This window comes from Pangasianodon hypophthalmus, chromosome 13 (genome assembly GCF_027358585.1).
Source record: "Pangasianodon hypophthalmus isolate fPanHyp1 chromosome 13, fPanHyp1.pri, whole genome shotgun sequence".
Taxonomy (NCBI): domain Eukaryota; kingdom Metazoa; phylum Chordata; class Actinopteri; order Siluriformes; family Pangasiidae; genus Pangasianodon; species Pangasianodon hypophthalmus.
Window position 1 is genome coordinate 4,224,831 of NC_069722.1, and position 72,089 is coordinate 4,296,919.

Here is a 72,089-nt window from a genome sequence, read left to right on the forward strand (position 1 = left end):
CCTGAGCAGTGGAACAGAAGGGGGCTTATACTGTACCACAGCAATTTGCCAACGACTACAATTTTTATTTATTAAAGAATATGCAGTATTTTTTATCCAGTTATAATTACATTTAATGTTGTGGAATGTCTGCAAAACAAATTACTTCCTGTTATCATTTATGCTCCCTCACTGGCCTGTCTTTATTCTCTTGTAAATTTAATAAGACGAAAAGTGCAGCTTGTCATGTTACCGAGAAACCAGAAAGCGCAAACTCCTCTGTCCTGAAGATGTCGGAAAACTTAAAGTTACAGCTTTACCTCTGACTGTTACAAAGCGCTGACACTGGAGACTCCTTCCGTAAATGTTAAATAAACTTCTCCTTCCAGCAGCCATCACCTTATCAGTGATTACACACATTTTTGTAATCTGTTTATGTGAGACATCCGGCGTACAAGTCCCTGTGAAAGTTGTTACTATAGAAACGATAACATATTAGAATGAGTGCATTAATATAAATCTGTGATTAGTCTTGCAGCCGGAACTACTTTCAGAGCAGCTGTTATAGAAAATGAATCAACACCTTCTGACCAATCAGATTCGGGAATTCATCTTCACTGTGGTATAATGCCCAAGAACTTCGATTATTACACAATCCGCATAAATCCAAAACAGCTAGCTGGATAGTTATCAGCTAGCTCACATTTGTTACGGGTTTAGACGAGTTTCATTTCTGTTTTAAAGTCTTCATTTACATCGTCATATTCTTGGCGATTTATTTAAGTAGACAAACCTGTCAAATTGTACCATAACAATCAGCTAACATTAAATGCTAAGTTAGCTAGCTAGCTAAAAGTTTCCCGGTACCATGTTGTGATAGGCTTTGGAGTTTCTTGGTGACATGGCAAGCTGTCTTCTTAACTTCGAGAGAGAAAAAAGAGAGGCTGGTGAAGGAATGACTGTTTATAGCATTCCACAAAGTATGATGTCACTCTTTAATGTCAAAAATGTATCTTTGTTGGAAATGTAGTGAAATCAACGTGAAATAAAACACTTTGGATGAACTTGGCGTTGCATCCACATCCAGCCACATCACACCAGCCAGTCATTGATTATTTTCCCAGAACTGCATGCCCCCCCAGTGTGTTTTATTCCTTAGTGGAATAGTATATAAGAGTATGTTGAGGCACAGTTTAGAGTTTGAATTGAACAAACCTCTCACTGAATGCTCTTTAGAAATCTTCTAGACCGGCATGTACTATATACTTTTAAATATTCGCTGCAATCTTCTGCTTCTTTTGTCTTCAATGCTCTGTTTCACCGTCTTTTTTTAATCAGTTATGCTTCCCCTCCTTTTCTGGAACAGAAGACAAACAGGCACTGCTGCTAGCATGAACCGTGTTCAGGAAGTGGGCCCCAAGGCTAGTCAGGCCTTGTACGGGTGTTCTTGTTACTTGTACACACACACACACACACACACACACACCAGCAGTCGCGGCACTTGGCCGCTGACTCATTCATCGCATTCCCTTCTTTCATCTGAGCGGAGACAGGGAGGGAGAAGAAAGACAAATGGAGAGAATGAGACAATGAAGGAGTGGAAAGAGTTTAAGACAGACAAAAATGGTTTTAAGGAGCCAAACTGAAAAAAAAATAAATAAATCACTGCATAACGTCTCGATGCTTTTCTAAAACGTTTGTGCCACTCATGCAATTTTGCTCTATAAACTTCCACTCATGTAGAGAGATAAAATTAGAAACTAGACTAATTTGCTGCATGGGACTTACAGATACAGATCTCCAAGACTCAGAGACTTGGGAAGCTACCAAATGTGTAACAATGACTTCTTTTCAGACTTACAGACTTTAAATAAGCAGTAAAAGAGACGATCAATATGTTCAAGTGCCTAAGCCAAAAAAAAAAAAAAAGAAAAAAAAGAAGAAGGACAGGAAACAGGAAAGAAGAAAAAGAGAGAAAAGTGTCCTTCATGTGTGTGTGTGTGTGTGTGTGTGTTCCATAAAACCTCATGCTAGGAGTTAAAGATGTTGGGCGGATCTGCTTTCTCCTCTGCTTGGTGCACGTCACGGCATCAGCAGGCAGGAATTAAATTACCATCTTCTCATCTCTCTCTCTCTCTCTCTCTCTCTCTCTCGTTTTCCAGGGGGATTCCAGCCTTCAGAGGCTTTGTGTGCATGAGTGAGTGTCTGTACTTGACTGGATGTTTGGAGAGATTATTCTTAAAGAGCAAAACCCGCACTCTCACCAGACACAAAAACAGTCATCTCCGGACGTCACTGGACTTTCTCGAAGTCTGCTGTGCTATTTAAAGTATGTGTCCCTCGTCCTCCCGGCTCCTCAGTATATGTGTGGGCATGTTTTTTTATGTCTTAGTGCCGACCAAATTGTCCCATTGAGGATATACTGATCTGGTGTGAACATTTTTCTGGTTATTTATTTATTTTTATAAAAACTGCAGCTTTTATTCAAAAAAAAAAACAGCTAATAGAGCTGAGAGGTTTCCTTTCGGTTACTGAGGTTAAGCTTAGGGGTAGGTTTAGATGTAGCAAAGCATTACTTTGCTGCATTAATAGGTCCTCACAAGGGTAGTGTGGCAAATGTGTGTGTGCGAGTGTGTGTGTGTGTGTGTGTATGTTCTCATACATGAGTTATGCATTTCATGGCAGTTGCTGCAGTCTAAAATCGAACAGATGCATGCATCCGGTTTATCAACCTCTCTCTGCAAGCCTTCATACTGATGAATGAAATATAATATAGTGGTGAATTATTTGTTAGACGTCCTCCTTCATGTTTTACTACAGTTTAAACACTATTAGTGCCACAGGGTAAACAGGAAAGGAACAATATTACACACCTCAAGGTTTGTATTGAAGGACTGGCCGCTCTTAAATCCTGATGAGGATAAATAAATGATTAAAGGCAGGCATGTTTTAATTACAGCAATTACAATCTTGGACTTTTCACAATCAGATCCAGAAATAAAAAGTCACGAACATTTTTGGCACATACGATACATACCACATAAACCTACTAATAGGTTAATTAAATGAGCCCCTCGTTTGTTTTATATGTAAGACTCCAGGGAGTGGTAAAAGGTAAGCAAAGTACACAAAGTGTGTAGAGAACATTTTTCTTGCACAGCTGATGAAGGACTTTTGTAATAAATGTCCTGTTTCTCTGGAAATCTTTTACTACATTTACTATATTGTTCACATATACACAGGCTGTCCCGTAAGTCCAGCATCATAGGGTTAATATACTGTATATTTTTATTTTTATACACACAGTAATGTATCTAAACAAGGACACAAATCCAAATAAGTCAAAGAGAACATATATTTAAAAAATCCACAAATCATTTTTACACAATACACTCTTATATAGGTCTATATGGTACTGTATATTTACATGCAAAAGTCTTTTTTAGTACAACTTTTGTTATAGATGTTTATTTTATGACTTCTTATATTTCCAAACATTACTTTTCCAATAATAAATTAAATGGTACAGAAAAATGTCAGTAAAGAAAGCAACATGTTATGTAACAGACCACTTTTCAGACAAAAAAAAACATAATACTGGGTTTTGCTGCAAAAAAGAGGTGAGTGTGACAGTCGGAGTTTCCAGAAGAGCTGTAGCTGGTTCTGCAAGATGCTCAGTAAAACCTACAGCTCATTTCCTTTTAAAACTCCACACATCATACCTGAGTCTGCTGAATTTTTTCAAAGGGTTGTCACGAGATATCAACTCTGTTTAGTTGATTACTGTTTCCTGCTCTTTATAGTATTTCTTTATGTCCTAACATTTCATTTCATTATTTTTGAAGGCATCTATGCTTTGCTTTTCTTTATACAGGCACATTAATATAAATTCTACAGCTCTTTGGAACTGATGAACACCCTTCTTCTAAAAGATATTCCTGCACTTAGTGGAGGAGAGCGCAGTCTAACATATCACTCCAAATTCTCCCATAGGCGTTCACCTGGTCAGTGTGAAGGCCATAGCATATGATTTACATCATTTTCATCTTCATCATCCTCATTCAGTGAGCCCTTGTGTCCTGTGGATGGGGGCGGAGTCATTCTGGAAGAGACCACGCCCATCCAGGTAGAAATAAAATTATAGGATAAAGGTGATCAAATTATAGGATAAAGAACTTGATGTATTGGTTTGCAGTGATGCCAGCACAAATAAATAAATGCCCCCTCCTGCATAACAGAGCCACCGTCTTTTTCGTTTAATTTGTAAACATATTAGACAAGGAGATTTTTTGGTAAGTAACTATATATCTATTACGCATATTTAGTCACTGGGTTGTGCCTGTGTTGATAATCATTCATCAACGCACAATATTAGTACTCCGGACAGTTTGAAATAGTGAAAAATGTGCTATTTGCATGATGCAAATGACTATGGTATTTGGGAGCGTGAGGGTTCGTAAAAATGAAAAACTATGGATTTCTTTAAGCAAATCTGTGGGCTAGCTTGCTAGCACATGCCCGCGTTACATTATACACAGCTGTCCACATTGCTAACCACAAGATCCTAGCACAATGCAAAATATTATATACAATACCTTAGCGACAGGAAATACCTTGGATAAAGTCAAATTTATCCCGTATTTCCTATTATACGATTATAAAAACCCAAATATAAGATTATTAAGCCTTTTTTTAGGCTTTTTAAATACTAATTTCAAACTTGAAATAGTCTTGCTCTACTGTAGATACATTTTGCTAATTGTAAGCATTTATTTCTAGAAAGATGCAAAATTATCTTCCAATAGAATAAGAAGATTTCAAGCTTTGAATTAGTTAGAAATTCTATAAATAGGTTTGGGTTAATATTTGGTTTATTGTAATATTAATAATAGGAAATAATAGATAAATTTGACTTTATTCAAGATATTTCACTTGCTAGGATGCCATTTTTTGCAGTGTAGGCAGAGAGAAAAAAAGTGAAACAAGCAAGCCAAACGTGTAAAAGTCTGATGCAATCTACTTCATTTTTTTTTACTGACCAATGAGAAGACAGTCCCACCTTCTCGTTTTCTGTCGGCTCGTAAGACTGAGGCTTGTGAATTGTGAACAGATCAAAGTTCTCCTAGATAAAATCAACACAAAGCTACGTGATCCTCTTTTATATCCCATGTGCCAGTGAATTGACATTTCTAACCACTGCTTTAAAAAAAAGTACAATTTTCAGGTGACTCCCGTAGCAGTGTAGCGAGGGTTAAAAAATCGGAAATGCTACGACTGAACTGTAGATGTCTTATTTCGCTTGAGGAAAAAAACTCACCAAATTATACAAGACATCGTATCACATATCATTGAATATACTGAATTATACAATATATCACTGTTCACCACAATATTAAAATTAAGCATATTTTGAACACTTTATATTAAATTATATTATATAATATATAATATATATATTATTTTGAAATATTGACTTTATATTAAATTTTCATTAAGAAGGAGCAAATTTTGCATTTTTGCAAGGGTTCAAAAAGGTTAAAAAAAAAAACACCAATGAAGATTTTATTTGCACTCTTGCTATCAGAATAGTACTGGATAAAAGTCAGACATGAAAGGACTTTCGAGTGATTATTAAGTTTTCAACATACTCCCATTTAGTCATTATGGTTTCAGAGCTGATGATTGTTTTCTGTTTCCTTTCCTCATACAACTTACCGTGAGTACTTTAGTGATTGGGTGGTAGACAGACTTAGGCTCACGTCTCCATAGCTGCTTTGTGACATAGTCTATTGTTAGAAGCAATAGACAAATAAAAAAATGAAACCGAAATTGGTACCGCTTATTATATTATGGACTTTGTTTTGTTAGCGATAAGATGATTGCAGGATGTGGGTCTTCTACTGCACAGAGTGAAAGATTATTGTAAATGCATATCATTTGTTTAAAATGTTTAGAAATTGTGCACAACCCAAACTGTCAGCATGCTCACTATGTGATCAATTGACCAATAAGTATGATAGTTTAGAGACTACAGTTTACAGAGAATTGCTAACACTGATTTCTTCCATCCAATACTCTTCTGGTGTCCTGTCTGGTCAGCATGCACTACTGTATTTGAACACTGATGTGTGTTTGGACTTTATCCACTCCAGTGTTGTATTATGTACTACTGTTTTGTGTGTTACACCGTATTCCTGAAGAAATGACATTGTGTTCCAACGTGTACAGGTTCTACAAGGTGTAAAGACAAAAAAGAAAAACACTTGACTTAATAAACGGCCATGTGAGGAAGATACCATTATAGCTCAGGCTAGTAGGAGTGTAATGCAAAGACACTATTTGTATCTGTTTAGTATTCCTGTATCTGTATCTGTATTCGGACTTAACATGGAAGTAGGTGTGGCCCACAAAAACCATGGAAAGCACTGAATTCTGGCTCTGACAGTTCCTCAACCTCAGCTACATCACTCGAGTTCATAATTGGTCTCAGAGTTACTATTTTGGTTTGTACGTGCTTGCAATATTTTCTAACAATTTTTGTTGATTTTATTTCCCAAAACGTAAACAAATTAGTAGGCTAAATTAAACCAGCATGGCCCCGACCAAGCGTGGTCTTTCTTTGTCCCACAAGCTTCATATCTGACCGTGGTAAATATAGTGCTCCTCATATTTCTATCTGTATATGTATTGGTTTAAAATACAATTCGGTAACATTGGCTGTGAGCTTCAAAGACTTTGCAATTACGGCTACCCAAGTGAGAAGGCGGAGCGTCTGATGATGTTATTCTGAGAGCAAGACTGTGGTACGTCTATAAACGACTTAACTTCTGCTATAAACTTCTGCTTTATAATGTATATTATAACCGAGATCTGTTATTCTGGACTGACCTATTCTCTTTCACATCACTACATTGTTCTACGCTGTTTCTAATTAAAGCTCTCTCGTGAAGGTTGCTCGCTGTACCACACCCTCCCGCAGCCATCATTCAAATCAGATTAGCAAGTGGTGTCCCAACAGACACGAGATTTATCTCATGTACACTTATCTCCCTGGAAGTGAAGAAAATACACAGCAAAGCAGAATAAAACCACACTAAAGTCACAGCACCAGCCTAAGAAAATGAAATGCCACTTTTACTACTTTTGCTTAAAATAGCTTATAACCCCAGCTGCTCAGCGGAGACTTGTTTTTGAGCACCTGATCTAGGAAATATGCATTCAGACACACACAGACACAACACCCTGAACTGTGAGCCAAGTTTTGGTACGTTTTGGATGCTAAGTGTACAAGATGTAAGGTAAAGACAGAATGCTGCTATTGTGTGAAGGACTGAGCGTGAAATTGACTGCCTCAAGGGCATGCATTAGACTGGAAATATGAGCTTACACGCACACACACACACACACACACACACACACACACACTGAGGTCTGAAAGAATGCTGGGATTAATTGTTGCCAGTGGAGACAAAGCAAGTAGGGTCACTGAAACAGACACCTGATCAACATTTGCACGGTAAATAAGGACTCCAAGGTGAAAGTCATCCAGATAGATGAGTCTCAAAACTTTACAAACTGCCACAATCCCGAGTTACATTCTCAGGTTTAAGAATCTCATTTGATGAGTTGGAATTTGAATCTTGAAAAAGAAGAACCAAGAAAAGCAAAAATATATGCACACACACACACACACACACACACACACACACACCATCTTGTTGTCATGTGCTCCTCGTTTTTTTTCCTCCACCAAAAAAATACCCCTGCTTGTTCACGTCATGTGAGACCCATTTGCTTGTCAAGAGCTGTCTCCTTCACACTCTCCACCTACAAAATAAAGCCTGTTAAAACAGCACCCTCGCCCCCCTTCCATCTCCTATCTAACTCTTTCACACACACACACAGACACATTCACACACACGCCTGCATACACTCAAAAACACAAATGTCCATTCATGCTTCTGAAGCCTCTGTGTCATTTTGGTTGATTTTGAGGAATAGGCAGCAAGGAGATATGGAGAGGGGGAAATTAGGGGCCAAGTAGAGGGAGTGTTCTGTTTTAGGGAAACTTTTTTAATTCGAAACAGCTTTCTGTACAGACGCGTGAGGGAGAAACCTGATTACAGAGCTGTCCGAGTGACGCACGTGAGTGTGAATGTGTGTGCATTAGCCACAGACAGAGATAGAGACAGAGATCTGACCAAGCTCGAAAACAATAATAATAACCCAGCTGTTTAAATACAAATATATAATTATATTCATATATATATTTTGTACAAATATTATTTACAGTGCTTTAAGGCACATCTTAAACACAGTTTACTGCGAGAAAGAATTCCACGTCCAAAAGGTGTTCTCCTCCTCCTGCTCCTCCTCCTTCACCACGGCTCACCTCCCTTCGTCTACCACTTGCCGGATTCCCAGCTGGCATCTTGATCTTACTCTAGGAGTTGAGAAGAAAGAGCAAGGAGTGTAAAGAGAGGCGAGGACGAGTGAGGGAGTGTCTCGGCACGTGGCACGGAAATGGCCACGTTTGTTTTTTTCCTTTTGGGCAATCCTTGGGAAAGTTCTCATTTGGCTTTTCATTTAGTTTGTCCATTTGCAGCACAAAATAACAAGACAAAACAACAGCAATAAAAAAACAACACTTCTAATCTCCTCATTCCCCAAATGTCTTATAAACGACATACGATATTCAACAGCAAATGTCACTAATGACCAATACTGATGATAAGCACAGACATACGAGTTTCACAATCAGTCTTTGTGAGTAAAAAAGGCATTCAGTCATTAATGTCTCCAAAAAAAACAAGAAAGTAACATTTCCTTGCTGTGTCCTTGCGTGTGTATGTAGAAGGGTCTGGAATCCTTTTCTCTACACCGTGGTCTCGCCGTGTTGTCCGCTGGTCAGGCGCGTGTAGAACTTCCTCCACGAGTGCAGCGTTTTCCCAGACCAGATCCAGAAGCCAGAGGTGATGCCCACGATGAGGGTCATGAGGTATTTGATCATGTAGACAGTGAAGTCGGGGCTCATGCGTGGCGTGGGCTGCATGGGACACGGGATAGCCAAGGTCTTGCAGTGTGTGCTGATCCAGCTGCGTTCCCAGTGCCCACGGAAGGCCTGCTCGTAGAAGAAGCAAGCAATGACGATGGTGGCCGGCACCGTGTAGAGCACAGAGAAGATGCCGATGCGCACCATAAGACGCTCCAGCTTTTCCGTCTTGGTTCCGTCATGCTTCATGATGGTACGGATGCGGAACAGGGAGACGAAACCTGCCAGCAGGAAGGACGTGCCGATGAAGAGGTAGATGAACAATGGAGCCAGGACGAAGCCACGCAGAGGGTCAACGTTGCTCAAGCCTACGAAGCAAACACCACTCAGAACATCGCCATCGATCTGCCCCATGGCCAGGATGCTGATGGTTTTCACCGCCGGCACAGCCCAAGCCGCCAAGTGGAAGTACTGCGAGTTGGCCTCAATGGCCTCATGTCCCCACTTCATCCCTGCAGCAAGGAACCAGGTCAAGGACAGAACAACCCACCATATGGAGGATGCCATGCTGAAGAAATACAGCATCATGAAGAGGATGGTGCAGCCCTCCCTTTTCGTGCCTTGGACTATTGTTTTATAGCTGCCTTCGAAGCTCCCGTTGCATGCCACTTTGTCTCCCAGGAAATAGCCAGTAATGTATGCGATGGACACCATGGTGTAGCAGCCGGACAGGAAAATGATGGGGCGCTCGGGGTACTTAAAACGCTGCATGTCCACTAGATATGTAGTCACAGTAAACAGTGTGGATGCACAGCACAGGCATGACCAAACTAGAATCCAAACACGAGCAAATTCAATCTCCTGGTCGGTGAAGAACATGTAGGCTCCATGAGTCCTGGATGACTCGCACGGAGCGCCGCAGTCTATCTCCCCGAGGAACTTGTAGTTAAGGTAGGACGGGACCTTGAGGGTTGGCGGGCAACGGAACGGCCTATCTGGCGTGGAATATAAATGGACCCCAGGAGTGCCTGCTGCGGGCACGTGTGCGGGTGCCACGGTGGCCGCCGATTCATTCTGCCCAACACATATTTGACCGTCTCCCAACACGGGGAAGTTCTCACACCTCAGGCGCTCCGGCCACTGAAACCCGAACTTGTTCATGAGCGCCTCACAGCCGTGCTTAGCTCTTTCACATATAGACCGACAAGGAGGAATGGCTTTTTCCAAAACGGTGCAGACAGGCGCATACATGGAACAGAGGAAAAACTTGAGCTCTGGAGAACACTGTACCTTGACAAGCGGATAAAACTGGTGGACCTCTAAGCCAGCGTCATCTTGGTTGTAGTGACCGACCAGGTTTGGCATGATGGTTTGGTTGTAGGCAATGTCTGTGCAAAGCGGAATAGTGATCGGCTGACAGAATCCGTGATCGGGCACGGCTATCCCATGATCTCCTTGGTACTGAGCAGACACTGAGACCAGGCAGGAGGACAGCAGCAGTGTCAAGAAGGTAGCCGAGCTCCCACTAGTCTCCATTGTCAAGGTTCAAGCGCCTCAACTTGAGCTAAAACGTCTCTCTGGCGAATGTCTGCACAAAGTTAAGATTTAGAATAACACATAATTTGCTATGACTGAAATCGTCCGGAACACGAACTCCACGGTGAAAACTTTCACGTCCAGTGGAAACGTGTTGCTCCGCGCGCAGTGACTGCCTGACTTTTTTCCTCCACTCTTTGTCCCATTGGACGGTTTCAAGCCCCCCCCCCCCCCCCCTCTCTCGCTTCACGCGTCTCGCGGTGATATGAGAAAGAGGAGGGATTTAGGGGCGGTTGAAACAGACACTCTTCCAGACTCCCTCTGCTACACTGAGCTGCCGTCCGGCGGATTTCTGAGGAACCGCAAGCTGGAGACCTTTTCCACAGCACGCAGCCAAAACACTGCACACACCGCAAGGCACCGCTTTCTCCCATCCGAGCTGAGGCCAGGCTTCTATACATCATAAAGTATATATAAAATAATAAATCACAAAAATCCCTATTCTCTAAACGGTTTACTGTACATCATTACAACAAATTATTCTCTCTCTCTCTCTCTCTCTCTCTCTCTCTCTCTGTCCTATCTATCTATCTATCTAATACGAATCATAATAAAATACCACTGCTACTGATAGAAGAAGAAGAAGAAGAAGAAGAAGAAGAAGAAGAAGAAGAAACAGACAAGCAAATGTAGTCAGTACAACATTAACTAGATAATAAATAATAATATCTATAATAATAAATAGATTAATAAGCCCATCTATCTATCTATCTATCTATCTATCTATCTATCTATCTATCTATCCTATTTTAATAGCATGACAAAGAAGGGTACATTTATATTACCAATACTACTACTGCAACTAATAAATAAATAAATAAATAAATAAATAGATAAAACATACTACTATTACTAGTATTACTACTAATAATAATAAGAGTAATGAAAATAATAATAAGAAAAAGCATTTTAAATACTTTTTAAACTACCACTAGTACTACTAAAAATAATAAATAGATAAGAAATAATAATTTGTTATGTATGTATGTATGTATGTATGTATCTATCTATCTATCTATCTATCTATCTATCTATCTATCTATCTATCTATCTATCTATCTATCTAAACACTGCCACCTTGTGGTTATGTACCATTACAACAATAATCGAACTTGAATAAAAAAAAAAGTATGCGTCCAAACAAAGCAACAAATCTATCTATCTATCTATCTATCTATCTATCTAAAATGAGGTGTTTAAGGTATTTTATTGGCATAACAAACAAGAGTGCATTTGGCAAAAATACACTGCTGAAGCTTGTTCCATGAAGTTAATGTTAAAGAAAAGAAATAATACGAATTATAATACAAATACAAAAATTACTACAAATACTACTACTACTAAAAAACAGGAAATAAAACCTGAACAACATTAAATAGATAATAAATAATATCTATAATCACAAATAGTTTAATAAGCCCATCTATCTATCTATCCATCTATCTATCTATCTATCTATCTATCTATCATTAAGTATTTAAGGTATTTTACTGTCATAACAATCAAGGGTACAATTTTATTACCACCACTACTACTAACACTAAAATAAATAAATAAATAAATAAGTAAATAAATAAATGAATAAATAAATAAATACTGCTACTAATAGAAGAAGAAGACGAAAAAGAAGAAAAAACACGAAATAAAACCTGTACGACATTAAATTGATAGTAAATAATATCTATAATAACAAATAGATTAATAAGCAAATCTATCCATCCATGCATCTATCTATCTATCTATCTATCTATCTATCTATCTATCCTTAAGTATTTGAGGTATTTTACTGGCATAATAATCAAGGGTACAGTTTTATTACCACTACTACTACTACTAAATAATTGAATAAATAAATAAGTAAATAAATAAATAAATAAATACTACTACTACTACTACTAATAGAAAAAGAAGAAGAAGGAGAAAAACAGGAAATAAAACCTGTACAACATTAAATAGATAGTAAATAATATCTATAATCACAAATAGATTAATAAGCCCATCCATCTATCTATCTAAATAAATAAATAAATAAATAAAGATACATACTACTACTACTACTACTATTAATACATAGATAAAGAATCTGTTAGACCTCTACATGTAATCCATTAAATTTTTTAGAGAATTATTTGATTTTCACTCATTAATCACACATGAGGCAGCTGATTCGATGTATTAATGTTTATTTCATATTTCTACCTTTGCTTTATTAATTTTTATCAGCTACGAATTGATCAGCACTGATGGTAAAACTTATTTCGTTGCTATGGTTCTGAATCCCCGCCCCTTTCCCGAATGTGGATTATGATTGGCCTGTCCGATTCCAAGTGACCAATCGTAATGCAGGAAATATTTCAACGTCAAGGTAATGGACGAGGAAAAAGGCTCACGAGGATCGATAATCGCGAGGAAACTTTTTTTTTTTTAAATAACGGGCGAGCTCGAGACTGTCCGAGATCGGAGTCTTACCTTCGTCCGTTGGTTTTGAACATTAAATTGACCTTAAAATAAATAACTTTAGTTCACAATCGTGTAAGGAAATTGCTAAAAGAGCTCATTTCATCGAGACGAGTAATTAATTTGCTGTTGTTAGCAATGGAGGTAAGAAATACGTCATCGTTAATGCTAATTACGGATAGCTCGTTTTAGCTTAGCTTAGCTTTACTAGCTTGCCTGAGTTCTGTCAGCAGAAGTTAAACATTTACACGACGAACAACGCGAAATAATTTAAAAGGAAATATTAATATTAAAATAATATATTAAAACATAGACTAAGGACAACGTTTGTTTCCATAATTCGCAATATTTAACAGTTTTTAATTAAATTTTATCTGAGGCAGTTTGTTAGCATTATGCTAAAGTAGAGTCTGGGAGCGTTCTGTGCTCTCAGGCTAACAGTCATACACACATCAGAAAGCGAAGGTCCTGACTAATTTTAGCAATTACTTTCGGTAATTTTAGTCACAACATTTCATAAAACAAATATTCATATTAATATTTCATATCAGAATGGTATTGTGTACACTATTTGGACATTTTAGTCATATATTTTCTGTAGATATAAAGGAAATACTCGCTTTCATACAGGCTGAGATGATTGTAAAATCTACCGAACAGACAAAGCTACAACTTGATGATAAAATAAGGACAAATAGTTGTACAGAAAATAAAAAAAGGAAGATTTCCTGTCTCTTCAGGGTGTGGCACACTCTTTCAGGGGAAAGTAGCTGAAGAAAGTCGCTGGGTGACGTCACAGACTAATTTGCATATTTATTTATTTATTCATTATTCATGATCACTGGCATATCAAATGACAAAAAATGGGATTATATGAAGAAGGAAGATTTCTACGTAGAACACAATAGAATACAGTTTATTTTATTAGAATAGAAAATAATAGATTGTAATTTATTTTTTATAGAAAGAGGTCATCTTTGATCAAGGCAACACAAACTAAACTTTTACTGGTTTATTAAATACTATACTTTCTATCAGGAACACAGACAAAAAGAAGCAGTGAGAAGTCTTGAAGGACTCACTTTTATTACTCGCTTTTATTACTCCAAGAACAGAGATTAAAATAAATAATGAAGAAGTGCGAGGGGTGGAATAAACAGCGGTGATCGGTGATTGGTCGTTAGAAACAATGATGATCAGTGATTGGTGATTGGTCATTGGGAACAGTGGTGATCAGTGATTGGTCATTGGGAAGAATGGTGATCAGTGATTGGTCATTGGGAACAGTGGTGATTGGGGATTGGTCATTGGGAAGAATGGTGATCAGTGATTGGTCGTTGGGAACAGTGGTGATCGGTGATTGGTCGTTGGGAACAGTGGTGATCGGTGATTGGTCATTGGGAACAGTGGTGATCGGTGATTGGTCGTTGGGAACAGTGGTGATCAGTGATTGGTCGTTGGGAACAGTGGTGATCGGTGATTGGTCATTGGGAACAGTGGTGATTGGGGATTGGTCATTGGGAACAGTGGTGATCAGTGATTGGTCGTTGGGAACAGTGGTGATTGGGGATTGGTCATTGGGAACAGTGGTGATCAGTGATTGGTCATTGGGAACAGTGGTGATCGGTGATTGGTCATTGGGAACAGTGGTGATCGGTGATTGGTCGTTGGGAACAGTGGTGATTGGGGATTGGTCATTGGGAACAGTGGTGATCAGTGATTGATCGTTGGGAACAGTGGTGATTGGGGATTGGTCGTTGGGAACAGTGGTGATCGGGGATTGGTCGTTGGGAACAGTGGTGATTGGGGATTGGTCATTGGGAACAGTGGTGATCAGTGATTGGTCGTTGGGAACAGTGGTGATCAGTGATTGGTCGTTGGGAACAGTGGTGATCAGTCATCTAATAATTACTTCTCTATTTAAAACATTCCTCACATTTGGAGTTATGGGAGAAGTGATCACGTGATAACCCCCACTCCATGGCATGAAATTTTTCTCACCTGCAGTTTACGTGTCATTTAAAGGGTCTGTCACTATCTAGCGACAGTAGATGAGGTAAAGTAAATCACAATGTGGTGACATTTTATGAATAAATAACAATAACACCATTCTTTCATTGATTCATCTTCAGTCACGCTTTGTCCTGGTCATGGCTGTGGTGGATTTGGAGCACATTCACACACTCACTGTAGCCAAACCACCTTTTGTGAGGTGGCAGGAGGAAACCAGACGAAACCCTCACAGACACGGAAACTCTACACAGACAGGAACCCAAGCTCCGGAGCCATGATGCTGCAGCGCGGCCCACAGCCTCACCATGCCGTCCCAGCGTCATTTATTATTTTACTGTTCCATTAGTTTGAAAAGGTCTAGCGTATTCAACAAGTTAGCTTTCCTTCAATGTCAAATATATAAATAACAACAAATAAGTTCATTTCGTTACATGAAATTGCTCACTCATGGTCACCACTAACCTGCAAACCTGTCTTTTATAGACAAAACCAAAACCATGTATATAAGGGTAAGTCAAGGCATGTCATAAAATTATTCTATTTTTTAATTTAAGGTAAATAATGCCGTGAAAAGTAAAATCAGTGTGGATGCAAACGGAGCAAAGATGCCGTTCGATCTGTTTCATGGTGGAGGATCAGACTCGTGCTACTCCACATACAAGTTTCAGGTGAAAAACATTTTTTCGCAATCACATTTCCTTATTAATCTTTGTTAATAAGTTTACATTTAAATTAGCTTTAATTTGATAATGAGCAGTGTTTGCGTTCAACTCACTTCTTATTTCATTTTTGCTAAAAACAGAATGATTATAGTGAAGAAAGTGGAAGACTGTCTGAGACTTTTACTCCAGATTTCTCCTTCTATGAGCAAATGCCTCTACCCTACCATTCCTGGGCAGTGCAGGACGAACCTTATCAGCTGATGGATTGTGCTCAAGGCGCCCCCAAAAACAGGTCAAATACATTTTTAAGAAAAACAATAAAGTTCTTTGGTACAATGCTATATTTTTTACATTTTAGAAATATGACAGTTTAGATATATTTAGGTATATTTTATCAGTATAGAACAATGAATGGTCTTAATAAAGCAGCTACAACCACTCCACATGAAAAACAAATTATTTAATCAAAATAATTTTTTTTATCAAAACTCAGAGAGCTGTATTTACATGACTAAAAGTATCAGCTTATAAAAATTCAGAAAGACGAAGATTAAGCTGTAAGAAATCAATCTATTCAGAGTGGGGTATAAAAAGTTAGAGAAATATGTAAGCATTTTTCTCCCTGAAACATTACAAAATGATCTCTGACATCGTAAAATATCTCCCAGGTTGTGAGTTTAATATCGACAGAATCGGATCGCTTAATATCACATGCTCACCAACAGCTGATTAAAGATGGCCGCCTCACAAGATATGGCAGCATCCATTTGATATTTTGGACAAAAATCTTAGAATGTGATGTACATGTACAACAAGTACGTGTACATGAATGTAACCGATATCACACAGAATTAGAACAAGATTTCATTGCCATCATCTCGTGCAGTGTGGCGTTGGTGGATTACTCAAACGTGCTACACAATCTCCTTGACAGGAATCTTAAAGATGGCATTGACTGTGGGAGTGAGGCTGATCTCTATGGATTAGTGTCCACCATCTTGGAAGAGGTTGATCCGATGGACTCGTACTTCTCTCAAGAGTTAGTATATTTATGAGTTTTAGAAAAAGTCCTGTAAATATATAATTAACAGTATTTATTAAATATTATTTATTTCTGTAGTGCAGGGGTTTCCAAACTTTTTGGTCAGATGACCCCAAATGGACATTTTATGCGATCCCAAACCTTGACCACCTTAGGTTTTTTTAATTCCAGATTTATAATTTAGGAATTTAGTTTTTTGTACTTCTGTTGTTCCACTCAGTCAGATTCACTCAACATTCAAGAACTATTGGAGGTAGATAGACAGAGACATTTGTCCATTTTTATTGCCTACGCTAGTGCACCATGTCAGGATAGCGAAAGAATAAAAGACCACGTACACTCTTCAATTAAATGTGGCTTGTTCGAATGCGACTGAAAGTAACATTTCAAAATAGTACAACAAAAAATCTGTTGTCTGGTGACCCCTAGTTTGGGAACCCCTGCTGTAATTTGTAATGGCACAGGCCAATAACGGAAACATTTATCTTAGTAGAATATCAACTGGTCTTTCGAGTGGGTGGTCCCCGAAGTCCCAGACGGAGAACAGCTTGCAGTATCTTAATTCTGAGATAAAGGTACAGTCTAGTTCTGGAGTGCAGCACAATCCCGAGCCCGGCATCAAACTCCATACTCGTCCAATGGAAAGAGACTCTGATCAAAGTGCTGCCATGTTACCGCATTTCAGTAGCTTTGAGGCTGCTGACCCATCCTGGCTCTTTTCCACTTGCAATGGAGAATCTAAATCTGAATCCTACACCCCGGCTTACCTGAATTTACCCAGACCACCTCCTGGTCTTGATATCTCACATGCCGTGAGGTCCCATTTCCCCAAGAGCAGACCAGGTAAATCGGAGCATAGCGTGTCTGTCAAAGACAGCAGCTTTCGCAGCACCACTGATGAGATCTCTGAGAGCCTGGATGCCATTAATGACCATTGCTGCCTTCCAACCAAAATGAATGACTCCTACTTCAGCTCATACCAAGATTTTTCTGGATTGAGTGGACCCAAAATTGAAAGGAACAGACCATTCTATATGCAGGATGCCAGCAAGCTGGCCAACAACTTGGAGGCTCTTCTTATGGGGGAGCAGGAGAGCATGTATAATAGAGAATCAGCTCAGAGCAATGCCATGAAAGCTCAGGAAGAAAACGTTGATTTGAAGGGTTTACCTCTCCAAAGGATGTCCACCTTTGAAGCTCATATTGCAAGTCTTAAGAGAGAAATCACAAGGGAGCAAAGAGATAGTGAGGTTGGGAATAGAACTACTAAGGAGTTTGCTGATTTTGGTCAGCAGTCAGCAGACTATTTTGAACCTCCTAAACCCTTCTCACCCTCTTTCAACTTTTCAACTCACCAAAGCAAAGAAGCCAATCAGAGAGAAGCAAAGAATCTCCAGACCAGCCTCCATCAGTACCATCATGGGCAGTCAAACCAGTACCACTGTTACACCAAGCCTCCACCCAAAACAAGCATCAACACTGATCCTCAAGGTACATCTAAATTCATGTCTCAGTCTGTGGCTGAGTTTGTTCCTGTTCTGTCCCAGCAACAGATGCAGAGGACTGCACCTAGAATATTCACTGATTTTGGGCAGAGCGATGGGAGGATGGGTCGCGTGGGCCTGGGGTTGGGTCTGGAGAGCCTGGGTAAGATAGGAGGCACTGTAGACAGAGGAGACTTTGACCTACAGTCAGAGATGGGCAGGTTGCAGACACCATCGGCCACAGGCTTTGTAGCTGATGCGCACCCCTCTCTGCGTTTTGGAGTAAAATCTAAATCCACAGCTGGCTTTCTCAAAGAGGCAGATAAGAAAAAAGGTCTCCTGCAAAACCCATATCGGATTCTAAGCAATATGTATGCGGGTCAGGCCAGACACAATGGAGCCAAACCTGCACCATCCCAGATGTTTCCTTGCTTGTACCAGATGGGAGTTTCTGGACAGAACCCATGCCAAATGTTCCCTTCCCGATCCCCGCTGACCTACGGTGGCTCTGTGCCTGTAGTGGATCTGAGTGAACTACGGCCAGATGCGGAATTCCCTGCCCTAAACCCCTACCTGCAGGAGATGTTGGGGCCGAACCTAGCTGGAGGAGACGGGCCCTTTCCTGGGTTAATCTCCAGCCTGAGGTCATCCAACCAAAGCAACAGTCATGGTGGCCCTATGAGCCAGCTACACTATTATCTGGAAGAGTGCTATGAACAGTGGAGAGTTTTGGAGAAAGAGAGAAAGAAGGTAAGTGTAGCATTGCAAGTTTTTGAAATTTTTGTAAAATGTGTGCATGTAAATAAAATACAGTTGTCAGGAAATGCTCTGGAGTGACAGTATAATTTGCAAATGAATTTCAGCTGACCTAACATATAATAATATTAAAATAATTTGTAAATCTGTAAATGAACAACTTGTCTTTTAATGATCACAAAACTCTGTGTTTAGGGTTGATTACTTGGACCCAGAGGTTCAGCCTTGAAGAGGACATAACACACTTTTGTTAGACACCTTTTTAATAAATGTATATATTCCCTTCTTTTTTCTTGACAGGCAGAAGCTACCCTGCTAAAGAGCTTCCCAGGCAAGTGTATATCTGTGATGAACAGTAACTCTGTGCCCAAGCTGCCTCTCAACCCCACCAGAGTGGACAAGCTTATAGTGGACCAGTTTCGAGAGCAAGCCAAGGTCAGCACGCAAATCATTTACAAATGAAACTATGATAGTGATAAATGTGTAGCAGACTTGAATTGTTCACCTCAAGGATTGTCACAGTTACATTCAAATTATGTATAATCAGTAATAATAAAAAGAGTAATTAAGGAATTATCCTACCATCAGGACCCACTGAAGGTAGCATACGCATATAGACTGTGCGTATGTGTGTGTTTGCATATGCGAAGGGGACAGTGTTAGATTCAAGATTCAAGATTCAAACCATTTATTGTCATGTGCACAGTGAGGAAACCAAGTTTCCCTGAACAATGAAATTCTTCCTTTGCTGTCCACATTGAATGCCAAGATAACAGAACTATATAGAAATAAAAAATAAAAACAGACATGCACATACATACAAACAAACATAATAAAGTGTAGACTATGTTACAGAAGTAGAAATATAGATTATATATATAGAAATATAGACTATGTACATCTGTATGTGTGAGTGTGCAGTGTTGACTTGTGCATATGAAGTATATCTCTATGTGCAATATTGACTTATGTACAAAACAATACAATACAAATACAAAAACAAAAACAGTAGTACAGTAGCCTGTAGTAACTTGAGTGCAACTACACAATAACAATGCAGCTGTCACATTTAACAAACCGTGAGAGTAGCACCGCAGAGTAAAAACACAGCAAAAAACACAAATCTTTTACCCTACGTTCTTTAGCAAGTGACGAGTGTTTCGGGTATTTTGTCACTTGTCTCTCGTAGGTGTGTACTTTCTGGCTTTTTTAAGTTATGCTATAAACAGCCTGAGTGCCAGGACCGGCCCGATAAGGTTCTAACCTGGTCCACCAAACGAATTTTGAACTTTTGTTTTAAATTAAAATTGTATTGTGGACTGTAATTGAACTGAAAGAAAAAAGAAAAAAAGAGCTTTTCTCAGTTATTCCATCATGGAGTAAAACACATTTCATTTCAAAAAGAGCATTTCATTTCATTAGCAAGCTGAAAACGAGGCTGAATACTTATGCAATCACATCTTTTACAGTTTTTAATTTTATTTTGATTCCCTCCCCTACTTCAGTGTTACGGACTATTTTGTGTAGATTCATGATATATAACCCCAGTTTTACAGGTTTAACACTGACAATGCAAAATTTGCTATTGTATTGTGCATATTTGTGGCCTCCAGGTGGTGAGCTTGTTGGGGAAGATGGAGCGCTTGCGGAGTTTCCCTCTCCATGCTAATATCGGCTCGACACTGGACAGGCACCTAGAGGCCATCTACATCACTCAGGGTCGCCGCAAGGACGAGTTCCTTAACAGCAGTAGACAGAGGCAGGGCGTGGCTAACCTCAGAGAGGACAGAGGTAGTTAGACATTTACCTGCTAACTCCTTATTATAGAAACCCATCTGTCCAAGAAGCAAGGTCAACGCATTTTGGTGGTTCTTGTATGCAAATCTGCTCCTAGGACTAATAAGCTATTAAAGATTAACATCTGTGCATGCTGATTTACATTTACAAATGGCATATTGACACTACACTACATTACCTATATAGTTGTGCAGTTATATGAGAGTATATCAAAAATGCACCGTTATGTATTTTACTGTTTACTTCAGGATTGGCAGGTCTGTGTTCTAATAATTTATGTGCAATCAAATTTACACTCACGCTGACCAAACACGAGTTTGAATGTACGTATACATACGCCAAAGATCTAACTGAGAAATAAGAAACGTGACTGTAATTGTCACAGGGTGTGGTCCACCATGCCGACTTGTTGGTTGGGAAAACACTGGCTGTGTGTATTACTGTCACTCCCTAAAAAAAAATTGGAAGTATATGTCAATATAAAAAATCAGTCCATTGCGCTGACAGAGAACTTCAGATCCGTGTATTTATTCCTAATGTATTTTTTTTCTATGTTCTGTCTCTTTACAGATATCCTGCTTTTGGCCTCTGCACTGAAGGACCTGAGCAGGAGCACCAGGACGTCGTGCACCGCTCTGTGGTGCGCTCTGCAGATGACTCTGCCCAAAAAAAGCACCAGCGCCGAGGACAGAGAAGAGGGGAGCATGTGTTCAGTTTTAGCGCACGACAGTTCTGACCAGATCGTCCTTGAAAATGTGCTGTGACTTTCTGCCAGGCAGTCATTCCTCTGTGTGTGTGTGTGTGTGTGTGTGTGTGTGTGTGTGTGTATTATTCTGAAGGGAATGCTCAGTGAGGTGCTCAGTGGAGTGAGTGAATGTTGTTGTGTAAGTTATTAGACTGCAGTGATACAGTAGGCTCAGTTCGGAGCAATAGATGGAATCCTCAGTTCAGTAACATTTATCAGTCTTATTAATAATCCCAAATGATATATATGGTCATACGAATATGGTCAACTTTTCCAAAGGATAGTGGGCGGAAAGTATTGCCGAGCCGTTTGGTCGGTGGATTTCGAGATGCCGCATGTCTCTTGTGGACAGAATGCTTAAGGACAGAGAGCAGAGAGAAAGAGAAAGATGGATCAGAAGAGCTGGAGTGAGAAGTGGAAGAGTTAGTGTGGGACAAGATCCAGAAACAGAAAAGAACAGGGACGTTTTATGTGTCGAAAAAAAGCGATCATTGGAAAAGAATGTGAAGGTCAGCGAGTTTGAAGAATAACGAGATTGTCACCCTCTTGACCTGAGATTTTAGTAGCAGTTACTCCCACTGGAAACAAAAGGCACAATATGTTGAGCTTTAAAAGTAATTAATCCTGGATTAGTTTGACTTTGATGGTTTGATTAATGTGCTTTAAAGAAACGTAAATCCTGGGAGTAAACTGTAAGTTCAGGCTATATTTATAACTTTAATGTCCTTGTATTTTACCTATTTATTGCAACATGGTTACGTTGCAGCATTTGGTTTCGAACAATCATAATTGTAAAGTATTTTCTCTCTGAGATTCTTTTTGTTAATTGTTTTAGTTTATTTATTTTCAATAAGCAGTATTCTAACTTGAGATGAGGAGGCATGATAAACTAGTCAGCGTATGTTTTCACGTACAGAGCATCTCAAGTCAGGATACATCTCCAGATCTCTTTCAGTATTAACAATCTTGTTGAATCAGATTTCTGTTTATTTGAAGTTAATAGAGACCGAATCCCTCCGAAGACCTGGGAAGAATGATGACCTCTGCGTGAACGGATAATGATGTGCCAGGGACTGTCATTGTTCTAATGACAATTTTAATGTTTCTGTTTCCGATTAACGTTTCATTGCACCTCTTTTTCGTTATTAATGAACACACTGTAGAACAATAAAAGAACAGAAACCCAAGCTGATGCTTAAAAATGGCTGTTTTATAGTTATTTGCAAAGGTATTAAAATGTAATTGTTGTAATACAGCACACACAGTGGGGTAAAGCAGAGAGGCTCACAAGATGTCAACTCCATTAAACCTAATTGTGAACGTAGGAATAAGTCAACGATCAAACAAACATCAGACTAAACAATGTGTCTTCCAAAGTCTGGAAGAACAAAAACAATCAAATGTAATTGCAAAGTGTCTTTGTTCTAATGTTACTTTACTGAAAACATTTTTCACAGTTAAGAGACAGTGAGAGATGTCCAAAACAGTAGTTTTCATTTCTACAGTAACAGCTCATACCCAAGGCCTTGTATGGCAGAAGCACTACATAATCTAAGACTCATAATCCATCCATTTCTCTGTACCGCTTATCCTACACAGGGTGTAGCAAACTCCACACAGACACACACACACACAGGGCAGAAGTGGGAACTGAACCCCCACCCCTGCAGGTGTGAGGCAAACGTGCCGACCACTAAGCCACCATGCCCCTAAGGCTCATAATAAACAGATTTTTTTTTTTTAAAAGTTTAAAAAAAGAAAAAAGTATAAGTGTTGAGAGAACATTTTTGTTCTGAGATGTTTATTTCACATTTATGGAAGGAGTCTCTAGTGTCAGCACTTTGTAACCGTCACTGTGCTTTGCAAAGTTTACCAGCAAAGTCTTCAGGAAAGAGGAGTTTACGCTCTGCAGTTTATTGGTGAAATGACAAGCTGTTTTTTTTTTTTTTTCAATTTCAGAGAGAGAGAGATGCTGGTGTGCGAACTAAGTTGTAATCATTGTAATCATTGGTAAATCGCTGTGCTATAAGTGGAATAACACACTCCAGACCGTTGTTACAGGAAGAAATAATGCATTTGAGGTGGTATTACTCCAAATTATTATTTTTGTCTAACTGCACTGTCTGTGATGTGCTATTGCTAACATAATTCATCCTTTCAGAGATGAGATACAAACAAGAGAAATATTTTCACCTGATTGTACACGGAAACGTTAATTAAAATTTTAAATTCAGATTATATTACACAATGTTTAGAGCACTAGTATGTTCCTTTATTTGCCTGAAATTACAAAGTCTTCTTGAAACAAATCTCAGTAAATTTCATAAGTCATGAATATAAAAGTTGTTCTGAGTAGACTGCCATGAGGAAATGGAAAGGTACAGCAGAGTGATTAAATATTACAACAAAAATACATGTGAGAAGCAACAAAACCTATCAAGTCCCCTTGTATCCTTTTTGTATGTAATGTTTTTGGTGAACTCTGTATTGCTACATGAAAAGAAGGCTTGCAGAGTGTTTCAAGTTATTTCCTAAAGGCTTGTTAACTGAAAGCAAAGACCACCAGTGTGTGTCAGTGAGATTGTTAAAGAATGACAATTATCCTCAATGAACAGCTTTAACATAATCACGTGTGTATGAGCTTTATGACAGAAGTACTTAAAGAGCAGCATAAAGTTTGAAAGAAAAAAGGCTAATATTTTTCCACAAAGCCCCAAAACGCAATAATGTAAAAAACTAAATTTATGCGCTCACTTCATGTGTATTTCAAATGTCTCTTAAAGGAATTCTAAACATCGTATCTACTGCATCTCTAGGATCATGTTTCTATGTACTGAGAAAAAACAAACAGAGAACTTGAAAATCCTTATAATTAAGAGCTACATCTCTTTAGAGATTGAATTAGAAAAGTTCTGTAAGTCTGATCATGCAGGGATAACCACAAAGAGAGAAGTAACAGGATTTCAGGATTTCCTTTTTTACTGTATTGCTGCAGTGTTGGAAAAGTTGAACAGAACTCCGTAAGAACAGCTTCTGCGAGACTTTATTTCACATCTGTCTCATCTCGATGAGTAGCTTTTATTGGCAGAATTCATCGACTGCCCTTAGACTCAATCAACTGGAAAATGTGGTGAATTTTTTTTTGTCCAAGGTTATTATTATCATCCGTACACGACAGACGCACTAGATTAGGCTGAAAAAATGAAAAGAGTCAGTAAGCTGTAGTCACATGTTCATGAGAAATGGATTACATAATTACATTCTCAAGCTATGCTACACTCAGAAGGACATTTTGGCATCTGTTTAAGGGAAAAAAAAAAAAAAAAAAGACAAATCCGTTTGAAATGTTTAACAGAACATGTATTCTGCCATAACTGTGTGTTACCTAATAGGAGACAGTCTGAGCAGAGCAGCAGTGTTTAAAAGTGTCTCCCAAAACACACCTGTACATCATTAATACACTTTTAATAGATGCCAAAATGTTCTCGTGTGTGCCTTTTCCAGCAGGGATACACACCGCAGTGAGCAGTACAAAGGGCTAAAGGAGTGGTGCTGAGATCTGAAACCCTGTTTATTAAAAGAAAAAAAAAAAAAACACAAGCAAACAAACAAAAACCCCCAAACGTTCCACCAGAACACAGTCCATAGAGGTGTCACTTGTCTCTCGTCTTCAGCATATTTAGTCCGTAATCGATTTCCTCGTCTATCTCTTTCGCTCGCCCTTCTGTGTACGCTTCTTCTCTCTGTCTTTGCGCTCCTGCTTGGTGAGCTTTTCCTTCTCACGCTGCATCTTGTCCTGCTCCTTCTTCTTCTGCGCGTCCTCCTTGGCCTGCTCACGCTGCTGCCGGCGCCGGTTCATCACGTCCTCCACATTGGTGTTCTTAAACAGGGCTGAGGCCAGCAGTAAAGGATGGTAATGCCATGCAACACCAATATGGCTAATCCCCAGATCAGTGGACTTCAAAAGCTGACTGATGTTTGGCTTTTAAGAGATGGGAAGTGAATCAGTCATGGCCTGCATGTTCAGGATCTGGGGTGGAGGGGGGGGTCCAGCAGCCTGCACATGGTATTACTTTAATTACCTTTATTTAACCATCGACATCTTGTAAGCACAAGGTTTATAGCTTGTGGATAATCATAAACACAGGAATTAAAACAAAGCCTGCAACCTTTATGGTGCCTAATCCTCTGTTTGAATCCTGTGTCTAGCATTTTCATACAGAGAAATTTTTTTTTAAAAATCTCATCAGATCGCAAGAGCGAGAAAAGGATACACTTGTCGCTGGGGATTCCCACAGCTCCTGCCGCTTCCTCCTCGTCCTCCACTTCAGTGTCGACGTTAAGAATCAAAACGCAAGGAACTGGAGAGAAACAAGTTGTACTGCACATGTTCAAACACTTGCAATGACATCCATCAGATTTTCTCTTCCCACTGAGCATAAGTTAAAGTGAGTAAGGATATTCTTCCTCGTCCGTCACGTTTGCGTACTGCGCGAGCAGCGCTTCTTTCCTCCTCTTGGCCTCCTCGGACACTTCCTTCTGCTTGACCACAATCTGAGCCTGCTTCTCAATAAGACTGGCGATGGCCTGAACCTCATCTAGAAGGACAAAGAGACAAGAGGACCAAAGAATCAGATCACGAGATCATTTTCCAGGTCCAGATGCGTTTCCTTTTTAACCAACATTTCAAGATTTTGTGGTGTGTGTGTCTGTGTGTGTGTGTGAGAGAGACTCCCAGCTGTCAAAATAAGACTCCATCTGTCCTGCTGTTTTTTTATACTCCCAAGTCATGGGTGTGTTGATGAAGCATAAACTTCAGAGATCCATTTAAAAGCGCACACACGAACACACGCGCACACACGCGCACACACACTGTATGCACTTTAAGCTATAACACAGTGAGGAATTTGAATACAAACAAACAGCTGTTTATTCACCTTCCCACCTTTTATCATTGCAGTTGCTGTGTTCCTGCCAAAGGCTCTTATGAAACGAGTCTGAGGAAGTGTGCATTGAATGCCAGGATGCTTAAACCATGCATCTGTTTGAATTCTGGATAACACTGATTAAATGGAACAGCAAACGTTTTGTGTGGGCATTGCCGCTACCACCCCGAAGTGTATTGGTTTCGTAAAACAGCACAGTCTGGAACGTGTTATTCCACTTATATCATGGCTATTTGCAAACAATTACAATGTTTAATTTATTAATGAATGACATGTCGCACATTTGAATGGTTCATAGTTAGGTTTAATGTTTTGGAACATCCGAGTGACAAGTTAGGTCCTGTACTTACATTATAGCTGCGATAAACTGTGTCATTCCCTCACCAGCTTCACTCTCCACTCTCCACTCTCCTCTCTCCACTCTCCTCTCTCCACTCTCCTCTCTCCACTCTCCTCTCTCCACTCTCCTCTCTCCACTCTCCACTCTCCTCTCTCCTCTCTCCTCTCTCTCTCTCTCTCTCTCTTCCTCTCTCTCTTCCTCTCTCTCTTCCTCTCTCTCTCTCTCTCTCTCTCTCTCTCTCAACAGTTCAGTAAAGGCACACATATGGGAGTGATGGCCAGGAGTCCACAAACTTTTGGCCATATAGTGCACATTACAAATAACAGTTGGTAAAAGTCTCAGATGACCTCATGTGGGGTCATGATTCCAAGTTTAAGAACCAATTGCTTATAGTAAAGTCGCCTGGCAATGCTCCCAGGCAGTTATTTTTAGTTTTACAAGACCAGGCTTATCTACTTCAATGTATACCAGAAATGGATCAACAAGATGGAGTTTCAAACACAGATACGAAATGGCTGATTAAAAATCTGATACGTGGTCTTTGGCTCCTTGGCTCAAATAACACACACCAAAAACCTTTTCTCAGGTGAATTCTCTAACATCTTAACCAACAAGATGATTTTTACTGGTGGGGCGGGACTTAAACAATATGGCTGCCACGTTGAGCGTAACGTGCTGCCTCTGTCATATTTCAAACAGTGGACATTCTCTGGAGTCACATCAGTTAAAGTTTGAAATGTTTCAGCTTACCCTCTGGCTGATTGCTGGTGGCTGCGGTCCGAGAGCAGCAGTCAGTCCACTGTTTCAGTATCTGCTCACAAACCTCTTTGAGTGTGTCTTCATCCTAAAAGGAGAACAAAATCAAATACTTTTCCATCACAATCAACTATAGCTGCTTTGACTGTTTTGTAAATACAAATAGTTAATTTATAGTGCCAGGACCACAGACAGTCTATTATACCACAGTGCAGCTGAATTCTCAAATCTGATTGGTCAGATAACAGAAGCTCTGGCAGAAGTACCAGCTCTAACTCAAATCGCAGTAAAATATTAATGCACTTGATCTGATATGTTATTGTTTCTATAGCAACACCTTGCACAGGGACTTGTATGGTGGATGCTCCATACTGCCTGGCCAAAAAAAAGGTCACTGTTTGGGTTTAAATAAGCAAATACTTAAGAGTCTATGATTGGATAATTACTGCAGTGATTAATATGTTTCAGCTGGCAACAGTTCTTTTAACCTTAACTGATGCAGTGTGTAGCTTCTCATTTCTTAAACAACCATGGCAGATTACATATCCCGTGGTCGTGGAAAAGATGTTACTGAAGGGGAAAATTGTTGGCCTGCATCAAGCAAAGAAAACGACTAAGGAGCTTGCTGAAATCACTGGAACTGGGTTATGAAATGTCCAGTGCATTATTAAAGCCTGGAAGGATAGCGGTGAACCGTCAACTTTACAGCAGAAATGTAGTCGGAAAAAAATCTTGAATGATCGTGATCGGAGATCTTTAAAACGCTTGGTGATGACAGGAGAACTCACGGCTATGTTTAATAGTAAAAAAGTAAGAGCATTTTCACACGCACAATGTGATGAGAACTTACAGGATTTGGACTAAACAGCTGTGTGGCCACAAGAAAGCCATTTGTTAGTGAGACTAATCGGAAAAAATGACTTCAATTTGCTAGGGAGCATAAAGACTGGACTGTGGAGCAATGGAAAACGGTTATGTGGTCTGATAAAATCAGATTTACCCTATTCCAAAGCAATGGGCGTGTCAGAGTAAGAAGGGAAATGCATGAAGTGATTCACCCGTCATGCATAGTGCCTACTGTACAAGCCTCTGGAGGCAGTGTTATGATCTGGGGTTGCATCAGCTGGTCAGGTCGAGGCTCAGCCTCATTGTGTGGCAATAAAATGAAGTCAGCTGAGCACCTGAATGTACTGAATGACCAGGTTATCACGTCAATGGACTTTTTCTTCCCTGACAGCACAGGCATATTCCAGGATGAAAATGCTATGATTGATCAGGCTTAACTTGTGAAAGAGTCGTTCAGGGAGCATGAGGAATCATTTTCACACATGAATTGGCCACCACAGAGTCCTGACCTTAACCCCATTGAAAGTCTTTGGGATGTGCTGGAGAAGACTTTACGGAGTGGTCCGACTCTCCTGTCCTCAATGCAAGATCTCAGCCAAAAATTAATGCAACTCTGGATGGAAATAAATGTTGTGAAGTTGCATAAGGTTGTTGAAACAATGCCAGGACGAATGTGTGCCGTAATCAAAGCTAAATGCAGTGCAACAAAATATTAGTGTGCAACTTTTTTTTTTGGCCAGGCAGTGTATAATCATTGATATAGTGAAACGTTCTTTAAGGGGACGTTTATTTAGTGTTTATAGGAAGGAGTCTCCAGTGCCAGTGCTTTGGAAACGAGGTAAAGCTGTAACTTTACATTTTCCAACGTCTTCAGGAGTTTACACTTCCCAGTTTCTCACAAGCCGGACTTTTTTGTCTTGTATATGAACTTGACCCAACTTGTTTTGTGGACTTTCGAATGTAACTACAAATGGATAAAAAGCATGGTGTCTTTCATCAGTTAAAAAGTGTAACTGTTGGAAAACTGCTGATATAAGATGTGATGCTATAGGAAAATAATCATCCTGTGTCGGGGCTCATCACAGCACCCTGTTGTTGATTATTTTCCAATAACAGCACACCCCTGAGTGTTTTATTCCTTACTCATTCTCCACTCTGATAAAACTCTATTCTATTCTAAGCATCTTCTGAAAATCCTCCTTCTTCATGAAACAGGTTTTGATATGCAAATGATCATGCCTATTCAAGGACTAGGTGAAAGGGTTTATGACGTCACCTGGCGACTCCTAGCTACCTTCTCCTGAAAACAGCTGGCAACACTGTTGCTGAGGTCGCCATGATAAAAATAACTTCTCAGCTGTTACTCGAGGAGGCAGCGACCATCAAGCGTGTCCTAAACCACACCATGTTCACTAGGTAGTCCACTATTTTTGGTGGATTTTGCCTTGTCCACAAACAGAGTAAATCAATATATCCATACACTCATAAAACAGCAGCACTAGGTTGCTGTCCAAATTGTCCCTTAGCAGAGACAGAATACCCATAATCCACTTTGGTGCTTTTGGGGCACTATTTCAGACAACTACTTCACTAAGCCCTACATATTACATCCCCTTGACCACTTCTGACTTCTACAGAAACTAACTTAGCAAACTTAGCCGTGACAGGAATTACACAGACGAGTTTAAACACAGTTACACAGCATTTAAAATAAAAAATAAAAAATATATAGATTGTCAATTAATCTATTTCATCAAAAGAAGCTAATTTAAAAATCTGTTATTAAAGCGAACAATCCTAAAGCACGGATCTACAGGCGTTATCCTGACAGGCCCAATCCCAAACCGCTCCCTCCTCCCTACACAAGTGCACTACATAGGGAGCGCAGTGACACCTTCCACACCCTACGTAGTGCACTACATGTGCCCCAGGAAGCAGTTAGGGATTGAGCCCGAGTCGGAGCGCGTGATGCCCGGCGTGTACCGACCACAAAAGCGGACAGGATGCCGCTCAGCGCGTCGCTTTTCTCCTCGTCGCTCTCCTCCTCCTGCAGCACACCGAGGATGTAGGCTCCGTAAACCTCCCGGTCCGCCCCGAGGCCGTCCAGCCGCTCATTCAGCCACTTTTCAAACTCCCCGGCCGAGAAGTCGGGCGCCGCCATGTTGGCTGGGGTCCTGCGACTGCGTGCTGAGGTGTCCGCGCAGATCGCCTGTCCATAAACACCTCGCATTTGTTTTCTTGCTTTCTCTTACTTTTCAAACTGTCTGTTTCTTTCTATTTTGATTTTATTAGTTTGTTTGCTTTCGTATATTTACTTGCTGTCCTTTTTTTTTTTTTTTTATTAAATGTAATTAAAATTATATTTAATTTTTTGTTAGCGCTTGTATTTTTTGACTGGCTTTTCTATTTTTATTAACAGTAAATGTTTTTGTTTTTTTATTTATTCAACTTTTTATTGATTTTTAAAATTAAATTAAAATGACCATCTGTTTGCTGGTGTATTTTTATTCACTTTTTATTCACTGTCTATTTTTTATTTACAGTTGATTTGTTTTTGCTTGCTGTTGTATTTTTATTTATTCACAGTTCATGTCTTTTTGTTTGTTGTATTCTTTATTTATTTGTTGTGCTTTTTTATTTACTGTAAATTTCTTTTTTTTTGTATGCTGTTGTATTTTTTGTTGTATTGCTGTTGTATTTTTTATTTAACTTTACAGCTAAAAATACAAACACATCGAAATAATAATTAAAGAGTTAATACTTTTTAAAAAGTTAGATTTTATTTCATTTAGAATTAGATATTAGACTTTATGTAGTTTGTTCTGCTCTCCACTGGCTTTGTAACTGTTGCTGTGTGCTTTTGTTCCTGTCCTTCCTGAGCGCAGGTGAGTTGCTGTTTGGGCCACTAGAGGGCGCAGTGAGTCTGTTTAGGAGTCATAGCTTCAAGTTCTAGTTTGTTTGACAAACTTTTGGATCAGAAAGTGGTTGGTGCTGTTAATCATAATATGATGCTGTAAAATTAGCTTTGATTTGAAATTCATTTAATAATAATTAATAAAAAAACAGCTTTAGCTTTTAGTGTAGTTCTACTTATTTCTTAGTGTTTATTTCTTAGAGACTTTTATCTATCTTACATATTTTATTGACAACAATTTTATCTATATTATTTATTTTATTTTAATTCTTATTTCTGAGGCAATATTTGCACTTTTTCTTTATTATTTTGTGTATTTTTATTTAATTAATTTTAGCCTATTATTTCATTTCAGTAAAAAAAAAAAGGAGTTTAGCTTTAATTTTAGCTTTATTAACTATAATAATGCTGCGAGTGTGTTGAGGAGCTGGTGTGTGTTTGGGGTGAATCATGAACAGATCCTGAACAAGCTGCATCACAGAAAAAAACAACATCTACTATTATTATTATTTACAGGATGTGTGAATATTATCGGTGTAACACCATGTGCTTTTCTAACAGTGTACTTTATGATGGTGTGGTGTGAGCAGTGTCACGATCCGATATACACATTAGACGCCTAGTTAGCATCAGTTAAAGTGTTTGCTATTATCAGCATGATGTGGAGTTCAAATCCAATGTTAATTAGTCACTTAGAAGAAAACTGATCACATAACCCCATAACCAAGATCATAAAAACACATAAACTATATGCTTTTAACCTATATCCTATATCACATAACCTATATCCCTTTTTTTTTTTTTTTTTAAAGATTTCTCTTATGTAGTGTAAGCGTGGGTTTAGAGAAGCAGCGGAGAAGCAGGAACAGGAGAGGAACAAAGGCTCGTGAGCACTGCTAGAAGTGGCTCCTGGGCCGAGGGGTTCCTGTGTCACCGGCCCATGATGCCATCCTCCCTGTGGGCTGCGTGGCATTATTTTTATCAAGCAGACGCAGATTGATGCAAAGTGACTGAAGCCAGGGGGTTGATGGAGTGCATCAGTGGGGATCTACATGTCCATGTCTGCAGGCACACACACACACACACACACACACACACACACACACACACACACACACACACATCATCTGGGAAGCCGCTGTGAGTCAGTGTCTTCTGTCATCACTGTCTATCAGTAGTCCTGCTGCAGTGCTCAAACCTGAACCAAAGCTCAGATCTAACACCGAGAGGAGCGCTGTAAAAAAAAAAACAAACAAAAAACTTTACACAAATAGAGATATAATCAGAAATCTAAACTTTGAGATTATTTAAAGGGTGTCGTCTAGACATGGCACCGATCCGATACCCAGGATCAGTATTGGGCTGATACCAGCAAAAAATGGTGGATCGGATATCAGAGAATAAAAAAAAAAGCATTTGATCCAATCCAGAAACAAATGGAAAAGACTGGAATTGGATTTGGAAAAGATTTTTTTAAAATCTTTACATATAAAGAGACTTGAGTGATTTATATGTAAATGATGGATTTTTAGAACATTTGTACTTTATTATATTTATTATATTAGACTTTTGTGTAAAAGCTCTGGTTTTGTGGCTAAGTCATGTTTTTAGCTTTGTATTTATTTACCTGTATTTTTTAAGTGCTTCATTTTAAAATGTCATTTTAAAGCTTAGTAATTTTTAAATTAAAAAAATATATATCACATGGGTATCGATATTGGCTGATACTCAAGGTTTCAGTATTGATGTCGGTATCGGAAAAAAAGAGTAGGCAGCTCTAATGTCAACTAATCTGATTTTGCATTTGGATACTTTTGATGTAAGGAGTTTATTTTTGTTTTATTACATTTCTGAACAGAATTAAAAAAATATAGAAAACTTTACAGCTAATTGACATTTTATTACTAGAAAGAGTGAGACATAATGTGCATTTAAAAACTAAAGAATTAGCCAAAAAAGTAGTATAGGTAACATTTTCATATAGTATGTAGGCAGCACACATCTTCAGATTACCTTTAGATGAAATTCTTTAATCAGAAACAAAAGGACGTTCATTATATGAGTTATTTGTCAGAATGTTAACAAAGAATTGTCACTAACACCAAACTCCAAACACATATATGTAATTGTCACATCCGTGGAAAAGTTAAATTGACTCAAGAAACAGACTAATTTAGGACAAGGCTTGGGATTACTCACTGAACCAGTGGAAAGACTTCGCAAAAAATGATGTTACACAGTGTTTAGATACATGTACGGTTGAGTGCAACTGTTTTTCCAACTGCTGCGCCTCATCTCCTGGCTCTCAGATGTTCAGATGGAAGTACAAGTGGGCTTTAACATCATTCATGGCTCGCTTGTTAATGGAAATAGAGCAAAAATGTGAGATTGTGGTTAATTTACAGACCTGTGACACACACCATGTAAAAAGTGCAATACCTAAGGAATAAAACACTTAGGGTTGTGCTGTTACAGGAAAATAATCAATGACAGACTGGTGTCATGCCACCTGATGTGAAGTAGAGTTACTGTTATCACCACGAAGTTGATTATTTTCCTATAACAGTGTCTTGAAGTTTTTTTTAAACCTCTTATATTGCAAGAACTATCATTTCACTTAAGTGAGGAAGTGAAAATGCAGATGTTGTGGATTTAAACATGTTAAAAAATGGAGATATAACTGATGCTTCAGAAATGCATCTGGTTTTAAGTGGCCTCGAAATTCATTCATAAATTCATAAATGAAATTAGGTAATCTGTAAAGAAATGTAACTATACTGATTGTGTGGATTTGCAAAAGCTTGATTTATCCAGATTGTTGGTTAGCCACTATTATAAGAATTGTGTGTGTGTGTGTGTGTGTGTGTGTGAGATGGTATTTCATGTGAATCTCTGCTCAGCTTATTTTTTTTACATTATATAAAAGACACTCAGGCATGTACAATGGAAAGAAAGAAGGTCGAATCTGCTGATGTTTGATGAGGAACAGAGGTTATCACATCTCTATCACTCCTCTCCCTGCACTCATCCCTCCTTATCTGTCTGTTCTCCATGGCTTTCACAGTGGTCCACTTGCTTTGTGACGGCCATCTTGTCCGGCTTTTGAGATGTTTTCTGTATTGACTTGGACTTGTCTCTGTCTTGGGCATAATATTCTTGTTGCCTTTACTTGAACAAGGTTTGACAAGAAATAATTCCTTATTCTAGAAAAAAGCGTAATCATTGAGGCAACACATGAATGAAGCTAACTACTTAAAGTAAAGGCTTGGTTTTGAAAAGTATTTGATGGCTTTTGTCTCGATCTTGACTTGGTCATGCTTTCATTTGGTCTCGATTTTGACTTGGCCTCCACTCTGTCTTGACTTGATTTCAGCTAGCTCTGGTCTTGGACTTGACATTGGCGGTCTTGACTACAGCTCTATTTGCTTGTTACCTTTGATTTGAGAGGCAGCAGAGGGAAATCTGAGCTGCTCAGAGAGGAAAATCTCTCATCCGCATTTCTGTAAGACAAGAAAATGAAAGAGAGGAAAGGAATAAGGGACTAATTGCATTAGATGAGGAGAACAGTCAGGACAGAAGATCTCCAGAGAGATGCAAACATTTGTCTCACACACACACACACACACGCACACACACACTCTCTGATTAGGGTTGAGTGTGTGAAAGCTCCTATGGGAGAGTCTTTAGAGCTTCTCCGCTCACTCTGAAAGGAGACAAAACATTCAGCACACTAAACTTTACTGTGTGTGAAACATTGTCCTGAGATGTTTTTCCTCCATCACTCCCCTCCTCAGCTGTTGAATTCACAATTCTGATTGGTCAGAAGTTGTTGATTAAATTTCTAGAACAGGAGCTCTGACAGTAGTTCTGGCCATAAGGTTCATATTAATGCACCCATTCTAACACTTTACTGTTTCTATAGTAACAGCTAGCTTATGTTACTACATAATCTAAGGCTAATAATAAACGGATTAAATAAACATTGATATGGTGAAGTTTTCTGTAAAGAGATGTTTATTTATTATGGATGGAGTCTCCAGTGTCAGCGCTTTGTAACACTTAGAAGCTGTAACTTGAAACTTTCCGACACTCCAAGTCTACAAGACAGAGTTTGCAAGAGACTACAAGCGAGAGAACTCAAGAGTAACTTCAAGAGATATAAGAAAGAGAGGATGGTGAGGAAATGACTGTATAACATAAGTCATAACAGGAACTAACTTGTTTTACGTTCCACAACATTAAATGCAACTATAAATGGATAAAAAGTTTCACGTGTCATTTTTAAATAAAGTTGTCACTGAGACGGTACATTTACCTGGGTGTCTTTTGTACCTACAATATCTTTTTTACATTAAATGTTGCTTGGCAGTGGTCCTATGGTCATACCTTTCCGTTGATGGATGGCTAGAGGGAGTCAATACTTATGTGCATAACAACAGATGCACTCCAATCAGTAAGTGTACACTTACAAAGTGACCTGTATTGCAGCTGTGTATCATAAAATGACAGATGAGTGTAGAAGCAAGAAAATAAAATGATAACTCTTTGTACATAGATGCGGTAGTGTATGTGTGTGTGAGGGGTTGAGGGTGTGTGTGTGTGTGTGTGTGTGTGTGTGTTGGGGGGGGAGGGTTTGAGTGTGTGTATGAGGGATTTAGAGAGTGTGTGCGCCTCAGAGCTATTTAAGAATGCACAATCCGTTTCATTCCAGGTCGCTGAACTTTGGTGACCTCTTCTGAAAACTTTGTCTCTATTCTGGCTGCCAGCTTCTGCTCCTGTGCCAAGTCCTGCGTCTGCCACGGAGCAGTGTGTGTGTGTGTGTGTGTGTGTGTGTGTGTACGTGACAAAGACTTGGTGCTCCTGATGGCAGTCACTTAGCCAGAGAGGCCACGTCCAGACAGTCCAAGAGGCGGAAGGCAAATATTTAGCCGTGCCACTCGTGTGGTCCTGGGAGCCGCGCCTCGCCCCGCACGCTCGTATTCAGGGTCACGGATCTCATCTCTCAGCTAATATCTCAAGCGCTGCGCAGATGGGGAATTAAATTGGAGGGCTTGGCATGATATCGGATAGAGGGATGGAGTGGAGAAGAAGTTGGGAGGGAGGGATAGATGGATGACAGCGATTGATGAGAGAAGGAGGGACAAAATGGGAAAAAAGTTGGTCCGGGTTCAGCTTTTTTTTTTTTTTTCTCTCACACCTTAGGATATTGTACACTTGCAGCAGGGTTCAGTACTAAGAACTCTTCTCAGTAGTAGTTCATTATCTCTGAAAAAAGTATGCTTCTCAAATGAGATGCCATCTCAGTAATAATAGTGTGTTTTGATGTAGTGACACACTGTTGTGGAGCTAATTGTCAATGTCAGTGTCAGCGAGTCACCAATTAGCACTGAGCGTTCGAAATAATAGAAACAATTAGACATAAATAGTGTGTAAATTGTGTGTTGAGCTATGAAAAAGATCATTTGAGGGTTTGTCAAACTGCTAACAATTTATCTTAAGGTTTAACTAAAGATCCTAGGGTTAAGACGTATACAGTATAAAAGTGCAATTGTTATATGAAGTGAGATTCATTACCAGGGAAGATTATTTTTTTTTTAGTGACTGAAGAAGCGGAGTAATTAACCCTGTTTTTAAGACATACATATAAAGTAAACACAAGAGTACATGTGTTCTCATGCTTGTATGAAACTCTCTCATGAAGATATAAATGACAAAAAGACAACAAAGCTAATCATGATCTTATAAAAGAGCCACACCGCACTAGCAAATATTAAAGTATCATCAACAGGAGGAAAAATCCTAAAGACAAAACTCATTCAGTTATCTTGAGTAAGTGCTTTAACCTGGTCAGGGTTGTGCTGGATCTGGAGTCTATCGCAGGAGAATTCAACTTGGATAGGACGCAAGTTCATCGCAGTGCACCATGCACACACCAGTTCACACCCAGGGGCAATTTAGCATAGCCAGTCCATCTACCTGCATGTTTTTGGGAGGTGGGAGGAAACCGGAGAACCGGTAGGAAACCCATGTGAACATAGGGATCATGCAAAACTCCTCACAGACTAATTCTTATAAAACATACAGAAAATAGAAACGTAGGAGCTTTGGTGTCCACTGTCACATCCATTGTCTAATAACATTTTAGTGGAACCACCAATTCAAGCAATCGACTTAAACAATAAAGTAAATAATATATTTCTAAAAAAAAAATAGTGTAACAGAAAAATGTTGACATTGTCATCGAGAGTTCGAATCCTGACAATGCCCCGGCCATCTGTGGATGCAAAATTGGGAGGGAGGTATGTCCCACAACACGCTAGCCAATCATGGGCATCTGTGAGCTCATGTATGCAGAAGAGGGCAGACAGCTCTTTCCTCCGAGAGTGTTACGCTGCTCTGTGACGCAACAAGATGCATTTGGTCTTCACATGTCTCGGAGGAAACATGTGTTAGCCTTCACCCTCCCTAGTTAATAGCTGTTGTGTGATAAGGGAAAGTTAGCTAGTGGGTGGGAATTGGCACGTGACCAAATTAGTGAGAAAATGGGTTAAAATTCATAACAAAAAAGGATATATCAGCTGAGTGTGTTTTGGTGAAGTTGTCCGTACCTATTAAAATAAAAACAGTTTTTAACACTTACTTCTGTCTGTGATAAAGCGTCCCTCACTTAATTTCACTTTACAATGTGTTTTTTTCTGGCATTTACACAAGTTGTTGATGTTTTTTTGTGGCTGAAAGGAGAGAAGCAGGCTTTCAGGAAACTGCTTGTCACAGGATCAGGAGGGCGCAGCAGCAGGAACAGGAACAAATGCCACATGAGACAGAAAAGTGCGCCAGAGCCTAATGTGCTAATTAGCGAGGCAGCGGTGATACGTTAGATCTCGGCTGCAGATGCGAGGTGATTAGGTGTTGATGAGCCGATGTCTTCTGGAAAAGTTCAAGGCCTTGACACAGAGAGTGTTACGAGCAAGTGAAAGTGTAAAGCTTGTTCTGTGTGAATCGTGAGTGTGTAAATAACTGTTATACCCGCCAGTGGATTTTAAAAATAACAATTTCTACAGAGCTAAGAAGAAGATCTGGGGAAGTCATAATCTATAAAAAAGGCACATAATCACTATTCCATCTGTTACAGAATCAAGAGCACTATGTAGCACCAGTAGTAGGGAACAGGATTAGGGTATATGCCATAAATAGTTTATACACAGCAGCATCAATCCAGTGATGTGTCCCAAATCACATCCTGTTCACTGTATAAATAATATTATCACATCGTGAACATCTCACCCTCATTATTTCACCATGGGCAAGTCCCAAACCGCAACCTATACACTATATAGGTCATATTAACATTATAAATATCTCAAAGTCATCTGTCCACTGTGGGCGTGTCCCAAATGACACCTTATACACTATATAGGCCACAGCTAGATCATCACAAACATCATACCATCATTAATTCGCTGTGGGCTTGTCCCAAACCACACTCTGTACACTATATAGGCCACATAAAAAAAACAGTCCACAAACATTTTCCCATCAGCTGTCTACCATGGACAGATCCCAGTCCACACACCCTCTTCAGTATATAAGCCACCTAAACACCATCATAAACATCTTACCATCACCAGTCTACTGTGGGTATGATCCAAACCACACCATATACACTATATAGACCACACCAACACCATCACAGAAGATTTACTGTCGCAAACTACACCCTAAACACTATACAGGCCACATAACCACCAGTCCACAAATATCTTACTATCCCCAGTCTACCATGGATGTGTCCCAAATCACAATCTCTATACACTATTTAGGCCACCTAAACACCATCTTGCCATCACAAACATTTTATAATCATACTGTGGGCGTGTCCCAAACCTCAACCCATTTACTATACACTAGTCTACTGTGGGTGTGTCCCAAACCTCAACCCATTTACTATACGCCAGTCTACTGTGGGTGTGTCCCAAACCTCAACCCATTTACTATACACCAACCTACTGTGGGCATGTCCCAAACCTCAACCCATTTACTATACACTAGTCTACTGTGGGTGTGTCCCAAACCTCAACCCATTTACTATACGCCAGTCTACTGTGGGTGTGTCCCAAACCTCAACCCATTTACTATACGCCAGTCTACTGTGGGTGTGTCGCAAACCTCAACCCATTTACTATACACTAGTCTACTGTGGGCGTGTCCCAAACCTCAACCCATTTACTATACATTAATCTACTGTGGGTGTGTCCCAAACCTCAACCCATTTACTATACGCCAGTCTACTGTGGGTGTGTCCCAAACCTCAACCCATTTACTATACACTAGTCTACTGTGGGTGTGTCCCAAACCTCAACCCATTTACTATACACTAGTCTACTGTGGGCGTGTCCCAAACCTCAACCCATTTACTATACGCCAGTCTACTGTGGGCGTGTCCCAAACCTCAACCCATTTACTATACGCCAGTCTACTGTGGGCGTGTCCCAAACCTCAACCCATTTACTATACACCAGTCTACTGAGGACGTGTTCCAAACAACATACCCTCTTCACTACATAGACCATGTGCCATCTACACTACACAACTACACAATGCGTTATTGTACAGTTTCATGAGTATACACTATACATTTGTTGGACACGAATATGAATGATTGGATTTCCAATATAGTGCACTACATGGCAAATGATTGCGTCACATGGTGTGTGCTATTGACATGCGAAGTTGAATACAATACATTCGCCAATTAACCGGTTCCAGCTGTGAGAATGCTGTTGCCTAGCAACAGGGAACTAGCTAATGACTGAGGCTAGTATTGTAGCTACCCAGCAAAAAGCCTCTACGTCTTTTATAAAGACAATGTAAGGGCATAGAAACCATAAAAACTTGAGCAACCTGTCAGAAATGTGTACATTTCTCTCAAAGGTGGTGGTAGTGTACTAAAAAAAGCTGAAAATTACTCTGTGATTACACTTAGCATAACTGACACAGCTGAAGTGAATACCACAAGAGTGATGTGTTTGTGTGAAATTTACTTTTTTTTTTATAAACACTGTGAACACAGTGTTATTTAAATGTCCAAAGTGTCTCCCTGGTGTAGTCTGCACTCGTCCCAGTGCCATATGGCGTTGTGGTGTTCAAACGGTGAGAAACTGTTAGCGCAGTGATGTTTGAGCAGCTCTTATTGGTTTATAAGCTCTCAAAACCCACTTTACAAGCACATGCTGCTCTAGTGTTGAGGGGAAGATGTGACGTGGTGTAAAAACAGCTCCAATGTACAGAGGGGTTATAGTTTGGCAGACTGCCTTGCTCCTACAACACACACACACACACACCAGTTCAAATATTTATCATCCTCGTTCTCTTCCTCTCTGTTTATAGGACACCTTTTTGTACATGGACATGAAGGCCATAACGCAATAAAAATCCTAAAATCAAAACAGGGATTCTTCCTAACCTACGAGAAGAGCATAAAGACACTACAAATGCAACAAGATTTATTTGCTCATTGGATTTGTAGCTAAATGTTAGCTAAATGTAGTAACGAAGCACTCACATTTTTTTCCCGCAGTTGTGCTCAAGCTTTTATTTTGCTCAACAGTATCACTGGTGTATCACTGAGAAGGATCCATCCATGTGTTTTTCAATGCAGTGGCGATTGATAACAACATACGTTGACAACGTTGCTGTTCAGAGACTGAATAACAAGACGTCTGATTGGTCTAGAAGCCTTATTTAGGGCTCTTCTTGTTGCATTTTTTACTTCAATTCTGAATAAATTACTGACGTAACTAATATTTCTCATAATGCAATTACTATTAAATTATTATTCTTTTACTTCCTTCAAAAATAAATGCTTGAAAGAGCTTGACATTAGTAATCATCATCTTGCTAATTTAGTAAATACCTTATAATTAGTTATAATTTTATGCTTCTGTCACATAATGTGTCTCATGGTGTGACAAAATGAGATTTACACAGCTAAACTGCTAAATTAAATAATTTATTAAGCCAATAATTAATTCCATGAATTAATTAAAGGAAGAGTACATCCACCATTAAAATATAATTGACACCCTTCTTAACAAATCAAGTGCATATAGCATATCTAATTTCTTGACATGTCAGCATACAGTCTCAGCTTATTATACATTTATTCATCTTATTCATATTATTAAGCAGCTACTGTATAAGTAATAGGAACGAGAGTGAGGAATTAAAGGAAGAGTCCACCCTGAAACACATTAAATATGTTTCTATGAAATATTTGTGATGTGTTTAGTGATTCTGGTGCTGATTTGTTGGTTGGTGCTGTATTTCTGTTATTCCCGTGAGGGGTTATTGGTTGTATGTTGTGCTGATGTCACATGGGGACATTGTTATTGCTTGGGTTTAAGAGGACGAAAAAATGTTCACTGATCTCAACCATAAGCGATAACAATCTGAACATTCTGGTTTTACTGTCTTCTTACTTGCCATTTTCAACATCACATTAATGAAAAAGTCTGGTGTTGAAGTAGTGGTGTTGGTGCAGACGCTGGACTCGAAGGTCCAGAATGCAATGTAGCTATACGACAAAGTTGCGCTGAGTTACGGCAGAGACTCGACTCGGCTAGTTAGCGATCGACATAGAGATGAGGAGCGCAATGGTGAAAGTTGGAGCTTTGGAAGCTAATCAGTGAAAAACAAGAGCATTAAAATAAGGTTTTCATAAACACACACACACGTGTCAACACTCACTTGTTACCTGCTTGTTCTCTGCAATTCCACCACCCACTCACATCTGCCACTTCATCACACCCCGTTACCACAATCCCAAACCACTTCATGAAATCTGTTTCACAGTATTTTTCAATTCAGATTTTTACCTGTTAATAAAGTGATCTGCGTTATAACAATTATTTGGAAATTTTGGACGTTGCTGGGTTTCTTGATGCTAGTCCATTTAACATTAATTCTATTTGGATAGTATAAAAAACGTATAAGAAAATTTCTCAAACTATTTAATATCCCTTACAGAATAATCACATATGTCACACGATCATATGTTTTTCATACTAGGCGAGTAAAATGTGATTGCATATGAAGGTGCATTGTTATGGTGCACATATGAAAGTGCACCATGCTATGACCTGTATATTTGGTGTATGACCACATGTGGAAACATAAGAAACACAATATGTGAAGTTTCTAAAAACCATGTGTAAAATTTGGATGTGAAATTTGTGTGACTTTTTGAGGAAGGGATATTTAAAAATTTCTGCAAATTCTCCAAATTTATATCAATTTTTAAGTCTGTGTGTGAATTCATTTTGTCCTAAACCCCCAAAAACTGTTACAACATGATGAAAATGGATTATATTCCTTAAATATATAAAAGATTATGTGTTTATGTCTGTACGAAGAGGACTCCAATTAAATGTGTGTGTGTGTGTGTGACAGAAGAGATGCCCCACTCACCTGTCTCTCCTCTGTACGCACCTGTTCACCAGAGCAGCTGTCCATCACACACTCCCACATCAGCAGCACGCTGGCCTGGCACACACCAACACACACCCAGTGGGCACCAGCCGTTCTGTCAAAGGTCCCTTGATTCGCTGAACTGACAGTCGTCTTCCTCGCAGGCGTCACCTTGGCATCTCCACACACAAACGATACACATGCAAATTAGATACACTAAATTCTGCACACTCGCAATAAACTATGGTAGCTGTTAAAATACTTTTTCCACTTTTTTCCCAGGTAAGACATGGTTTAATTAAGAAAAATGTACAAGATGTACAAAAACAAGTAATAGAAATGAAATAATCGCAAAAAACTTCAATAAAATCTCACATAAATGTGACGTTTTAGGAATAAAACAACTTGGGACATGCTGTTATAGGAAAATAATCATCAAGCGGGTGGTGTGATGCAGCTCGATGTGAAGTGGAATTACTGTTACCACCCTTAAGTTGATTATTTTCCCATGACAGCATGTCCTAAACAGTTTTATTCCTTTTATACCACAGTACTTTGCCAACAATTTTTTTTTTACTAATTAAAGAGCAACACTTATTGTTCAGAACAATACTTAAAGTAAAAAAAAAAAAAAAAACAGCTTGTCATATTACAGAGAAACCAGACAGCACAAGCTTCCCTTTCCTGAAGACTTTCCTACATGGTCAAGCCGACTGTTACAATGCGATGACACTTTGGGGGGGAGTTCCTTCCATAAATGTTAAAATAAACATCAGGACACACAGAGGATTGAAATTTCGTTTCCCTCAGACCCATGGTGTGACTCATTTTAACTCATTTTGCAATCTGTTTATTACTAGTCTTAGATTATGTTTAGTGCTCACCATACAAATCCTTGTGAATGACCTGTTACTACAGAAACGATAACATATTAGAAAGAGCGCATTAATATAAACATGCTGTTATGGAAAGATTATTCAACACCAGAACTCAACAGTGTTCTTGTCTAATTCCAACAGAGTGCTTTTCATCAGAAAAAAATTATAAATGCAAAAAAATGATTTCTTAACAAGTGAAAAGACAAGTTTAGCTAATATTTCTCATTATGAGAAGAAAGAATATTAAAATTAAATGCTTCAAATAGCTTGAAGTGAATAAAAAATTATCTAGAAATAGGTTGAATCACACTAAATTTTGATAATAATCTCATTATGAGAAATGTGCTTACATTGTCTTCACTTGTTAAGGTCTACAATTTTGGCAGGAATTAAATACCGTCACAGCTCATACACAGGATAATGAGGTGAGTTTTTAAAAAAAAAACAAAAAAAAAACATGCTGTAAACAGGACAGTTAGTGTAACAAGGAGGAAAATAAAGGTTCTGTATACTGTATGCTGTCTTGTACAGTTTTCTCACACCTGAACCTTATAATTAGTGTTATGGTTTAAACAGTGTGTGTATACATTTTAATCGTCTGTATTGTTTGTTATGTCTCATGCACTGATCCTGATACTGCAGATCGCAGTTTTTATTGCAAACTCTAGACATGTTGTGACTTCTGTCTGCTTGTAGCTATGTCTCAAAACACATGTTTGTGTAATCTACATTATGTTTGAGTATCTGGGGTCTGGTGTGTTAACACTGAGAAATATAAACTGTATTTGCTGAACAAATGAAGCGTAAAATGACACTAACCTGTCTGATCCTGCACTAAAGAACAGAATTGTGCGACATCTGTGGTGTCACTGTCACAACTCCATCTGAAAATTTTAATTGTAAACAGCTGTACAGTAAAATTGAAAATACAGTAAGGGAAGCACAGCATACACTCAGCCTCATTTATCAGTCTTTTGGTAAAGTTGTGTGTAAATCTTTTTTGATTCCCACAAGATTTGCAAAGGTTTTGGTAATGCAGATTTTTTTCCTGCAATATCTATGCAGATAAACACCAATCACCTGTAAATAACCAAGTTCATTCATGGCGCAGCTGATTTACATTTAGTGACGCCCACAAAACTTCATAAAAGGCAAATCTCATAGAGAGCTGGAAAGGAAAAAAATGACAACTAAATGGTGCAAGAGCACCTCCTTATAGGGCGTGCGAATGGCTAGTCTTATTTGTCTTCATTTATAGATTTCTTTTTTTTTCAGATCTCTTTCATTCAAGCAATTAACGTGAAATGATTGAGTTTAATCATAAAACTTTTATTATTTTATGTGTGTAATTGAAATACAGTAAATAAACAGATTAAATGGATTAAGCCAATAAATATGGATTAAACATGACAGTGTAAGCCATATATAAAATTGTATCACTAATTATATGATTTGAAGCTGATGAATTAATAAATGTAAAGCCAGACAGCCACATCTTTTTGAAATTGCTGCTCATGCTGTGTCACAGGACAGTGTAACACACTCAGTGGAAATTACATTTCCAATTATAAATATAATAGTTTTGATAATGATGGGTTGTGATTTCCATCACTGTTCTACAAAACCCCACTGCTCTATATTAATATCTTGTCAACTGGTACAGAATAAACACCTTCATTAGCTATAAGATCATAGTATGTGACTGAGACACAGCATGTGTTTTGACTTTGATAATGCATTTGCCCACATTCACCTCGTGTGCCTGTTATAAAACCTCTGCATATTAACCAAAATGTGGGTTTTTTTTCCATTTCCTTTGCATTTCCATGCATTTCCTTTTAAATACATGAAAGACACTATATAAATAAAGTCTCTCATCTTCTTCATTTGCTTCGTCTTCTCTTGTCCTCCCTGCGTGCCTCATCTTTCTTTTCTAGTCTATTTAGGTCTTGTCTGAAGGCATCGCCTGCACTGGGATTAAAAATGTGAAAGGCGTATCCAATTAGAGGCGAAAGGACACAAAATCCATTAATTACAGACTTGTTGCACAACATGCAAGTGTAATAAGGCGACTAGGTAGGTGCACATAACTGCAGGAATGTTAGTGGAGGACATAGCGTGTTGTGGATCCCAGAGGGTTGTAAAATTTTTGGTGGACCATCCATACACAAGAAGAAACTCTCTCTCTCTCACACACACACACACATACACACACACACACACACACACACGCACAAAGGTAATTGTTCTGGATGAGTGTGTAAAAGAAAGTGGCTGGCTGATACATATTCATAGACATTTGCATTTTTAATGAGGTTAAAGGTGTAGAGATGTTCCTGGGTTTCTTGGGCATTAAAACACATTAAATTATTATTCATCATATATTATATTTTAATGATCACGGTGCTTTAAGGAACAGCGAGTTAAGATTCAGCGCTAGTGACCGGAAGGTTGTGAGGTTAAACCCCAGGAACACCAGAGAGCCACTGATGAACCACGGAGCAAGACCCTTAACCCTCAGCTGCTCAGATGTGTGCTCTTTAAGTACAAGTGTTGGCCAGAAGAATGAATAAATGTACTTCTAGGTATTCGCTACTGTGTGTATCATTATTCTGATGCTCTGTAAAACTTCTTGAATTTTCCTTAAGCCTCTTCAGACAGGGTTCTGATGGGTTAATCTGATGTGAAACATGAGTTGGCTGAAGGCAAGACAATGATGTTAGTAGTTGTGGGTTCCACTGAGATGATGGATTGAGGTTGAAGTGAAAGAAGGGCGAGGTGGAGAGAAATTATGTACATGTGGTGACATGCACTATAATATTTGGTATCTGGAGTGAAAAGTGTGAATGTCTTTTTCAAACTTCTCTTGTTTGGTTTCTTCTCTCCATGGACACACTTATTCCTGTATGCCATGTTTTCGGACATTTGTTTTGTGTTTTTGGAATGTCCAGCGTCTCTCCTTTTCCATCTAGACATGTCAGCTGCTGCTATTAATCTCAAAGTGCCATCTCAAACCCACTTCCTCTGAAAGCCTGAAAAATGACAGATACAGATCTTAGCCTATCACACACTGCACACACATACACACACTCTTTAAAGTCCTTTTCTGTCAAATCCCTTTCCAGTGTCTCTCTCTGTCCTCGCTGTGCCGTAGCCCGAGTACAGTAATTTAGCTGGAGTGGCCTGGAGCTTTGGGCGCTATCATCCATCCGGGCTTCACTTTAATCGCTTCATTTCTCTATTTCCAAGAGATGCCTTGTGTGTTTCTTCTTCTGTTCCCTTCACAAAGTTTTCATCCTGACCAATTAAGAGGTGTGATGGATTTGATGCAGCTTCCTACTCTATCCTCTGTTTTTTTTCTGTTTGAACTCCTCATACGGAGAAAACAATAGTTTGCAGAGATTTTGCAGAGATTCCATGAGCAAAAGGCAATCACACCAGTGGAAAAAAGTACAAAAAAAGGTATTGCTTTTCATTGGTGACATGGAGAAAACGTCACGCACTGAAAAGCATCGCGCTTATGTCGTTTGATCTCTTTAGTGAAATCAGCAGGGGGTTGCTTTTTAAGGATTAAAAGCTGTCTCACAAATGAATGTGATCCATGTTTAAAAGCAATAAACATCGCTACATTGCATTTCAAAATGAATTTCCGTTTAAGATAGAAAAGCAATTACGCTGGTGAAAAAATGTGAAATACAACACACAGCCAGTATTGCTTTTCATTACTGACATGTGGAAAATGTTCCACAACTGTTCCATCTATTCCCCATACTGGACACTAGTTTTATCACACAGACCTGGCAACCCTGGACACTTCACACTCTCAGTAAAAAAGGGTACTGAACTGTACCTTAGTGTTGCCAGCTCACATCTCCAGGGTCCATGTTTGATCCTGAGCTCCCATTATATAACAAAAACATGCTGGTAGGTGGATTGGCTACGCTAAATTGCCCCTAGGTGTGAGTAAGTGTGTCAGTGTGTGTGTGAATAGTGGCCTGCGATGGACTGGCATCCCATCCAGGGTGTACTCCTGCCTCACGTCTGTAACGTGCAGTCAGAGACAGTATGCAAGTCCGTAAACTCAGTGATTCTTTATTCTTTAAGGGCTTCCCTAAGTCATGGTCATAGTACGATGCAGAGGATTGTACAGGCTAAGAAACGTATATAAACAAGAATAAGACTTTGCAAATAGACAAAGGAACATAAGGGTGGAGGTAGACAAACTAATCAAAGGGTAGAGTTACGAACAGGTGCACACATTTGGGAAGTAAACCAATAGCAAGACAGGGGCGGAGACAGGACCATAGTCACATCTCAGTAAACGTACACGCAATGCCATGTGGTGCAGGGATTCGTGACAGAACCCAGTGTTCCCTGGATAGGCTCTCACCCTGACCACTGCAACCTTATTCCGGGGGTTTGGTACCCTCAAGGATACACCTTCTGTAGCTTTATTCTACCTTTAAAGCTAAACTAATTATGTACCTTAAATCATTTTACAAGGTGCACTATATCCACATTTCTAGCTGTAAGATAAATCTTAAAGATACCATCATACGCTTGAGGGTATCCCAGTGACAAGGGACGGTACTATTTTCCCATATAAGTACAACTGGCCCCATTAGTTCTGCCATTATAGTCACATTTTAGCTAATAAAATTTGTGTTCTGCTATAGGGGCTGCAGATGTGGGGGGGCAATTGAGGTTGGCAGCTGCCACACCTCGCCACCCCATAGATCCGCCCAGAGACAATCTTCTTCAACATCAGGAAGGGAATTAGTTTATAAAAAAATGAGTGTGTGTGATTTATCATTGTTTTGCTTCCTGAAATGATTTCTTGAATCTGATGCTTGTTCCACTCTTTGTAAACAATGTACTGATTTTTGTCATGCAGTGCACTTCCTGTCAGAGACACACACACACACAAACACACACACACACTAATTAGTTAGAATTAAGATGAATGTCTGGCCCTCCCAGTATTGATTGGAATTGAGCAGACCCTCGGCGTACTGCTGAGGGAAACCCACCTCACACAACACACCATTTATATCAATCACCTCTCTCGCTCTCTCTCTCTCTCTCTCTCTCTCTCTCTTCTTTTAGCTACCTTTAGCAGTGTTCAGTGTTCATTGTGTGTGTGTGTGTGTGTGGGAGTGATGGATGGTGGGAGAACCGTATTCCAGCCGGCTGTGCAATTTGTTTGCAGAGTTGTATAGATGAGGACAGATCGAGTGGTTTTGTCTCTTGTGTGTATGCACATGAATGTGTGTGTGTGTGTGAGAGAGAGAGAGAGTGTGTCCACTATGATGGTAACCTGAGCCCTTGTATCAGGGGGCTTGGTGCTTGTGGGAGGTCGGAATAGGTGTTTAAGGTGTGTGTGCGTGTGTGTGTATGTGTTTGAAAGGTTGCTATGGCAGCTGTATGAATGTGTGTGTGAATAAGTGAGTGAAGATGTGTGTGTGTGTGTGTGTGTGTGTGTGTGTGTGTCAGGGGTCAGAGAATGAAATATTAACGCTGCTTTTGGTGCGTTGACATTCAGGCTGAGTGGATGAGGGGCTCCCTGCTGCTCAGCCAGAGTCAAAGGTCCGAGCAGAGCTTCACTCCGGGACTGACACGCGTTTCACCTCGAAGTGAGAAAGGAATTCAAATTTTAAACATTTACCACTGAATTGATGTATTCTACAGAACCATTACAGGCCAAATGACTGACACAACAGAGCTGGATGGATCTATTAGTATCAAGTGCTCTAAACGTGAACTTTTTTTAACCTGGAACTGTGTGTGTACTTTCACAAAAGGATTTTCTAGACTAACCGAGAACACTATTAGAAAGTTTAGTAATTATTCAACAGGATCTGAGAGGGTTAGACTGTAAAGTTCCTGAAATAATGCACATAAACACTCAGGAAACATTCTAAAAGTTTTTCAAAGATTATCATGATGTTGATGAGAATATTATTTTTGAAATATTCCAGCAATATTGTAAAAAGAGCTTCTGTAATTCTGAACATTATTTTTGGAATGCTCGTGCAATATTATTAGAACGTATGTATTAATTTTATGTTAGACACATCTGTTATAATAACTGTTTGCGTCACATCATTTGAATGTTGGTGGAATGTGATTTTTCTTCTGCATTATTAATGACTTGCTTAACAACATTATTAGAATGTTTCCTTCAATGTTCTAAAAGCGTCTGCTGTAATTATGGTTTACTTCACAATGTTATTTACATTACATATAATTTACATTTTAATGTTGAAAGACCATTAAAAAGAAACGTTACTGCAATGTTCTAAAAATATCTACTGTAATAATGTTATTAAAACGTTGAGGTAACATTAGTTTTAGAACGTTACTGCAACAGTCTAAAATAATCGTTAGATTAAAGGGTCACCACTTTATCAGAATAGTGAGAGTTATGTTATTTTTGGAAAATTCCTATAATATTCTAAAAACATTTGCTGTAATAATGTTTTGACTTCTAATGCTAACAGAATGTTATTTTTGGAACATTCCTGCAATGTTCTAAAAACCACCCGAGGCAATAATGGTTTACTTCACAACGTTATTATAATGTTGAAAGAATGTTATCTTTGGAAAGTTATTTCAATGTTTTAAAATCATCTGCTCTAATAACGGTTTGCTTCATAATGTTTTTAGAACATTGAAGGAATGTTATTTTTGGAACGTTGCTACAATGTTCTAAACATTTGCTGTAATAATGGTTTGCTTCACAACATTACTAAAATGTTGAGGAAATGTTATTTTTGAAATGTTATTGCATTGATTTAGATTCATCTGCTGTAATGGTTTGCTTCACAATGTTTTTAGAACGTTGAGGGAATGCTATTTTTGAAATGTTATTGTAATGTTCTAAAATCATCTGCTGTAATAATGGTTTGCTTCACAATGTTTTTAAAACGTTGAGGGAATGTTATTTTTGAAATGTTGCTGCAATGTTCTAAAAGCGTCCACTTTAATAATAGCTTGAAACTTAAACTTATAACTTTATCAGACTATTGACTATTATGGAAAGGTCCTGCAATGTTCTAAAATCATCTGAGGTAATAACGGTTTCCTTCACAGCATTGAGAGAATGTTATTTTTGGAACGTTCCTGCAATATTCGAAAACATCCATTGCAATAGTGGTTTGCTCCACAGTGCTATTGCAGTGTTTATTAACATTACTGTTGAGCATTATTTCTGGAACATTCAAGCAGTATTCTAAAATCATCTGGCGTAACAATGATTTGCTTCACAGTGTAGAAGAACGTTGCGGGAACGTTATTTTTGGAATGTTCTAAGAACATCATCTGTAATCTGTAATAGTCATGTGATTCCAATGTTATTTGAAAGTTGAGGAAACATTACCTTTGGAGCATTCCTACAATGTACTAAAAACATCTGTTTCACAATACTATTAGAACTTTTTTCTACCCTTTCTCCGCTCCTTTCTTCTTTCTGTCCTTCTTTCCTCTTTCCTTTCTTTTCTTATCACCTCTCCTATAACCTTTTGTCCACCCTCTCCATTTTTTTTATCTCCACTATTCTTTCTCTTCTCTATTCTGTTCTTTCTCTCTCTATTTTTTCTCTCGTCTACTTTTTCTTCTGTCTTCTTTTTCTCCTCTCCACAATACAGAGTGTAACTTTTCTGTGCTGTATTATGGGATTTAGCAGAGTGAAGCTCTTTTCTCTGTCACTGTGCTTTGGACTGTTCAGCAGTGTGGATGATTTTATGTCCTCGGGCTGAATCTCTGCTGTCTCAGAGGCCACGCCAGGCTTTGTGCATTGGTCATGCTGGGAGAGAGCACCATGCTATGCTATGCTACGCTATGCTATGGTATGCTATACTACATTATGGAAAGCTTTGTTGATTAGGGCGAGAGCGAGAGAGCAAGCTGCAGATCTGCTCCACTCGTTTCTTGTTGTGTTGGAGTGAGACGGTAGACGATGGAGACCCCTGAGCATCTGTCAAAACTCACTGCCTTTTTCTGTATATATATATATATATATATATATATATATATATATATATATATATGTGTGTGTGTGTGTGTGTGTGTGTGTGTGTGTTAGTGTCCTCAGGATAGAAGATAGCTCACCATCTCCCTCTGTCTTTCTCCAGCTGCTCTCCAGTCTTAAGGCCCTGTGGGAGATGGATCTGTCCTCTCTTCATCTCCTGCTGCACGAGAAAGAAGCAGTGTTTTAGTCGAGACCGCTTCGGTCGAGATTGAGACGGAAAGGCACAAGAACAAGATCAAGACCACTGAAACTATAACTAAAATAATATCTACAATAGCACTGTTGAAAACAGATCAAGCCCAAGTTAGCTCTCTAGCTAGATTTCCAACTTCACTGAATGTACACTACAGTTAGCTAGCTGTTAGCTACTTAGCTACGTGTTAATGCCTCAGAAAAAGTTGGCACATGTATAGCAGTCAGGTAGCCTAGAATGTATCTAAAGGCGTTCTAAATATAGCAATAAACTGAGAATATGATAGACAAGGCATAAAATAAATAATAATAAAAAAGTTAGCTAGGTACCTATAGTAAAAAAAACATGCTAGTTAACATTCTCAGCTGAAATTAACTCTGTAGCTAAAAGTTAACTTCAGCAATAAAAAGAGTTTGTGGTTTATATACAGTACCTTATTAAGCTAGATAGCTTTATTTTTATTTTTTTTTATTTTGACACCTCTACTAAAATTGAACAAACATGCTAGTTATCAAGAGCATTTGCAGCTAACACTAACTAGCTAGCTATCTAGCTGACAAGCTTATATTAGTAATAAAAAGAGTTTGTGGTTTATATATCTTATGGACCTAGGTAACTTACTGTGGATTTCAATTACGCTACAACAAAAATTGAACAAACATGCTAGTTTTCAAGAGCATTTGCAGCTAACACTAACTAGCTAGCTATCTAGATAGCAACCTAATATTAGCGATAAAAAAGAGTTTGTGGCTTATGTACCGTATGAACCTAGGTAGCTTACTGGGGATTTCGATTACACCACAAATAAAATTGAACAAACATGCGAGTTATGAAGAACGATTACAGCTAACAATAACTAGTCAGTTAGCTAACAAACTAATGTTAGTGATAGAAAGAATTTGTGGTTTATATACTACCTCATTAAGGTAGGTAGCTTACTGGGGATTTTTTCTCTTATCTCATAAATTCTTTTTTCTGTATACATCTTTTCTTCCTCTTCTCTCACATTTCCTCCTCTCTTTCATTCAGTTCTTCATCTAGCTTTTCTTGTTTTGACACCTTTCTGATTCGCAAGTGAACTGCATGCTACACTGTTGAGAGGGTATGCTGTCTGGGTTAACATTGTTCCAGTACTTTCTTTGATTGCAGTCCAATTAATTCTTCTTTGTTTCACTGGTCTGCTGTGAAGAAGCACTGACGGACAGAGCTAGAAGAGCTTGAAAGCTGATTTCTGTCAAAAATGGCTAATTTGAAAAAAAAAAAAAAGGGCATCAATAATATTGATTTGGGGTATTTTAAAATACATTTTAAATGAATTCAGGACTCATGTTGAAGAGAAAGACAACACTCAGACAAAATGGGTTTGAGACGAAGAGCAGGATCAGGGTACGGTGGTCTTGTGATCAGTTTTCCTGTAAAGAAAGATGGAAGAAGAGGCAGATAGAATGAGACAGTTTCTTTAAGATACCGAACATCTTGAGTGTGTGATGATTTAATCATGCGGTTGCCAAATCAGTACCTCTGTACACTTCCTTGCTAGCCTTACTCTATCCTTGTAGCACTCCTGTGCAGCTAAAGAAGCGAATATAAAAACCTACATATCTTTCTTTCTTTTTTTCCTTCACTTTCTGCAAGCCTGAACAGTAAAAGGTCAGATTACAGAAATGACAGGAAGATGGATGTAATTTTTAAGGCAGCTCATAATCATCAGTGTGTTTTCCCCTCCTATCTCACTCTTCTCTCTCTCTGCTCTTCCGTGGAGTGCAGGCGGCTCCAGATGCTGGGTAAATATTACCCACGGTGCCGTGCGGCAGGCGAATGTGCCGGTTCACTGTTATTTTTTTCTGCTGATGCCTCTCTCCCTAATGAGCCACCCGGGACGGCCGGTGATCTGAACCACTGCTGCTACTGAGGACAGGCAAGAAGAACAGTGCTAGGACTGTTTTTTTGTTCAAAGTGTATGTGTGTGTGTGTGTGTAAACAAATACTTAAACATTAATGTACTGCACAATACATCTTTTAGAATATCGATATAAATACAAATAATGCATCACACATTACATACTCTTAATGCATACAGAAAATCCATAGTCCTAAAAGCTTCTATTAATATTCACATAATGTGCAGAAGACTGCATACACACTGCAGTCCTGTTATAGCCAACTCCAAAACTATCGGTACACTGCAAGACAATAGTTTTAGTTTAAAAAAACAACAAAAACAAACACACAGACAAAAAAATCTAAAGTAGCTCACTTTTTCTGCAAAACAATGATTTCAAAATTAATGGCACCCACACACATCGTCCTGTCATCAATAAACAGTTCGAAAAGGAGTATTGGACCAACTTTAATTCACACCACAGGTTTTCAATCCAGGTCCAGATTCAAATTCAGAGATTGAATCAGTCATTGCAAAACACTGATTTTGTGTTCCACAACCATTTCTGTGTTCATTTGGATGTACACTCTTAGAAAAAAGAGTTCTTCAACCATTATTTAAGGGTTCATTGGATAATTAAGGGTTCTTATCGTCATTAAGAAATTCTACTTGTAACCTTTTTCGATAGTGAAACACTCTGTTATAGAGTTCTACATAAATCCTCTAAGGCTTGCTTCAGAATTAAGGGTACTTCTCTTCCTAAAAATGCTCTACTTGGAACTGTAGATAGTGTCTGTCTGATAGTGAAATGCTCTTTTGGAGTGTCCTTCCCTAGAAGGACCCTTAAGGAATCTAAAATTTATATTTAAGATTATTGTATTATCTTGTTGAACAAACTGTCTAAGGCCAAGTCTTAATCTCTTGGAAGAGGCATCCAGGGTTTGGGCTAGAATATTAGTTAGTAGTTAGTAGAATTCGTATTGCCTTTAATCTTCACAAATGCCCCTGAACCACCAGTGACAAAACAGCAATAAATCATCAATTATCCCCCACCAAGTGGGCTTTGATACATGATTTCAACTGTAGTTCCAATGGTGCTTGGTTCAGACCAATACAACTGTATTTTGTGTGTTTTTCTCAGCATGGGCTTCTTTTCCAAACAGCTTGTTTTTTTTCATGAAAACTGTGTCCAGTAGTCAAGAATCAACTGAAACTGTGATTTTTGAGGTCCTCTTTGCCATGCACATCATCCCCGTCACTGTGCAAAGAGACTATCAAATGTTCACCCCCTCCAGACTTTATTATTTGGACCTAATAAAATGGCCAATAAATGTAGCGACGAGGTAAGTGTACCTAATAAACTGGCAGCTCAGTTTATTGCCCTTAGTGTTTTGCAAATGGGTCCTCAGGGAACCCAGATGTTCCACATTTTTGCTCTTTCCCAGCTCCAGATACACCTGTAATGATTATTCAGTGTTCTTTAAATGTTTTTGTGAAATGTCATGGGGTTCCTGAGGAGCGGTTTGGAAAACACCACTTTAATTAAACAGAAAATGGTGGTACACTTATAGTATAAACCCAGAAATGTTACTACAGTCCTGAAAAGTGTCCTTTCAGGAACCTGCCATGGTTTTAATTACTGTGCAAATCCAAAGGGTTTATGTATTAATTAATGCCCTCGTTATAATACATTATTATTTCTCTAGTAACAACAGAAAGGGACGTGTATGGCAGACGCTCCACATAAACAAACAAAAAAATGTAATCATTAGTGTGGTGAAGTTTTCTTTAAGCAGATGTATGTTTAACATTTTTGGAAGGAGTCTCCAGTGTCAGTGCTTTGTAACAGTCAGAGATAAAGCTGAAACGTTAAATTTTCCAGCACGAGAACTTCAGAGAGGAGTTTGCATTTTGCTGTTGCTTGTGACAAGACGCATTTTTTTGTCTTATTAACTTCAAGAAAGGAAAAAAGAGAGGATGGTGGGGGAAAGTACGTGAGGACGGGAATTAACTTGTTGGATGGATGTTCCACAGCTTTAATTTTGACTATAAATGGACAAAAAAGTATGACATGTTGTTTGTTAATAAGTAAAAATTGTAATTGTTGGCAAATTGTGGTGGCGTAAGAGGAATAAAACACTTCTGTGCATGTCGGGTCACATTGCACCACCCTGTTGTTTATTATTTTATTACTTGCCAGTAAAATTACAGTCTATTGCTAATCTGATTTCCATTTTTAAATGGTTATGGTCAAAAAATCTACTGCATGTCCTACCTCAGTGACTACTCATCAACTAAACTGTGATTTATGTACATTATGTGTATACAGTATACAAGGAATAAAAAATCTCACATCTAATGCAATACAGCATGGCTGTGTAATGCTAAATCCAGCGGAGCATTCTGGGATACGCATAAAGTGCAGGTTTGTTGCATACTGATAAATCTTTTGTTGTCGTTTGGGAGTCACGACTTTGTGTAAAACAACTACGGTGACACGAGGCCTCGGGGGGAATTTGCTTTTCAGCTTCCAAGAAGAACCAGCATCAGCAGAGGGTCAGAAAAATCACGCTCATGCTGGAGGGTTTGTGTGTGTGCATGTGTGTGTGTGTGCATGTGTGTGTGTGAATGTGTGTATGTGTGTGTGTTTTCAGGGGGAAAAGGGGTCAGGACTTTACCCTTGACAGTGATGAGATGGAGACGACATCCTCCCTTTTCTGTATACACACTCTTTCTTTCTCTCTCTCTCTCTCTCTCTCTCTCTCTCTCTCTCTCTATCTCTCTCTCTCTCTCTCTGTGGTCTGTGGTCTGATCTGAGTTGTGGCTGGTGATTAAAAAAGGGGCCGGTTATTTTACTTGCCCTGTAATTTATGCTTGATGGCTTTGCAATCTGCAGCAATCTATCATCTTCATCATCACTGTTGCTGCATTTAATCTTTCCTAGCTGGCAAAATTAATTCATTCCTAAACACCTCTATTTGTGTGTGCATGTGTGTGTGAGTGTGTGTGTGAGAGAGAGGAATATCATTCATATTAATTTGCTACAACCGCTAATGAAAACTGTTCCGTCTGCACGTTTTTGAATTGCTAGTGTAATTGCTAAGCACTTGCTATTACTATGTATGGCCTTTAGCATTACTGCTGTATATATATATATATATATATATATATATATATATATATATATATATATATATGCTAATCTTCTGATCATAATGCAGCTCCCCCTGTGTGTGTCCCTGCCCTCGTCCTCAGCGCACTAGTGCTGCCTCGAACCATGCTTTCTATTTTAGGAGTCTTGCTCTGTCCAGGGAATAACACAAGGAACAATTAATAACACAAACCAGCTACTTAGAAGGAAATCAGTGCAGTTATGAAGGTAAAGAGCACTAAGAAGCTAGTTTGACCTCTTAAACTCCCAGGAACCATTTGTATCTCGATACTATACACCTTTCCTATTATTTTCACTGTAATTACAGAGTAATACGCTTTAAGATGAATAACTGGATAAAACCCAGTGACTTTAAGGGATTATCAGTTTTAGTGACACTCACACACACTAAGCCATACACACTATGTCCTTTCAGTTTGTGAGAAAGCAGGCAGGCCATATTGTGTCCAAAATGCGGGGGGCATGGTGGCCTAGTGGATAGCACATTTGCCTCGCACCTCAAGGTTTTGGGTTTGAATCCTGCCTCCACCCTATGTGCACAGAGTTTGCAAGTTCTCCCCGTGCTTCAGAGGTTTCCTCCCCCAGTCCAAAGACACGCGTTGGCATTTCCAAATTGTCCATAGTGTGTGACTGTGTGTGATTGTGCCCTGCGATGGGTTGGCACCACATCCAGGGCCAACCCTGTGTAGGATAAGCAGTAAACAAAATGGATGGATGGGTGTCCAAATGTCACTTACTTGATATTCATTTCTTGTTTATAGACCTGTTGTAGAAAAGCAATATCATACTTGCAATCGTGTGGTTATACTGAATATCGGCACGGCTGGGATTCGACTGTAGGTAATGTGATATTGCTTAATTATTGGATGGCTGAATCTGAGTATTGGTACTTTGGTTGAAATTGTTGGGTCTTGGGTACTGATTCAGTGGTATTATGTATAATCTCAGTTAGTTACACACTTAAACCAACATGTAATGCAAATTATAGTGGATGACGTGATAAGTTAAATAAAAAAATTAGCTATGGAACTAGCTACCTTCACTAAATCATACTTAAAGACTACATGAAATGGATATTTGAACACATTTTTTTCCTTGCCATTTAACATAGATCCATATGAAGTAGCATATTTGGACATACAGGACATCTATTGGAGTTTTATTCAATGGGATTTGAGTGGCTTGGGAACAGTAGGTGTTCCAAACCACAAACGCGAAGCCCTTCATCCTGTAGACTTTTCCATGGTGGAAAACTGCTTTACAGCTTTACCTCTGACTGATACAAAGCACTGACACTGGAGACTCCTTCCAAACTTTTTCGCTGTTAAATAACAACACTTTTTAATCCATTTATTATTACACTTTATTAGCTTATACAAATCCCTGAGAATGAGTTGTTACTATAGAAACACTACCATATTACAACAACCACAATAATATAAACCTGTGATTTGTCTTGTACCCAGAACTACTTGCAGAGACATCGTTAGAGAAACCAATCAGATTTGAGAAGTGTAATGTAATTTAAAAGTATATAACTAACATTAAAGGTGTCGTTCCTAATCATAGAATACTTTGAATAGCCAATTATTATTTGTCGTAATAATAAATTAGACCACATTTATTAGGAACACATTGGAACCGTGCTGTCTTTGATTTGACAATAAAGTAAAATAAAAGGCCATTCTATTTTTATTTCTCCTTTGATAAACACATCTCTTGATTCATCATTAGTCTAATGCATACCCCTCCTATCATGTGCGTCATTCGTAAAGTGAATGCAGTGCTCATACAGTCACCATCATGTTTCCCTGCTGTTCATTTGTATTGAAACCCACTTCAGATCAAGTGCACTTCACAGAACAAGGCAGCGTAGTTTCGTCTCTGAGGTCCTGGCCAGCAGCACAATAGCAACACGCCAGACTGGATAGCAAAACACACTCTGCTCGCTGGCTTTTACTGGATCAGAGAGAGAGTCACATTCTCCTTGTAAACACGCCACGGGACTTGGAGACAACTAAGCAATCTCGCTTAAATTCCCTCTGCTCTTCTACAGGCTGCTGTCTCCTAACAGTCTGTTTGTGTTTGATTGAAAAGAGGAGAAATTTTCACGATGGACTTTTGGAGACTGATGGATAGGAAGAGGAGTATTTTTATGAGCCTGTCCTGATTACAAAATATAGGCAGATAATTAATTGTTTGATAATTAATTAATGGATTTTATACTAGTTTTATACCACAGCACAATCAATCTTGATTCTGATTTCCTATAACAGCAGCACTGACAATACGCAAATCACAGGTTTATGTTAATAGCCTCCTTATTGTTGTATATGTTATCGTTTCTATAGTAACAACTCATTCACAGGGAACTGTCTAACAGACTCTCGACATAATTTCAGTCTTACAATAAATAAATGATTAGAAAACCTGTTGTTGTTTAACACAATAAAAACCAGTGTAATTGTTGTTACGGTGACGTTTTCTGTATTATTTAATGTGTATGATAGGAGAGTCCAGTGTCAGCGCTTTGTAACACTCAGAGGTACAGCTGTAACTTTAAGTTTTCTGAGATCTTCAGGACAGAACAGACAGAGTTTGCACTTTCAGGTCTCTCAGTAACATGACAAGCTGTGTTTTTTTTTGTCTTATCAACTTCAGAGAAAGAAAATAGAGAGGCTGGTGAAAGAATGGAAGTGATAACAGGAACTAAATTGTTTTGCGGATGTTCCACAACATTAAATGTAACTCTAAATGGATAAAAAGCATGACTTGTAATCGTTGGTAAATTGCTGTGGTAGAAGCACAATAAAACACTTCAGGATGTGCTGTTATTGGAAAATAATCACAGTCAGGATGGTAACAGTAACTGGGCTTCATGTTGGTCCCTATCATGCCACCCCATCATTGATTATTTTCCTAAAACAGGTTTCCCCTAAGTGGTTTATTCCTTACTTATAATATAAACGTAACATTTGTGTAGCAATGCACATCCACAGCTATTGATAAACACTGAGTTTAAAAGTAACAAACCTTATGTTTGGCTTTTCGGGAAGTCATAAAATAAAAATTATTACTAATAAATATAGAAAATCTATTCGTATTCATACTATTCATAGTATTCATACTAATACACAAATACGTTCCTGGACAATGTATGATGTACTCCAGCAAGAAATATGTAAAAATATAATGTATAATTCTGTCCTAATGTCATAAACTGTCATCTACAACATGTTTTACCGTGAATGCTGTTACAACTCGACTAAATATTACTGTGACAACAGTTAAAATATCTCATATTTCAAATCCTTTGATGGAGAATAATGATGAAAAAACAAAATATCACAATACTAAGTGCTAATGAACGTGTTTACTGAATAGAAAGCTTTACATTGCTCCTAAACCACACTCTCATATTTTAAGCCCTCACATTTTGCTTTCCCTCTTTTCTTCATCTCTCTCATTTTCGTTCTCTGTCCATGGGCTCGTGAGCAGGCGAGATGACCTTTGAGACTGAAAGTGTGTGAAGCAGCAGCTGGTTGAAGCAGCTGTGAGCTAAGGACAGGGTGAGTGGACGGAGGAGTGTTTGATTATTCATGATGAAGTGATAGAGAGATGGAGAAGAAGAAGAAGTAGAAGTAGAGAGAGAGAGAGAGAGAGAGAGAAAGAGAGAGAGGGAGAGAGAGAGACATGGTTTGTTTGATGTCCAGGAGAGGCACGGAGCGCTGCAGGGGCTTGTGGGATAGCTGAGGCACTTCCTCTGAGGCCACTTTTCCTCTCTGTCACATTCTCAGATGTGACAAGAGCCTCACGGCCACTTTGGTCCACTGCTTTGACACACACACACACACACACACACATACACACAAACACACACACACACAAGGGTTGTCAGATTCCTTTAAAATTGCACCATTTTTAATTATTTAATAGATTTAGTATTCAGATGCATTTGAGTATTAATATTAAAAACATTATCAGTAGGATTACACCATGACTCTATATAATATTTTTACTGAAATAAAAAACTGTAACATTCCTAAGCAAAAAAAAAATCAATATCACAAAGTTATCGTATATTTTAATGCTTAGAGTCATTGATATTTTTTTTCCCCGCACAGTTTTCTTGTTATTTTTCCCTAAAAGTAGAACATGGGATCGTAAACTCTTGAATTTGCATTTTTTAGCCTGTCAATTTGTAAATATTATGAAATTTGAATAGCATTTTAACACAATTCTGTTATTCACATCCATCAACTTTCACCACTAGGGGGCCTTGCGCTTATGCAAAATGAGAGAAAGTGTTTGTGTGTGTGTGTGTGTGTGTGTGTGTGTGTGTGTGTGTGTGTGGAGCTCAGAAATGCTAAAAGGGGCTTGATGAGTTTGATCAAATCACGAGTCTGTCAGAAAGAAAGAGTCATCATCTTCCTTATGAAATCATATTTCATCTCCCCACACCAACAGAGACGGATGGTACACTAAATATGAAATTAAATTCTTAATGACACACGTATTTGTACAGTGCTACCCATATCAGTAGTATTTTTTTGTGGAAGTTCCATCTGTGCAGACTTTGTTATTTGTTCTCTTTTGCGGTTACTTTCATTTTACACTGTATTCTTACATTACTTTATGTATCTGTACGAGTGTATGCATTACACTGCCTACTGCAGTGAGGATTTATGGAGGGAAGAATGCTTGGATGGATATTGGGATGGATAAGTTAATGACTGGACAGATACTGCTTATCGCTGAATGGTTGAATGGATGGTTGAAAAAATAAATATATGAGTAGATGGATGGATGGATGGATGGATGCATAAATGCTTAGAGACTTGAAGGAAGTTGAATGAATAGATGGATGGATAAATATTTGGATGGACAAGTTAATGACTGGATAGATACTGCTTATCAATAAATGGTTGAATGGATGGTTGAAAAAAAGAAATATATGAGTAGATGGAGGGATGGATGGATAAATGGATAGAGTTGAAAGAAGTTGAATAAATGGATGGATTGGCTGCATGGATGGATGGATGGATGGATGGATGAGCAGAGAGTTTTGAGAATGGATACATGTATGGATGATTGTACAGATGGAACTAAGGAATGGATGTATGGAAGAATGGATGGATGGATGGATGGGCAGAAAGTTTTGGAAATGGATATATGTAAGGATGATTGTATGGATGGAAAAAAGGAATCGATGTATGGTTGAATGAAAGGATGGAAGGATGGATGATGATAGTAGGATAGATGAGTGGATGGATGGTTGGTTGAAAGAAGAAATAGATAGGTGGGTAGGTGGATGGAATGATAAATGGATAGACAGCTCAAGTGAAGTGATGAATGGATGGGCAGATAGTTTTGAAAATGGATGGATAGACAGATGATTGTATGGATGGAATAAGGGAATGGTGAATAGATAGATAGATAGATAGATAGATAGATAGATAGATGGTTGAATGGTATGAGATAACATTAGTACCAAAATCGCTTTGCAGATGTTGATTGTTTATTATTAGGAGAAAAATGTGTTGATGTGCTTGCTTGGTTATTGTGGTATTTTTGTTGTTCTACTTGATGTGCGTAATCCTCCTTGTTGTCTTTTGTGTTATTCTCACAGTCATTTCATTGTGTCGTACCATCTTAATGGCAATACTACAACCTGCTGATTACTAATCTTGACTTAGGCAGATATTCAAGCCAAGAAGAGCTGTATGAATCTTGTTTTATTTCATCTCTAAAGCAGATGACAGGTCTAACGATTAAAATGGCAGCTCTAATGACACAGCAGAAGATGAGAGAGTGACTTAAGAGAGCAAAAAAAAAAACTATGAATATATTTAAGCAAACAGCAACACACCAAAAGCTGCTTTATAAGCTAAAACATTAGCCAATGGCAGTCGATCTTGTCAAAACATCAAAGAAAGCAGTTTTTGGATACAATAGAACCTCATAGATGGATGGATGGATGGATGGATGGATGGATGGATGCATGAATGGGTGAATGGATGCCAAAAACGGATCATAAGCATAAGATGAAAATATCAGTTCTAATACCACAATAGATGGTCAATCAAAACAACAAAAAAGACTAATACAAATGACCAAACAAAAACATATAAAAATAGACAAAATTTGGCAAAGACCGCTGAAATACACAAAACATTACATGGTTGGAAGAAGAAATGGATGGATGAATGACTGGACTGATAGTTGGATACATGGTTGAAAGAAGGAAAAGATGCATTGTTAGGTGAATGGATGAATGAATGGATGAATGAATGGATGGATGGATGGATGGATGGATGGATGGATTGATGGATGTCATTGAAGCAGATGAATACAAATGTCCAAGCAAAAACACATAAGCTCATAAGCTCATATCACATAAGCTCATATCGACAAAACATTAGAGCATGCAGCTAACTTTTTTGGCACTAATGAAAGGATGGATAGATGGATGTATAGATAGATAAACATTAAGAATTGGGAAGGATTGGTATGTGTGTGTGTTTTACTCAGTGCTCCAGAGGGCTCTTTTGTCTCTGTCAGATCAGCCTGATTAATTTCCACCTCCGCTTCTCCCAACCTCTCCATCTGATACTTCAGTCCTCCTGCACCGTTTGACCCTGTCATCAGTCATTCCACTCAATCCTCAATCCTGTTGACCTCTGACCCCAGTCTGGCTCCTCCTCATCACTCAGCACCTCTGATTGGATGGGTAGGATGGGCCAACTTTTGACCCAAACCCTTTCCATGTCTCTCTCTGGATCACTTCTTGGAGCAGTCCTTCATCCACTGCTGTGCCGTGTCCTTTATAACCACCTGTTTAAGGTCTTCAGAAGTCTTCAAAAAAACCTCCAAAAACTCCTTTTTTCTTGGATGTTCTCTTTTTTTACATTGAGGCATTTTTTTGGAAATCTTTTGCATTGTACCTTACTTTTCAGGAGTTCTTTTTGATAATGAAATCTTGAAGGAAAAAATTTGCCACCCTGCAAATGTTCTTACTTGCATTGTGATGTCTGTTTTTATTCCTTAAAGCGCACAGTCCTGTCACGGTGATCATTTCCATTCATGCCACTTTGGCTGAATCACACCATCGAGTGTGACAGTGTTTGAGCAGTCGGCGCTTGCTGCGTGAAGTCGTGTGAGAAGTGTGTCACAAAGTAGCTGTCTCACACTCACCACCAACATTGCGACTCCCGCCATGAAGTGCCGATTTCAGACAGGCGCCTGAGCTGGGAGGGGGCCCAAGAGGGGACTGAGTAGAGACGGATGAGTGCTCATGCCTCTCTCATCGACGAGACGAGTGTTAGGACTGTCACCATCCCGTCAATGATACACACTCCCTTTCTTACCTCTTCATCTGTTTATCCCCTCATTTTATAGCTTGACATCCATTTTCACTCTTGTTTTAGAGGTGACTTATTTCCGAGGACTGATTTAAACAACACGACCTCGTAAAAGCAAGTGAGATTTCATTAGCTCCTCTAGATTCCATGTTGATTAAAACTCAGATTAAATCATTTTCTCATTTCGAAGACAGCAATCACCACGCACTATTTTTGCACAATACATTAATTTCGTTTGCTAAAAATGTTCTACCAGGTCAGGGAACATACTGTAAATGAAATGGGAAAATCAGAAAGAAGAAAGTTTCCCATTTATTGCTGTGGCTGTTATTACCTTTTCAAATATAGAGGAAAAATGAACGAACTGTTAACTTTCAAGTGTATTCATCTATAAAAGGCAGTGGAATTTTTCCATTTAATAACTCAGATCCTTGCGATAGGTAGGAAAAGGAGCAGAATATTGAGCTTAGTCACTGTGCATAGCTGATTTGCGGTGTGTTTTTGCACTGTAGGCTAACTTCGGTGATGTGATGGACATTTCCATTGTGTAGCCTCGCTGGCGCATCCATCACCTTGATCACAATAGAATAGGAAATTCTGCTGTGCATATCGGACTGGTCTAAATGTCAAAGTATGCAAAATTTCCTTTTTTCTTTTTTAAAGAATGCTTACTTAAAACCTGTATTTCAAACTGTTCTCCAGGAATCTAATAATACAGGGTTTCCCAAAAATCTCCACACAAAGGGGACTGTGTTTGCCAGCACCATGTCGGTTGTTTCTTCATCAGTGGATGTTTGTGGGCGTTCACTTCTCGGTCAGTCCACAACACTTCCAATCTTTTTGAATTTGTTAATAAGTTTGGCAACAGTGTCATCTGTGTGTCTTGCTTGCCATGTTTCCTGTTAAAGTCCATTGCAACCTTGCGACAGCTTCCTGATCCAGCCATGAGAATGATTTTAATACACTCTTCTTTTGTCAAAGGCATTCTTAAAGGATATCTGAAAAAAAAAAAAAATAATTATGTAGTATATGTAAATAAGGCACTATATATATATATATATATATATATATATATATATATATATATATATATATATATAAAATATAATATAAACCAAGTATGAAAAATTTTAGAAGACATTTTGCTAAAAAGTGGTAATTTACCCTATGTATGGAGACTTTTGGGACACCCTGTAGAAAACTCTGTATTCTGTATCATAAGCACTTGAGCACTTGTTCCAACATGAAAGCATTACCTTACTGGCCAGTGTGTTTACGTCAGCTGTGAGATTACATGACAGAAGGTGCCAAAAAAAGTGTGATGTCTGGACATCGAGGTATGATAGCAAGTAGCCATAATTTTCCAGGTCACCCTGTGGCCTAGACTCTATACCTCATCATACAGAAATCCATCTTCTTTATTAAGAGAGGAGGAAGGCCATCTCAGATATAGGTTTGTGATTTCTTTCTGATGATTCCTATAACTGCTCAGGCACGACTCAAAAGACTGAAGGCAGTCAAAGTGCAGAGCAGGAACATGAAGATGCCACTTCACTCGATTCAACACGAACTTTACATCAGAGTCAGATGTCAATTTGGAAATCACAATGGCTGGACCCATGGCTGGGTCAAAACCAGGCACAGTTTGTCTTTGTCACTAATAATAAATAACACGTCTTGAAATGAATGTATTAAGAGGACAAAAAACATTGGGACCAAACCTTTTTTATAGTGTTTCTTTTCTTTTCTGTGATTGAACACTCATGAGAGTCAAAGTAAGCAAAGTAAGGAAAGTAATTTTGGAAAATTAACGCTAGCCACTGCCTGGGCTCGTAACAGAAAAGCGTATGCCCTATTGCCTGTGAATTGCCTGTGCTTTCTGGGTGGAAGGGATGGTATACTCATTCTCCCCTGTCAATCATAATGCTAATCTTGGGCGTCTGTGAGCTCATGTATGAGGAAGAGGGCAGATAGCACTTTCCTCTGAGTGTGTTGCACTGCCAAGTGATGCAGCAAAAGCAAGATACAATTGGCTAGCCTTTGTTAGCCTTCACCATAGTTGTTGTATCATGGGGAAATTGGGGAGAAAAATGGGAGAAAAACTTCCAAACTTCCAAACAAACAATTACCCAGGTCTTGTGGGGCGTTCCCGGTATGCAGTGGTTAGTACCTACCAAAAGTGGTCCAAGGAAGGGCAACCGGTGACCCGGCGACAGGGTCATTATGTTATAGCTGATTGGTGTATATAATATAATGACACTATCTCAGTGACCTCAGTTACAGCATCACCTAATGATTCAGGTATTTTTTAAGGATGTGACTAATAAAGCAGATACAGTTTGAGGATCTGGACATTTCAAATCACAGTGATTGGGTTAACTCCAAACGCTGCTCTTTCCAGTCATAATAAAATCTATAATATTAAAGAAATTTCCTATTTCTATGTTTTAAAGCCATTTTGAAAGACTTCTCTGTACATGTGCCTTATTTACATATACTACATAGTTTCTGGCTTAAACTGAGCCAATACCAAGCAGTTCACTGACATGGACTATAAATAAGAGCCAATAAATAACAGTGGGGAAAAAAAAAAACTGCAGAAAGTTGAGACAGATATAATTCATTGATATAGTCTGTGTGTCCCTTTCCTGATTGGAGAGCAATCTATCAAAGAGACCCAGAATAATTAAAAGTCATCATTTTGTCAAACAGTGACAGTAAAGGGAGGGAATCAGAACGTCTCTTTTTGAGAGGTGTTATTTTCCTTCATCTGAAAGATGACCCTTAAGTGCAACTTGACACCCTTGATATCCAGCATCAACCATTTTGTCTTCGTCTGCCTGTACTTCTTTGCTCTTATCAATACCATTTTCCCACAATAAGATACTTTTCAACACTTTGCAGTAGCTTTTTTCCCCCATATTTTCTTTCTCTGACTCACCAGTCTCAATTTTCCTCCTTTTAGTTTGTCATGCATCAAAAGAGCTTGACGTTTGTGACAGGAAAGGTTCTGGAGACCTCTTCCTGTCTGACTACTTTTTTTCTTTCTCCCGGTTGTCAGTGGAGGATCAGCTCTACTGCCTGCTCCGTCTTCAGGCCTTTCCCATGGCAGAACTGTGTAGTGAGCAAGGAAGCGCTAGATCCCTCAGGCCTAACCTCATTTCACACAGAAACAGGATGAAGCAGAGGCACAGATTCTGATACTTGGCTTGTGCAGTCTTCACACATGCAGTATTTTGACTATTTGAATCTAACCCTGGTTCTTTTCCGTCCTCTGCTGTGGTTTGTTGCTGTGGGCGGGTGTAAACACAACTGGTTTAAGATGGTCTGCTTCAACCCTAATTCAACCTAATTGCAGGAATGAACCAAATTTGCTACGTATTATAGATTTTGAGTGCCACTGTTTCGACATAGCAGCTAAAGGAACGATCGCAAAATGAGTGGCATGAGGGCAGATATGGAATGTTCCAAAAGTTTCAAATTCAGGAAATTCGTAGGAAATATAGTACGCAGAAATCGTAGATTCATTAAGGCTCAATGTTCAGTGTGCTCAGTTGATTTCTACCTGATTTTAACTTCAGAACAATCAGCCAATTAGAATTTTTAGCATGTTATATTTTAAGATTTCGACAATGGTGGCCCATATGGCATTCACACCTCAGGTCAAACCAATCATGGCAACCAGTCATGGATCTCTTCCTTGTGGTGAATGCACCAACAAACAAACCCCAAATAAATGAATATGGATTAATTCTTATGACTTGCTTCAGTTTTTATCTCATGGACTATGACATGACTGATGCTTCTCTAAACTTCTAAGCCTGTTTCCTTCTTTCTTCTGCACAGGCCCCCAAAGATTTTGGAGCATTGGAAAGACAGTCCATTGAGTGTGAAGCAAGGCAGTTTGGAAAAGCATCCAAACTGAATGCCAACCTCTGCTGTGATTGGCTAGCAGCAATGTGTGAAGGAAGAAGCTATGTTGGGTCATCCAACCCAGACAGAATTTGGTTGTAGCAAACATTCTAAGGACTATTCCTTTTTGAAATCAAGACTTAAATAGATTATTGATCAAGTATCAGAGTTAAACACATTGTTTCATTTTTATAACAGATAGATCTATACTCTGATTTGTATTTTTGAAGGATTAACAGAATAGTGTGGGCTATGTTAGTAAAATTAAACAGTGTGGTGTGTATCAATGGTACGTTGATAATCTGCTCATAAAACAGAAGTTCTTGTCGATTGATTGGAACAAATTGCTTATTTCTTGAATAGTCAGTGATGCTTAGCTTACCACATTTTTAAAGTAGGTTTCCCATTCACATTTAAGCCGCATTATACCACAGCATGGTAGAATGCTTGAATCGGATTGGTCAGAAGGTGTGCATTACTTTTGTATAGTTCTGTCTTTCACATGAACAATAGGTTAACATACACAGGGACTCATACACAGGGACTTGTACAGCAGATGCTCAACAAAATCTCCCAATAATAATATACAGATTTAATGAAACGTGCTGTTGTTTAACAAAGAAAAACCTATAATTGTTGGTGTGGTGATTTTTCTTCTGTTAAGAGACATTTATTAAACATTTATGGAAGGAGTCTCCTTTGGAAGCATTTTGTAACAGTCATAGTGCACTGTGAAGTTTCAGGACAGGAAAGTCTTCAGGACAGAGGAGTTTATACTTTCCAGTTTCTCTGTTAAATGACAAGCTATGTTCTTTGAGAGAAAGAGCAATCTGATCAAGTGAGAGAGAGAAAAGCTAGCTTTTACTCTCGGACATTGTGCAACAATTTTTTCCTCCTTCTTTCGACTGCTCCCATTTGGGGTTGCCACAGCGGAAACCTGCGTCCCCAAATTTTGATTCTGGCACAAGTTTTACACCAGATGCCCTTCCTGACGCAACCCTCTCCATTCTCTGGGCTTGGGACCAGCACTGACTTGTGCAACCCTCCAGTGGCTGGGGTTAGTTCCTTGAGCAGGACTTGAACCCAGGTTGTGGTGGTGAGAGCACCACATGCTAGCCACTAGTCCACCAGGGAACCACCTTCCACAACATTTGGTTATGCTGTAATATGAAAATAACTATGGTTGTGCTGTTATACGACAATAATACACTTCGGGGGTAGCGGCACTCCGCTTGTGTGTTTTGCCGTATCACACCCCCCAATGTGCATTATTTTCATATAACAACATGGTTTGGAGTGTGTTATTCCTTACATATGGAACATAAACTCTGAGTAAAACTGAAACCCTCTTAATAGCCTATGAAACTTTAATTTTTAAATTTTAATTTTTAAAGTTCAACTTTAAATGTAAAACTTTAACATCTTCTGTTAACAGTTTATTTAGAACATGTTTTCAGATAAATGTTCCCCATTAGAATGCATGATTTTGTATAATCTTCCTTAGATGACGCTACAACTACAACTGCAACATCATCGCCTCAGCTGAAATGTTGCCATTTTGGCAAACAGCAGTACTTTAACATATTACTTCTTGCTGCTTGCTCTCCCACTCCATAATTTGATGGACAGCAAAGATCCTCCCACAGTTCTGAAAAAAAAAAGCACTCAAGGTTTTCCAAAGTTTTTTTGGGTGACACTTGGAAACACTTTGGATTAAGCATAAATCAAGCATTACAGAGATGTAGGTGCCCACTATGATGCCCGATTATAAATGCCTGGCTGCTCTCTGGTGGCCATGTGGGCACAGCAAAGAGTCTGTGGTGCGTTCACTGTTGCTGGAAGTGGCAAGATGTGAAGGAGAGATGTGAAGGAGCGAGAGAGGATGTGTGTCTCTTCCTGGCAGACATGTTGCCTTCACAGCAGACTGACAGCTGAAAGCCTGTCCATCGCGTTTGAACGAAGGACCCCTCCCAGGACTTAACCCACATTTACTTCTATTTCAGGGTAACCATCTCTTCACACACATTTAGAAGCTCATCCACTGAAGCAACACGAAAGTGACTCTTCAACATAACCGCAGGATACAGACACACACCAAAACACATACAGACCAGAGATTTGTAAAAAAAAAAAAAAAAGAGCATGTGCCACAAAACACATAGACACAGAGCTCAGCAGGGATCAAGCATAAGGCTTTGGGAGGGACAAATGTGCTAATACTGTCTGTATCCACACTCTTTCATCCTTTCATCCATCTCACAGATCTTTTCGCTCTTGCGCTCTCTCCATCTCTCTTTGGAAAAGTTAGCGAGTGCGTGTAGGATTACCCAAGGCGCTGTGGTGGAAGAGTCACAGTCTGTCAGTCAGCACAGTGAGATGCACAGTAATCTGCATCTCTAGCTTTTATGAAAGCTCACACATATGCACCACAGGAAGACAGAGACTCTAAAATCTTTGTAAAAAAGTTTTAGCCTGTTTTCTGTCGACTTGTAGAAGGCATGAATGATGGCTGCTTATCTTGGGACCAGGGACAGAGGGATGTGGGCGAAAACAGGAGAAGAAAAAAAATAGCTTTGATCGGTTGAACACATGGCCAAGGCAGGGAAAATTTCCAGATCTTGCTGGTTCTTGACAGTGTGTTCAATCAATCAAAAATAGCGAATACTTTCAAACCACTTTTCTTCACAATTCCGCTGTCCTGTCTCTCCTGTTCTGTTTGGCTGTCTTGACTATATTCTCAAAATCAGACATCACTGGACTTATCATTTAGATTTCTTCCAGGTTCTGCCTCAGGCCTTGCTTTCTTTTTCTTCTCTAAGTGTTCCTCTGTATGATTCCTTTAATATACTGGAAGAAACTCATACTGAGCCCTTTGCTCTGCTCCTTAGACACCAAGGGCCAAATCCAAACTTTGTTTTTCCTTTGTTTCTTTCTTGTTTTTGGCACCTCTCTTTCCATTTCTATTGATCTCCCTCTTGAGAGATTCTCTCATCCTACATCATTCTCCTCCACCCGTTCCCTCCACCCACAAAGGGAGATGGGCGAAAACAGAAAAAAGAAAAAGTGATGTCCTTTGATCCTTTGATTGTTGGAACACATGACCAAGAGAGTGACCAGAGAAAGGGATACTTCTTCATGAGCACTTTCTAAATCTTTACACATCTGCTGTCCGTGCTCCTATTCTGGTTGGCCTTCCTCTTCCGTTGTCCTGGTGTTACTATTCTGGCTGGCAGTAGTGTTTTTAGGGTGTTTTCAGATGCCTCTGACTTCAATCTGCAGCCAGAGGTAAGAATAAAACCAGAGGAAGGGATACCTATGGCTCGAGTTGGCACAGTGTTGGATCAGCCTCTGAGAGTCACCGTAACTGGGACAGACTTGCCCAAATTCCCCTACAGTTGCCTTCCAGCCACATGTATGCCTGCTCTGACAAGACACTTGCTCCAGAAATGTTTTGCCCAAGGATGTGGTGACAGAACAAGGGACAGGACAAAACAGCCATGAGAGGTTCTCTCAGTGAATAAACTGGGATTTGTCCACTAGCTTATTCCCTTCAAAGCTTCTGGAACATTTTACATGCAAACTCTAAGCTTGTGACTTAAACTTTGCCAAGTCTTGCTGACCATCATCTCAGTTACACTCTGAGACATCACTGGCCTCTGATCCTCAAGATGGCTTCCAGGTTCTGTCTTTGCCCTCTCTATCAGCCTGATTCCTTTAATATCTGGGAAGCATCTCACACTGAGCTCTTTGGGCTGTTCCTCCAAATCCAAACTTTGTTTTCCATTCTTCTTCTTTCTTGTTTTTGTGTGTCCATCTTTCCATTTTCTATTGATCTCCCACTTGAGAGATTCTCTCATCCTCCATATCTTTC

The 72,089-nt window shown here is 39.0% G+C and overlaps 3 protein-coding genes across 4 annotated transcripts; 1 reads left to right on the forward strand and 2 right to left on the reverse strand.

Annotated features, from left to right (window-relative positions):
* Positions 1–8,212: 8,212 nt before the first annotated feature.
* fzd2 (frizzled class receptor 2) lies at positions 8,213–10,721 on the reverse strand. The gene has a single exon (XM_026916491.3). The coding sequence runs from the start codon at positions 10,505–10,507 to the stop codon at positions 8,855–8,857; it is 1,653 nt and encodes a 550-aa protein (XP_026772292.3). The 5' UTR covers positions 10,508–10,721; the 3' UTR covers positions 8,213–8,854.
* Positions 10,722–12,853: 2,132 nt separating this feature from the next.
* Positions 12,854–22,710, forward strand: moto (minamoto). Of its 2 annotated transcripts, none has more exons than XM_026916489.3 (8): positions 12,854–13,168; positions 15,592–15,705; positions 15,840–15,991; positions 16,634–16,738; positions 17,232–18,975; positions 19,282–19,416; positions 20,595–20,772; positions 21,349–22,710. In XM_026916489.3, exons 1-8 carry the CDS (start codon positions 13,163–13,165, stop codon positions 21,540–21,542), a joined length of 2,628 nt encoding a protein of 875 aa, XP_026772290.3. In that variant the 5' UTR covers positions 12,854–13,162; the 3' UTR covers positions 21,543–22,710. The 2 variants fall into 2 exon arrangements, with proteins under 2 accessions (XP_026772290.3, XP_026772291.3); XM_026916490.3 differs by having other exon boundaries at positions 12,855–13,168; positions 17,235–18,975.
* Positions 22,711–23,773: 1,063 nt separating this feature from the next.
* On the reverse strand, positions 23,774–30,616 carry ccdc43 (coiled-coil domain containing 43). Its single transcript, XM_026916492.3, has 5 exons — positions 30,399–30,616; positions 27,560–27,653; positions 25,986–26,121; positions 25,798–25,853; positions 23,774–25,414 (listed from the first exon to the last, which is right to left on the reverse strand). Exons 1-5 carry the CDS (start codon positions 30,570–30,572, stop codon positions 25,227–25,229), a joined length of 648 nt encoding a protein of 215 aa, XP_026772293.2. The 5' UTR covers positions 30,573–30,616; the 3' UTR covers positions 23,774–25,226.
* Positions 30,617–72,089: the final 41,473 nt, after the last annotated feature.

Excerpts from the sequence above, each read along its gene's own strand:
- moto (XM_026916489.3), top strand. Across the intron at positions 16,739-17,231 it reads GACTCGTACTTCTCTCAAGA|TAGAATATCAACTGGTCTTT; the intron begins GTTAGTATATTT and ends CATTTATCTTAG. Across the intron at positions 20,773-21,348 it reads TAACCTCAGAGAGGACAGAG|ATATCCTGCTTTTGGCCTCT; the intron begins GTAGTTAGACAT and ends GTCTCTTTACAG.
- fzd2 (XM_026916491.3), bottom strand. The coding sequence starts at position 10,507 with ATGGAGACTAGTGGGAGCTCGGCTACCTTCTTGACACTGCTGCTGTCC.
- ccdc43 (XM_026916492.3), bottom strand. The coding sequence starts at position 30,572 with ATGGCGGCGCCCGACTTCTCGGCCGGGGAGTTTGAAAAGTGGCTGAAT. Across the intron at positions 26,122-27,559 it reads CACCAGCAATCAGCCAGAGG|ATGAGGTTCAGGCCATCGCC; the intron begins GTAAGCTGAAAC and ends TTGTCCTTCTAG. Across the intron at positions 25,415-25,797 it reads GGGAATCCCCAGCGACAAGT|CCCTGTTTAAGAACACCAAT; the intron begins GTATCCTTTTCT and ends TGCTGGCCTCAG.